The sequence below is a fragment of the Typopeltis vanoorti genome, chromosome 17, assembly GCF_054136105.1.
Source record: "Typopeltis vanoorti isolate ZY-2024b chromosome 17, IOZ_Tvanoo_1.0, whole genome shotgun sequence".
NCBI lineage: Eukaryota > Metazoa > Arthropoda > Arachnida > Uropygi > Thelyphonidae > Typopeltis > Typopeltis vanoorti.
Window position 1 is genome coordinate 20225003 of NC_143565.1, and position 72089 is coordinate 20297091.

At 35.7% G+C, this 72089-nt stretch overlaps 1 protein-coding gene across 1 annotated transcript; it reads right to left on the reverse strand.

The window, feature by feature from the left end:
* Nucleotides 1-523: 523 nt before the first annotated feature.
* U2af38 (U2 small nuclear riboprotein auxiliary factor 38) lies at nucleotides 524-3548 on the reverse strand. The gene has a single exon (XM_090407053.1). The coding sequence runs from the start codon at nucleotides 3284-3286 to the stop codon at nucleotides 2582-2584; it is 705 nt and encodes a 234-aa protein (XP_090263179.1). The 5' UTR covers nucleotides 3287-3548; the 3' UTR covers nucleotides 524-2581.
* Between the last annotated feature and the right edge of the window lie 68541 nt (nucleotides 3549-72089).

Below are 72089 nucleotides of genomic sequence, written 5' to 3' on the forward strand. Positions count from 1 at the left end.
AAATTTTTAAATTAAAAATTCAGATTCTAAAATAATCAGTGAGAGGTGTTAGAGATCAGAAAAGAAGTTTGAAACGTATTCGTAAACTTTTTTTAAACAGATCTGAATCCTTATCTACTTGTCTTCTATATCCTTATTTGTAATCACATGATATAAACATTAAGTAAACGTGTCTAGTGGAACAAAGATAGGAGAGAAGTAGCATAAGTAGTGCTACACCAACGTTAATTCACTGCACTAATATGAAGTTATCAACAGGTGTGAGATGTAATTTTTTTCAAAATTAAAAATTTTGAAAAACTCAAAGAAAGGAAAAGCTACAATAATTTCATAAATCTACTACAAAGCAAGTTTTCAAAGGTGATGCTTAAAGTACAGAAATTTAGTACCAAAATACATCTCCTGCTTTTTTGAGAGAAAAAAAAAAGTAGACATAATAAACTTTAACGAAGTGTGAATTATACACTGAAGAAAACCAGTGGAAAAATGAATTAGCGATGAAAAAATCAGTCAAGAAGTCAAGTACATCATGACAAATCTAGTTTAATTTTTTCATTTCATTTTATTTTATAAAGTGTCACTTTATGCATACATACATACATCTCTTTCAAACACTCTTACACTTAGTCTCTGTTAATAGTATAATGATTTGCTACACAACTTGTTAAAGAGCTTTGTCTGCAAAATAACATGGCAAATTAATGATTACATACATATATGATCAAATTATATGGGATGATTAATGATAAAATAAAACAAGGCACTGTTTTCAATGAAACAAGATTGCAAAGATTAGAAATTAAACATTTACAATGAATATTGTGATCATATTTAAGGATTAGCAACAGAATCTAAGGCTTTCAGAACTCTAGAATTTTATTGTCCATTTTAACATAGAAGCAAATAACTAAATCAAAAGGTACTATGATTATGGAACAGTAATGAGTAATGTAAACTTGAATGCAAGAGAAATTTCTTGATGTCCTCTTTAAACATAACATACTAGTTAGCTATTTGACACACTATACAATGCAAGCTTCACAAGGTGTGCCAAAAGCTGACTAAATATTAAAAGTAATTAATGTCTCAATTTTAGTTTTCTTGCTTTTAGTTATGACTAAAGCAAGAAAACTTAACTCATTCCCAAAAGAAAAGTAGCATTAAAGATAATGCACTCTTCCTTAAATGCATCTGAATTAATCTGTGTCATTCTAACAAATCAGAATGCTAACACACTTATATTCACTGGTGTTCAACTCAACATTGTTTCATCTTGATAATACAAGCGTGAACTTTAAATATGAATAGTGATTTCTGTTTCAAGTTCAAACTAAAGGTCAGAATGACGTTGCCCACATCCATTTTGGAATGCTTATTCTTAGAAATGAACTAGAACTGATTGATTATTTCTGTGAGAACTGACATTTATCAGAGTGTAATAAATAACACCCGACAAAATTGACTCTGCAAGAATATGAGTCATAGTAATGCATTTCTTTTTCAGTTGCATCTGAATCATAGAAGAAATTTTACAGTAACTCACATGTTTAAATAAGCTTCAAACAGACCCAATGCATTCAGATTAAGTGACCAAAGCCTATTTTAAAATTATTTTCCTGGCTGTTAACTATGTACATTAATATGAAATAAAATGTGAAACAAGAAACTTAAAGAAAGGGGGGGAGGTCAGAAAACAGAACAAATCTGCAACCATTACTGACTATGCACATTAACCAGAAAAGTTACTACTGACTGGATTAAGCAATTTAAGTAAATCAGATTTATGTACCACCTGTCCATTATTTTTTTTTAAAAGTGATGATATGTAATAACCTAATCCATGCACTATCAAGGTGGAATCGGATAATAAAAAAATAGGCACATAAGGAATTCTATTACAAATATCCAAACTTTTAAATTTCAAACTATTATTATTAGTCGTGACACCTCCAAGGAATCCGAAGACTCATTTCTGATTAAAACATAGTACAAATCTGGCCAATGTCTTATATTTTAATCTTTTACATTTTATAAGTTCAATTTCAAATGGAATTACTGTTACTTATAATAAATATCACCACTTATAATCCAACGTATATGGGGTTTGTTTTGATAAATATACACTATTTGAAATTTTTCATTCTGATGACATTAGGTTACTTTATATTTATTCACCAAGACAATAAATAACACATACTGAGCATATGGGCGATTATAAGTCAGGGAATACAGGGTTAAATCCTGCAATAATAAAAGATAAAAAAATTGCTCAAAAACTTTTTTTTTATTTTAGATTAACAGAAACCATACAGTTATATGTATTATTATTATGGGTAACAGAATTCCATGTTTGCATATTGTTCAAGAGCTTCATGTAAGCATAGAAATTGTGCAGTGCGAATTGCAATTAAACAATTCAGATGTTTAATGCTTGACATAACAATGCTAAAGAAAATAAATCGAGCTGGTTACAGAAATACTCACTTTTATTCTACCAGAATAGCATTTTTGAATAGCAATACTGGAAAAGGACAAGTTCTGAGTCCTGAAAACGACATGTAACATATTCAAAATGAAATTATTAAAATCGTCCTTCTCTCTCTCTTCTGTCTCTGTCACGATCGCGACTTCGAGATCGCTTCCTTCTCTCTCTACTGCGAGAGCGACGCCGTTCACGACTCCGGGAGCGTGATCTCGATCGAGATCTTCTTCGTCTCTGACGACCATATAATTCACGACGCAACTCTCGAGAAATGGGTCTCAAATGCATAAAATTGCAAAATCCACTCCTGGTACATTCGCCCATTTCGTACTGGCGGCAACAGGCTTCACGAAAATCGGTGACAGGTGATAATTCAGCATAGATTGGACGCCCAGCAAACCAGCGATTGTTTAATTCTGCAACGGCTTTTTCAGCATCCTCTTCTCGACGAAACTTTACATAGACATTTCCTACAAGATGATCCCCGAGATTATCACACACATTCATTTCTTCAATCTCTCCATATTTATCTTCCAGCTCTACAAATACATCTTCAAAGAAATTGTCGAAATGCTCCTGGTTTTGTTCTTCTGTCATACTAATCAAGTGTGATCCATCGGCAGACTGCGCAGAATTCTGTGGATTGTGATACAAGTTTTGTAATAAAACAGTCTGACTAAATGTTGGTCTATTATGAATGCGAGAACAACGATCCCCATGTCGACAAGCCCCAATTTTGAAATAAAAGGAGCAGTTAACTTTGTCCTTTTCTGTACCAAAAATTGAAGCTAAATACTCCGCCATCTTCTCCTATTCGAGAAGCTTCCGTAACAATTGCACTACCTTCACATTCGCAGCTACACACACGTTGGAAGAGTAACGAGGCTGCCAACTCTCAGTCCCAAGATGTTCTAAAGTAATTTTTACCACATAAACATGCGTTGTGTTTAAATAAAGACACCCACGTAGTACAATTAACTAACACTAAATAATAAGATAATGAACAATAAACTAACCAGCACACCTTCGAAAAAAGACGTACTATATTATACAACAGACAATTGAACCTGCCAAATCTCGAGCAAATATCCACTTGGAGTCACTCTAGTGGTAGATCACATTTCCTCGTCTTCAAGAAATTCACTTTTATTAAAATAATATTAATTAAAATTAATCCAGATTCTAGTGGATTAATTAAAAACAAATACTAAAATCACAAAATGTAGCAATTAAAATCGATGGTTATGTATTATATAATTTATAATATTAAATATATAGAAATAGAATACTGAATTACGTAAATATTATTTTTGGAAAATTTTCTATATGTTCAAAAACATACACTTATATACAACATTTCTTGTTTATGAGAAGGACTGTCCCATAGGACAGAAATATATATGCAATAATAATCAGGATCTTATTTCGCGTGATGATATATGGAGTAAGGGTAAGTGCAGTTGGGCTGAAAATGAATGTTGTTATCTGCTGCTAGCGTCACGTAACCCACTACTCAATTGAGGCAGGCCCCGAATCGACATATTTCGAGGGCAAAAACAACTAAAAAAAATTGTATCTCGACAGAAAAACCACATTTTTTTTATTAATTAACTCATTTTACCCATTTTCTCGAATTTAGGGCCAGCAAAATAGTGCTTGCCTAGGAGCTGTATATAACCTAACAACGGTCTTATCTGTTGCTCATGTTTTTAAAAGACATACAGAAAACGGAGGAATGATGGATGCAGTTCACTAGACCAAAAGGCTAATATAGTGCTAATATATGTATTACAAGGATAAGGACAGATTAGATAAAAAAATTTTGCAAGAAACAAAAAAGCCAAGCCTATACTTTGGTAGCAATTAAGGTAAGAAGGCTATACTTTCTCCACTGATGGATGGTATGAAGTTCGGATTTTAAGGCACTGGTTGTAGACATCATAAAACGTGGGATGTTTGATCACCACATAGTTTGTCGAATGAGTAGGAAGAATAAAGTGTTATGTCATCAGTCATCAAAACTGTGGATAGATTAATTAGTGAATGAGAGTAGGTTCCTGCCATGGGAACTGTCCTCTTTAAAATCTATCTCTCCGAAATTTAAATTCCTCAATGATTATGTGACTACATTCATTGTATTAATCTGCTGATGCATGTCTTCCACCTCTGGCACCTTCTGGCATTTAATAGCAAACAGTTTAAAATATTGTCCTATTTGCTTTATTCTCCCACCAGACTGACTCAAAGAGAACCGCCATCTGTCCGACTGACCTACTCTTCATGGCTATAATACAGCTATCATCAGCAGTACCCCATCCCCATTGTGTCTCTGAAAATACTAAATTAATCACATTCTATATCCGTAACTAGGTCACCTACTATTAACCAAATCTAATAATGCATATAACTTTTGGCGAGGGGTTGCACTAACCAATGCCAAAAGATCCTATCTGTTATTCCTGATGTATTTAGCAGTGGTATGTAGAAACTTTAGCATCCCCTCTGTAGCAGCTACCTTTACATCCTTAATTGACTATCTATCCCAATGGCTTTAACAGGCCTTTAAAGCCAACAACCTTCCAAGCATGCTTGCATTTCGTAACCAAAGTACGAGGATTAGGATGGTCACCCCTATGCCTCTAAGTGTTCCTGACTGTATCCCTGTGTGTTCACGGGGCCTGCTTACGGGATGAAAAACCTCAGATAAACTGAAGGAAAGACCCTGCTGTCCACGCCCAAGACCAGCTAACTTGGCTATGGCTGAGGAAGATCCTTCAGATCCTCACATGGACGACGGGAATCGAACCTAGGACACTCCTTCCCCCCGGTATATGGTTGCGAAGCGCAAAGCCACCAGGCTACCCGGGTGGATCTTTAATTGACTGCCCATTTGATATTATTGCCTGAGAGACTAGATTCCATATTTGTTGTTCATTCATACACTCTCATTTGATTCATGGATGCCATCATACGCAATAAATACACTGCTGTCCAAAACCTAAGGACGAACATTATTTCTAAACATTATAACTGCCAATTCAGAAGAATGAGGTTGTAGCAATTTGTATAACTCACGATTTCAAGTAGCAAGATGATACACTTTCAAATTTTCGAATCTCCCGCAAAAGGCTCACGTGGTAGCACTTATCAGGATAAAAGGCAAAAGGCTGCCATAAGCGAATTGTGTTTGAAGAAAGCACTTTCTTTTCGTTTTCGTGAAGGAATAAAGCTTAAAACCTGGATGTCTTGTCATATCTCTAAGACATTATGTAGATAATTTCATGTGGGGAAAATTTATTGAAAAGGTTAAAGAAACCTGCAGAATTACTGATTCTGCCAGATAGTCTGGGATCTCACATAGCATTGTATCCAGACTCTGCACAGCTTTTTAAGCCAATGGAATGTATTCCATTCGCCTGCTAAGAGATCTCCATTGCTCTCCCACGATGCATGAACACAGACATTTCGTTATATTGTCAAAACGAAATCGATGCACCACGGGAGGTCAGCTCTCAAGTCAGCTCCATTCAACGGCAGGTACACGGATATTTCGACAAACTATGACAAGAAATCTGCAACAAGTTGGTCTATACGACTGAAAACCGCTACAGAGTAGCGGTTTTCAGTCGTATAGACTAACTTGCCACACTGATGGGTAAAACTCTTTTTAGATGAGAATAGTTTTAGTCTTTCCCCCTTTTCCAGACGTCACTTGTCTGGCGTAAAAGTGGTACTGCTTACCATCGCGAGAATATTCTTTAAAGTGATAGATACGGTGATGCTGGGGTCATGGTGTGAGGAAGCATTATACTTAATGAACGCTCTGAGCTATACGTGCTGGAAAAAGGTAATATGAAGTAGTGAGCCATAATGCAGCGAAGTTCAAGTAGGCGAAGTTGAAGATGGCGTAGTTTCTTCCTTTTCCAGACGTAAAGGAGGAAAGAAGGAAATTCTCCAGGCGAAGAATTCAATTTTATGGATGAAAATGCCACACTGCATCGTACACGAGCATTGGCGGTACTCTCTAATTGTGGTTTAGTATTATAATTTTCCCAGTAGTTTGACATTATATATATAGAAGTCACGGAGGGTGTCCAACAGGACATCCTCCGTGACTTCTAGGCTTTATTCCCATGGTTCTCTGACTGCTGTCCCCTAACACCCTGATTCTCCAAAAGATGTGTCAAGGCTGTACAAATCAAACTCAAGCACACCATAACTGGCTGAAATCAAGAACTTCATCCTCCTTCAATGTTTATACTAAAGCCCGATATAGATGCAAGAAAACTATCAATTCTTCCAAAACAGAACTTGAACGGATAAAACGGAGGTAAATTGCAGCCTGCCCAATCGCAACCGTTCCTTTTGGTTTCTTGCCAAAGCAATTGGTCATACGTTTTGCCTAACCTACTCCCATTTCTATCATACCCAGATGACTTTATTACATCATCACCCGCAGAAAAAGCTAATCTCCTGACTTCACACTTTGCCTCCATCGCACGAATAACTGACAATGGTAAATTCTCCCCAATCATTACAGATGCCCAACATACAATGCCCCTATATCCTGTTACCAGAAAGAGATCAGAAACCTATTGTCTAAATTAGACACAAAAAAGTCTCCTGGACCTAAATGGCATTCTTCCAATTGTCCTAATGTGCATCACAACTGATTCCTATCATGTGCCACTGTCCATACCTGTTATTCCGCTGGCATCTATCCCAAAGCCTGAAAATTGGCCTGTATTGAACCCATTCTTAAGAAGGGTGACAAATCATTGCCATCTACTTACCTCCCCTATCTCACACACTCCAGTACTATCTAAAATGATGGAGAAAGCCATCAAGTCTCAACTCCTACACTACCTTGAAGACACCCAGCTATTAAGCGAAGACCAGTATGTATTCTGTCACTGTCAATCAGTAGCAGATCTTCTCACCCATCTCCGGACAAATGTCGGAGAAATGTGGTGAATTTCAAGTGTTTGCACTTGATATCTCTAAAGCTTCTGACTGGGTCTGGCACAAAGGCTTACTAAGCAAACTCCTATCATTTGGACTGTCTTAACATTTCTGCAGTTGAATTACTAGCTTTCTGCCTGGACATACACTATGTGTGATGGTAGATGGATCCTTATCCTCTCAGCATCCAACTAATGCAAGGATTCCACAAGGTTCTGTTTCTCACCAACTCTCTTCCTTTTGTATATCAATGACCTACTTCAGTTGACCTCCAACCCAATATACAGTTTTACAGATGACAGTACATTGCACTCCTTCCTTTCATTTGACAAATCTCACTCTACACAACTCACTTCAACCTACAGAACATCAACTACCACTAGCCTCAATTTTGATCTCCAAGCCATCTTTTAATGGGGCTCAGATAACCTCGTCAATATTAATGCTAGAAAAACCCAGTTTTGTCTTATTTCTCACAAAAAAAGAACCACTTCTGCCAAGTATTATTTTTTTGATAACACTGAAATTTCTAGACAAGATGAGATTTCTCTTCTCGGAATTACCCTGACATCAGGTCTCTCCTGGCATAAACATATCACAACCATTGCATCCTCAGCTTCCATAAAACTAAGATTTCTCTTTTGCTCAAGACACTACTTCAGCTTTAAACAGCTGTTAACCTTGTACAAATCATAAATCCGCCCAGCTATCGAATACTTCTCTCACATTTGGAGTGGTGCTCCTAAAAGCTCCTTCAAAATGCTTGACTCAATACACAGGAGAGCAATTAGATTGATAATGACCCATCTCTTACCAGCTGATTTCCCACACTTTTACACGGACGTTTGGTCTCTGCAATCTGTGTATTCTATAAATATTTCCATTTCAAATGTTCTTCTGAAATAGTATCAATTATTCTCCTACTTAGTAATAAGCCGATTGGAACATGCACAGCTGCTGTCCGTCATCCCTTTACAGTTCACCTTGAATCCCCCAGAGCAAGTGTCTTTTCCTCCTTCATCCTTACTACTGCTGTACTGTGGAACATTATTCTTCCTGACGTGTTTCCTCAAGGAATACAATATACAGGCTTTTAAATAAAATGTAAACAAGTTTCTCTTTTCCCAACCCACTATCTATGTACGGTACTAATGTACTATAGGTTGATCAACTAACCTCTCCTGTATGGTTCAATATAAAAAAAATTGTCTCGATGAGTTCTGCACCAGAGTTGTTTCCTATTATATGTCGAATGTTTATGCTTCCTTCTCACTTCCACAGGCATCTACCCTACACGCTGGAAATTAGCCCAAGTCTAACCTATTCCCAACAAGGGTGATAGATTCTTCTCATCAAATTATTTCCAAATCGTTCTCCTCACTGTTCTCTCTAAATTAATCGATAGAACCATCAATAACCAACTTCTATGCTATCTTGAAAGTACTCAACTAATAATCGACTGCCAGTATGGATTCAGTGATTGACGTTCAAAGAAAATCTGCTCAACTATGTCACACACCTCTGAATAAGAATCAAGAAAGGTTTGGCGATTTCCATATAGTTGCACTAGTTTTTTCGAAGTCTTTCGAATGTGTCTGGCACAAGTGCTAACTAAATAAGCTTCCATCATTCGGCTGTCCCGTGACTTCTACCACTGGCAACCCAGTGGTAGAAGTCACGTCCATCAGTGGTTTCTCACCTGATGGACATGCCTGATGGTTCCCTGGCTTCTAACTATGCAAGTAATGCTCAGGTTATAAGAGATTCTCTCCTCTTGCCCATCCTGTTTTTTCATACATCAATGACCTTCTCTAGTTGACCACCAATCCAGTACATAGTTTTGCCAATGAGGGTACATTACACTCTTCCTTCTCACTTGACAAACCTTGCACCAAAACAAACCACCACAACTAAAAGTGCCACAATGTCTGCAAGCTTAAATTCTGATCTCCGATAGGGCTCGGATAACATTCTTTACTTCAACGCCAACAAAACGTAGTCGTCCTTTATTTCCTATAATAAAGAACCAATTATCCGACCCCTATCTTTGACAATACTCAAATCGTTAGGCAAGGTGTGATCTCTCTTTCTCTCTCTCTCTCTCTCTGTTATTGGAATTACCTTGACATCAAGCCTGAATTGTCATAAACATATTACCACTAGTGCCTTCCTGGCATCCAACAAATTAGAAATCCTCTTTCGTTCAATATATTACTTTATCTTCGAAGAGCTATTAACTCTTACAAATTACAAGGCCCCTCATTCATTGAGTACTGCTCGCAGATCTGGGGAAGGTTCGATAAGAACTCTAAAAATACCCGAGATGAGAGCAGTAAGGCGGATTAACGAATCATCTCTTTCCAACTCTATACACTGTCGCACAGGTGCCTCGTATCTACTTCATGCATCTCATCTTCTTTAAATACAATGCTTGGAAAGAAGTCAAACGTGCACCATAGTGTGAGAAACAGACTGCCATGGCACCCACTTTAATAAGATGTAGGGCCTCCTTTCTCTGCGATGACTGCAGCAGTTATACCGGACATACTTTCCACAAGCAGACGATAGCAATTAATGGGGATATTAGACCATTCTTCCTGTAGGTATGTAACCTGGACAGTTGTAGCGCAGGGGTCTCTTGACCTCACTTTATGCTCTATTTCATCCTACAAATGTTCAGTAGGATTGAGATGAGGACTCTCTGGAGGCCAGTCAAATGTGACATTCATGTCCACAAACCATGCAGTTACAGCAGGAGCCTTATGACATGGTGCACTGTCTGGCTGAAAGAGTGGTCAGTTCCATACAAACGCCATAAAGTAGAAGCATTGTATTATCCAGAATGTTCAGATACCTCACCATGGAGTTCAATGATAGTATCATCACAGAGGTCCAAGTTTGGCCTCGGACCTCTGTGGTGCTACTATCTACTAGTAAAACAGAACCATACCATTATACAGCCAACTTCGAAGTCCATCGTTGGGGTCACGCTCTCTAGTAAGAGATGTTCACCGGGTATTTGCCGCACTCAGACTGTCCATCTTCTCGGTACACGTCCCACTGTAGACACTCTTTGCACCACTGAAAGCGATGCTGCATATTGGGTCGAGTAATATGGGGCTTGCATATTGGTACTACCATGGTAGTCCCTGTTGGGCCCCTTGTGTCTGAATCATTTTGTGCAGATTCGTGTTCCAATCTATGGCTAGAACTCTGCATTCAAAGTGTCGGCTGCCGAATGGTGGTTACGTATTATCCTTCGTAGCAACATTCGGTCACTTCCGGTGAGTGTGGTGGGTCGTCTACTCTGGGTGTCGGGTAGCGTTTGCAGTTGACTCCCTACGCTTCCATCTCAGTATACTATCAGTGACTGTTGACCTCTGATATCCCAATTTGTCAACGATCTACCAAAGAGATAGGCCTGCAACATGGCATCCCATCACAACGCCCCTTTCAAACTTTGTCACTTCTCTTCTCAAAATAATTTCACCCGTACAGAGCTACACTAACCTTTGAGCATTATATTCCTCCAATTGACAGGCTACAAACACGTGACTCCTTACATGGCACGATGTACCTCACCTATGGGCGACTCCCGTAGACATCTTTCCAGGCAGTGTATTTTTATGATAAGTGTTCATGAGAACTATCCACAACAAATCCGCTTTCTCTATGAAATCCATTGAAACACATGTAGCCACCACTCACCATCCCTTCACGAACTTCATACTCATAGAACACGTTTCTTCCCCCCCCACTTTCATTCCTACTGCTTCTGTATTGTGGATCAGCCTTCCCTCCCATGTGTTTCCCAAGGAATACAATGCATAGGTCTTCAAATCCAATGTGAATAGGTGCCCCTCGTTTCCCATTTCTCTTTCCATACACGCTAGTAATATACTACAGATTGACTAACGAACCTGTCGTGTACCCAACATGAGAAAAAAAAATTATAAAACAATAAAATCCTTCAGCTTAATCTTACCAAAAGTGGTTAAGTGTCATATTATCCATCAGTCAGTAGTTCAATTGTAACGTAAATTGTAATTGGCTGGATGGGTGAAACAAAAATGCTTTTCTTGTTCCCCTCTATCTGTGTAAGTGATACACTGAATGAGGTATTATTGAGCTACCTGCTCGGCCTCTTGGGGTCTGAGGCTAGTTATGTTCGGTATGTAGTAGAATTGATTTTGGTCTTCTGTATTTGCAGTGTATTGCTTCACTCTAGTTGTTGGCTTGTTTGATCGGTGGATTTGAGTGCAGATATAAGGGATTTAAGAATGGATATAAGGGATTTTTACTTTTCAGTGGATCTGGGAGTTTCTTATGTACCATGGAGCATCCAGAATCATTCTTAGGCACTTATTCTGGATTCTTTGTAGTTTTTGTATGTTGGTTTCTGAGGTATGACTCCATGCTGGCATAGGTGATGACTGGGAGAATTACAGTTCTGTATAGAGTTAGCTTGTTTCTTAGATCTAATTTGCTTTTGCAGTTGATCAGGGGGAGGGAGTAGAGTTGTGCAATTACTCTGGATGTCTTCACTCCTGTTAGTTTAATGTGATTACTAAATAGGAGTTTGCTATCCAGTTTCACACCAAGATACGTAACTTCTGTTACTCATGGGATCTTGAGTCCATGGAGCTGGATGTCATCCTTGCTGGTGACTTTTTTCTGGAGAATAAAGTTTTAGTTAATTAAAGTTGTGTTGATGCTGTCTTGCAGCCTTCTAATTGCTAGCTGAGGGCTGCGAGATCTTGATAGTATCGCAGTGTCATCCGCATATAATGCTACAATGATATTTCTTGGGTTTGGGGGGATATGAGCTGCATAGATCGAGAAGAGTAGATGTGATAAGAGGGAGCCATGTGGCATGTCTGAAAGGATCTTGCGTTTGGACACTGTTCCGTTTAGTTTGATTTGCATGTGTCTGTCACTTAGGTATGCTGTAATTAGTTTGACTAGTTTTATTGGAAACATAAATTGTATAAGTTTGTAGAGAAGACCCTGATGCCATACCTTGTCGAAGGCCTTTGCTATGTTGATGAAGACTGCACCCGTGTGAAGGTTCCAGTTAAAGTCTACTGCTATATATTCTACCAATCGGTGTATTTGTTGTGCTGTGGAGTGTCTCTGCGGAATCCGAATTGCTCGTCTGGGATAAGTCTGAGCTTGTCAGTGATTGCTTGTAGCCTTGTGAATATAACCTTTTCAGTGACTTTTCCAAGACTCGATAGGAGGCTAATGGGTCTGTAGCTTTCTGGAAGTTGAGGATTCTTGACTATCTTTTTTATAGGTATGATATCTGTTTTGCAGGTTGTTGGGAAGTGCTGAAATCTGATGATTGCATTGGTTATGTTAACAATGTGTATTATTGCATTTCTTGGTAGCCACTTTAGTGTTCTGTTAGTGATGCCATCAGGGCCTGGAGCCTTTTTGTTGTTCAATTGTGCTATGATTTTAGTTATTTCTCCTGGGGTAGTGGGGGAGATGGGTTCTGAGTTATCAGTGAGATGATTTAATGATTTCCTTACCTGGCGATGAACTTTATAGATGAAGTTAATGTTAAGACTTTTGTACGATGGGCTGCACTGCTCTTCCAGGTTGTCTATAAGGGGTTCTGCCTTTTCCTTGTCTGTGTGCTATTCCTTTTTGGTTTGTATAGTAGGTAAGGGCTGCCTTTTGGTGCATAGGATTTTTACGAGTTTCCATATGGAGTAATCTTCTCAGTTGATTGTGGTTAATTTGGTTTCCCATTCTTGATTTCGGTGGTTTTGTAGAGCTTCTCTGACTTTTCTGTTCAGATTGTTTAGTGTTGTTTTGTCCTGTGGGGCTCTAGTGTTGTGATATCTCTTTCTTGTTTTGTTCTTGGTTCTAATCAGGTCCATGATTTCTTCTGGGATTCTGTTGGTGGAGTGGTGGAGAGTGGTTTGCATTACTGAGGCTATTGCTTTCTGCATTTGGCTTGTTAGCTTGATTATGGCTATATCTAACTCTTTTTTTGTGTATGATGGGTGGTGGACCAATGTATTCTGGTAGAGTTTTTGCGAGTTTGTTCCAAGCTATAAAGGAGTGCTGGGGTGAGAACTGTTCTTGATTGCCTAACCTGAGCTGAATGGGGTTGTGGTCTGATAAAAGTTCTTCTATTGTTTCTAGTTGGTATTGGTATGGGATGTTTTTTAGTATTACGATGTCCAGAACATCTGATCTTCCTGTTGGACTGTGATGAGTGGGATCAGTTGGTCCAGCCACTATGGTAGAGTTGTGCATTGCATAGTTGTATAAAATGTGTCCTTTGGTATTAATGGATGAGCTAAACCAGGCTGTATGTTTGGAGTTGAAATCTCCTGCTAAGATTATGGAGTCTTTGGATCCGAGGATGGAGTCCAGGTCAGATATCAGTAGTGGGATTCCAGGAGGGTTGTACGCTGCATAAATCTTTAGACTGCCTGCTTTGCTGGTGTGTACCTCCACTCCAGTCACCTCTAGGTTCATAGTTGGGAGGTCAGGTACTGAGTTGTGGTTTAAGTAGCTTTTTTATATAGACAGTGCCTCCTCCTCTTGCACCAAGTCGATACTTTCTGTACATGATAAACCTCGGAGTCTTGGGTTATTTGCTGGTCTGAGGTGTGTTTCATTGACTTGAGTGATGTCAGGTTTGTATCTGGATGCAAATTCTTGGAGTTCCAGGATTTTATTTGCTATTCCATTTGCATTCCAAGCTACAATCATTAATGAGTTTGGTTTGTGTTTTCTATTCATGACAGAGGGCTGTTAGGTTGGTTTGTGTTCCTTGTAGCAATCTCTTTCGGGAGGAAGATGAGTGGCTTGTCCTGCTAAATTCTTGCAGCATGGTGGCAAGCGAGGCAGTTAAGATTGTTTCTAAATTGGAGCCTAGCTATTCGTAGGATGTGGGGTTCTTAGGTCGTGCGCCTCTGCATACGTTTTTTTCATGTTGGTTGACTGTGTTCTCTCCTGTGTTGTTGGGGTGAATTGAGATGGCGGGTGAGTTGCCTGCCTGGTAGTGGAGTCGTTGGGAGGGGATCTGAGGTTAGTTCTTGTTATCCCACGATTTTTTGGGTTGGACATTCACTCCTCGTAATTGGCAGGGTGAGGTCCTCCACAATTAGCACAGCGTGCCGGTGTTGTTTTAGGCTTGGTGCAGGTGCTACTCTTATGTTCTTCACCGCATATTAACTATCTGTAGGTTGCTTTACAGAGCTTTTGGGCATGCCCAAACTTTTGGCATGTATGGTATTGTCCTGCTGATGCCTTCTTTCTTAGTGGCGCTCAGTTGTGATTTTGAGTCAGCATATATTTTTTATTTCGTATATTCTTTTTTGGGTGTTGGATATTTCTACCAATACTAGTGGCATAGGTTTTCTGTCCGATCTCAGCATTCAGCTCACTTAAACTGGGGTCAGGCCTCGGTTGACGAGATCGGCATTGACCTCATCGGTCGTGATTCCCTCGGCAACCCTCTGAGCACCACTTTTAGGTTCTTTTCACTAGTCAGTGCAAATGTGTGAAAAGGAAGCATGGAGTTGTGCAGCATTTTTGTAATCATGCGGTAGTCTGTGACTGTTTTAGGTTGTATCTTTACTCCCTCGTCTGTGTTTCTGGCCCAGGAAACTACGATTTCGAGACTGAGGTCCACTTTTGTTTGTCTCGGAGGATTATCGGGGGTACCTTTTCTTTATTTCCCGATACTGCTTGTGTGGGCTTTTTCTTCCGTCGTCTGCGGTCCTGCACCTTTTGCTTGTGTGGGCTTTTTCTTCCGTCGTCTTCGGTCCTGCACCTTTTGCTTGTGTGGGTTTTTTCTTCCGTCGTCTTCGGTCCTGCACCTTTTGCTTGTGTGTTCTTCTGCTGTTGGTTCTGTCTGTCTGTTGTCCTAGAGTGTGGGGAGGGCAGTGTTTTGTTCTGTGATATCGTCCTCTTCGTCTTCATGTTCTTCTGCCTGTGTAAACAGTTTAAGGTAGCCTGGCCATTCCTTGTCGAACTTTTGTTGGAGTACTTTAAATAGTTCTAAGATTTCGTGTCTGTTTATGTGTTGCAGAAAGTCTTTAACGCTCTCCATTTCTAGCGCGTGTGTGTGTATATATATTATTCACTGTGATGTTTTGGTTAGTGGTTCAAAAATGAAGGTAAATTTATATGAAACTTTCGTAAAAAGCTTGAAGCTTACCTTTACCTGGGTAGGTGTTGGTAGTAATATAGGTAGTGCAGTCTTCAGAGTCTCTTCACAATCTCGCTGGTAACAGTTCTTTTGGTAAAGAGAAGCAGAGTAATCCAAACTGGAAAGATCAGTTCTTCGTAACTCACGATCAGTTGGTGGCATCACATTCAATCATAATCATTCCTTGAGTAATCAGTCAATCGATAAAAAGCACAGAAAATAAACACGTCCGTCTACACTAAATCCAATCAATCAATCTATCAATGAGCGCACATGCATTTTTCTACATCAGACATGATCAATAACCTCTAAGATAACTGTTGTTGTAAGATAACACGCACACACTCATGTCATTCCCGCGCGTGCACTCATGTCATCCAAATCTGAATTTTTGTATTACAACAGCACACAGCGACATCTATCTCCAACATCACGAATGGTATTTTCGTCTGTAAACTGCGCTATTTCTCTTGAAATTAAATTAAGCCAATAAAAGTGGAAAGCGCATAAAGATTGGTTAGCTTCTTAAAATTCTAATTATGAAAACTGGCAACAGTAAAGATATTCATAATTCTACTAAAAAAAAAAAAAAATAATAATTTTGATATCTAATATAAAGATTGCACTGTGCTGCCATCTTGTGCTATAATATTGTTCAGTATTACGATATTGTCATTGTTTTCTTTGTTCGTTCTTTTGGTTTATTATATTCTCAGTCAAAATGAAATGATAATAATATCTAAATGTATAATTCTGCGTGGTTATTATAATTTGCATTTATGTCTTCCTATTCATTTTTCTGTAATTTAAGGCCCAGACGGTGGATAGCATAGCGTTTACAATGGATTGTGTATGTAGCCGGTAGATGTGTATATAGACATTGTTATCACGATAAGTCATGGGTCTCAGTGAAAGGTGTTCTAATAAAACTAATCAAAGCCTAAAAAGTTTCGAATTCAAAAGTTATTTTCCGATGAGTAAATATATTTTTATTTTTGCTTTTTAGGATAACTATAATTTATGATGCATTCTTGATTTTCATACGTAAATCTGTTGAGAATGAGAGCTATGTAATATAAACATTGCATTGTGCTGCCATCTTGCGTTACAATTTTGTATCGATAGCAAAGTTTTATCCATTCGAAAGAAGTTCTAACGTGTTACCCACAAAACTGAATAGATACAATTTGAGTCATCACTGAATAACTCTAGAGAACATGATAAGAAAAAAACAACAATAGCAATAGTGGACTTCACACCTTTCAAAACAAAGGGCACGGTTGCATCCGAACATCAATGGTCAATTAGAAAATATTTATTATACTCGGCATTTTGTATTATAAGTTTAAAATTACAATTTATCAGACCGTTCATTTTTGGTCTAAGCTATTAAAACTGAGAACTTTTATTGTTAAAAGACCATAAGATTTAATGATTACAAATACAAAGAGCCAACAAGTTTCACTAGCCACTGTCTAGCATTTTCAAGGCTGTACTGGTGTGAAAGCAAATGCATCAAGTTACATGAAAACATACACTTTAGTAACTGTTAGGCCGTTACATTTGATAATTCGTGTTTGATGGCGTGCATGCGTTCGAATGCTTCAGTCAGAATCCGGTACACGACCACGTGTTGTGTAGTTTTCATGTAACTTGATGCATTTGTTTTCACACCAGTACAGCCTTGAAAATGCTAGAGAGTGGCTAGTGAAACTTGTTGGCTCTTTGTATTTGTAATTATTAAATCTTATGGTCTTTTAACAATAAAAGTTCTCAATTTATTAGACCTTTTGATCAACTATTCTAATATTATAATATTACTATGATACATTAGTAGTCAGTGTCCCATAATGTCTACCAGACACTAGACAGTTATAGTAAATTATCTAATATTAATATGAGACACTAGTAATCACACAAAGTTTTTTTAGTTCTTTTTCTGAATTGATAGATGTTTGAAGAGCCTCTGTAGCTCAGTGGGTTTCAACGAAACCCTCAAGTGGGAATGATATACACAGGCCATGAGACCTATATCAAGATCATATGGCTTGTGCACAGATTGGGCATCGGTTATATATGAGGAAGTAATCTTTAGTGAAAGTGTGGTTAATCAGTGGAATTAATTTTCGGGGAATATTGTAGTGGCAAACACTTTAAACAAATTCAAGAAGTTCCAGGGAATGTGTTTAGAAATTATTAGTTTGGAACATTCCACAGACCTGCGTGGAATGTTCCTATGACTTTGTATAGTCAAGGAGTCAAGGAATGTTCCTTGCTATACACAGACCAAATCTGTGTATAATCAAGATGTGACTAAATCATGGCTTTATACAGAGGAATAATAAACTCCCTATCTTTACTTGCCAATGTGTTCTTCAAGAATCAAGTAATAATATGAGCTATTTTGCCAACCTTTGCAATATGTCCTCTGAACAACTTTATATTCAACCCCCCCCTCAGATTCCTAGCATCGTCAATTTCATGTAATCCAGTAGCATTAATATGATTAAAGTATGTAATATTTTCATCTCGATGTGCATTTAACAGTTGTTGCAACCTTCATTTTGCAACATTAAATTGATAACCATTGTCCTTTGCCCACATTGCCAGTTTATTCAAATCATCCTGAAGGAAAGCAACATCACCTTTATCAACTATTGTCCTCCCCAGTTTTGCGTCGTTAGCAAACAACTGAATACCTCTCCCCCCTTAAATCTTCCACTACATTATTAATATACAAATTAAATAGTAGTGGCCCTAGTAAACTCCACTAGTCATCCTCATTCGCCCTGATTCCACTCCACCGTACATCATTATCTGATGTCTGTCTATCAGTCACCCTCTATCCATGCCACCAGCACTGTTACATTGACTCTAATTTCCTTTAGAAAAATATTTACCGCGCCATTTATCTCTTAGGGCTTCTGTAGTTAAAGTATATTAAGGTGATTTTCAGTAGAAATACCACAGAGAGACTAGTAATTGATAAATTGAGAGTTAAAGCTTAAAACTAGGCTAGTTTTGTGCGTCTACCGGTGCATGTCTTCAGGAGACAGACAAAAATAATAATTACAATAATTTGGATGTCGGAATGAGGCGTTTACAATGCACAAGTCAATGGTAAAAGAATCAACGGATGAACAGTTGAAGAAGTGATTGGCTAATGTATCTACTGTCCAACAGGCTCTGTATTCGAATCCGCTGTGGGCATGGATGTATGTGATTGCCTTTAGATAGCAGATGAATTTCATCGACCAGTGTGAGACCACCGTCCTGCTTACTGGAGACCTGAAGTGGCGTGAAAAAATTCCATATCAGGTCTATAGAGGAGGGTGTCCGGACCAAGTAAAAATGAATTAAAAATACAGAAATGTACTAATGTACAATATATTTACAAACTTTCACTTAAAAGAAAGACAGAGAGAGAAATTTTATGTCTAATGGTATAGCATGTACAATATGATCCGCGATAATGACATAACACGGAAACACGTGTTACCTTGGCAATAACTGTAATTAATCCGGACCCAAAACCAGTTTAACAAATTTAGATAGATACGTAAGGTGTGATGCATCGAGACAACATCATTAATAGATTTCTTTAAGGATTTCTAAGATTTAAATCTTACTAGTTTTGAATCTTAGCATGTTCTTTAAGTTTTAAATCGTGTGATTTTAAACATTTTAAGCCTAATTCAAATTTCTTCATCTTAATTTAGTAAGTTTTACTTTTGAGAAACGTAAAATCTCACAAATTAAGATTTAACCCTATAAAAACTTTATTCCCACGTGTTCTACCAAGGAAATGAATTATTTGTTGTTCTTTGTTAAAAACATTAAAAAATGACGAGATGGTGACATTCATCTGTATCGGGATTGGTCATGAAATTGTCTTTTTTTCCAATGTTTTTATTTTATTTTATTTTTTCGTCGAACATCCTGGTGTCGTTGTTTGCTTATTAAAAAGTCACCTAGTGTTCCCTGAAGTGATACAGACAAGCATATCTCACTGTATCACATTTCGAGATCCTAAAAACCTAATAAGACACTTACTGTCCGAAATTGGCATCGTTCATTGTGTTTATGGTCCGGTGCCACTCGCTAATTAAGTCGGTGAGAAGCACTAACATAGTAACACGCAAACCAAATCTCTTGAGGCATATCCATTATCGGAAAGAATACCGACGTGGCCTTCACTAATATTCCGAGCATGCCATAGTTGTTGAATATTTCTTTAACTAACTTTATTAGACAGGATGTTACAGCTATTGTTTTCCTTTTTTTTAACGTTTAATATCTTTGAGTTAAAGTTGAGAAAAAAAAAGTTATTAAGTCCTTATCTCTGGGTCTCCCATTCGATGTACATTTAAGATAAGCTCGACAGGTGCCACAGTTCATAACACAACCTCAAAGGAATTTGCCGACCGATATTTGACCATTTTTAAAAAGTACGCTTTGCTGATTTCGGTATCAAAATGATAGGAATATCTGATGTTTGTCTATAAATACCACATTACGATATACATATACATCTCTGAATAATGATTTGTTATAGAGGAGGCGCTGTTTCCCCTTATGAAGACCAAACTTGGATTGGCACACTCAGATGAAGAAAAAGTAGAAGCCCTAATTGGAAAATCAATGCAGCTCATCGTAAAAAAACTTAAATATTAATCTCATTTATAACGTTAATCAAGTCATAAAAGCCTTAAGACAGCCTAAGGATGATTCAGAAATGATCACCCACACTACTCCAACAGAAATAATCAATATTATATCCCAATTGAAGAATAAAAAGGCTCCTGGTCCCCACGGCATCACCAATAGAATAATAAAATTACTCCCAAGGAAGTCCATAATTGATCTAGTCAATATAACCAATGCCATATTAAGATTCCAGTACTTTCCCACAGATTGGAAAACTGCTGACATCATCCTTCTGAAAAAGCTTGGTAATAATACACAACCCCCCCCCCCAAAAAAAAGGTCTGCATTAAAGATGCCATCCTGCTCTCTGGTCAAATGACCCCATGGCAATCAGAGACCAAATATCTTGGGGTACTACTGGATAACAAACTCCTTTTTAACAAGCACATCGATCTCATTGGCTCCAAGACATCCAAAGTAAAGCTCAGCTCTGTCCAATGATTCAACCGAGAGCAAATTAAACTTACAAAATAAATGACTAATTTACGGATGATCATACTTCCAGTCATTACCTACGCCTCACTAGCAAGGAGTCACACTTAACGATCAAACATTTCAAAACTACAAAGAATCCAAAAAGGTGTCTAAAGATAATCCTAGAAGCCCCATGGTTTATCAGAAATTCACAGATTCATCGAGGAACCCGGTATTCCATACATCTCCTCCCTTCTTCGTGATTTCGCAGAAAATTTTTTCGTGAAATCAAGTTCACATTCAAACCCACTGATCATACAAGCTGTGAATTACAATGAAACAGACTACTACAAATACAAAAGACCAAAGGCTATTCTACTTCCAACTGATCATAGCCTAACACAACTCCCCCAGAGGGCGAGCTTAATTGCTCACAAAACTCCCTTTCCCAAACAACAATCATTACAGACAAAGGGGAATATGAAAAGCACTTGTGCTTCACCCATACAGACAGTAACGTTAATGGTTAATGGAGGCGCTGTAAGCTAGAGCCTATCATTCGTCTCCTTAAAAAAAGAGGGGGGGGGGAAGAACTGACTTCGTATACACTTCAGCTTTTTTTTGACGGTAAAACCTTTCTGCCTATGTAAGCTTCATTCTTATAAACATTGTCTTTGTATAAATCGATAGCAGATTCGAACCATGGGCAGACTAAGGAATTTTCTACTTTTAATAATTATTTTTTTTTTTTGCATTACAAGGTCTAACAATAAAACAATGACACTAAGTTGATTAGCTAATAAATAGCAAGGATCCATATCAGTGACTGGATAATATTTTTAAATGCGTCAGTTGACTGGTATATCGAGATGGAATCGGATGCGTTTACCGTGGAAATGAGTAAGACAATCATCAACTTTGAGAGAGAGAGAGAGAGAGAGAGAGAGAGAGAGAGACTGGAAGCTTCGAAATTGTTGAGAAGCATTTCAATAAAATAAATAAAAATAAATCAGCTAACGCCTTTTATTCCCTTATAGTGAGTAGGCGAGGCCTTTATACCATATCTAGCTTTTGGAGACTGATTGGGCAGTTCAATCTCTACCGATAGCCAATCAGAGATAGCTGGCCCATGTCTATCACTAATTATAGCAGCCACCAGTGAAGAGGCTGGCAAACAAGTGCTGCCATCTCTTGGTACCTAACCCTAACAATGTTACTGTCTGAAAATAATGTGGGTACTATTTTCTTGAGTTTACGGGATAAAAAACCCGAGTTTCTGGGAGGAAAAACCTGCCAGAGAAGCATTTCATTAATTTATTATTATTATTTAATTCTTTCTTTATTTATTTTTAATGTAGTTGAGTTATCGACCTCATACAGGAGACTGCAGGCTGAGGGCGCATTTCCAACATATTTGATGTTCCTAAATAATAATTAAAAAAATAATGAAAGACTGGTGACTAATCTGGGATATTTATAGTGACATGCTATAATCACAAAAAAAAGTAGAAGAAGAAGGCATGTGTGTGTTAGAAGAAACTCTGTTTATATGATTATCATCTTTAAATCTTTATTATCACCTTTCATTATTGAAATAGTAGATTAAATAAATAAAATAAATAAATGAATCAGCTAATGCCTTTTATTCTCTTATAGGGAGGGCGAGGCCTCTATACTCTATCTAGCTTTTGGAGACTGAGTGGGCAGTTCAATCTCCACCGGTGGCCAATCAGAAATAGCTGGCCCATGTCTATCACTAATTATAGCAGCAACCGATGAACAGGCTGGCAAACAAGTGCTGCCATCTTTTGATACCTAACCCTAACAGGATATGTTACTATCTGAAATAATGTGGGTTCCAGAGATCGACTAACTCAGGAACCGGTCGAAGATAAAATAATAATAACTTACCATTTTTAGAAATTCCAATTGAGATTTTATTCAAGTCATAATTGAATAAATTCCTCCTAGCTTCAGCTCTTTTATAATCCACAAAAATTCGATATCCAGATCTTACAAGAAAGCTAGTGATGGTAATTTAAAGGTAACGCAGGGACTACGTTTAAAAGAGTTTATTTATTTATTTATTTATTTATTTTCAATCTCATCCATAATTGGTGGAACCTATCGAACAATAGTATGGGTGAGCTAAGAGTTAGGTATTCCAAACACTTCGCTCTACAGACCAAATATGGAACTTTTTCAAACCACTTCAGTCATCCAATAATCAGAGCAGTCTCACACCTAGCGTAATAATAATCATCTATCACTAAAGACATTCATGTCAAATTGGGACACTGAAGCTGTTGGTTCGGATTCCACTGTGGCATGGTAAATATAAATGGTAAATGATTTTCATTGCCTAGTATTATGGGAAGCCTGATGGCTTGAAAATCATATTTGGTTGATATGCGGCAAAGCAGCGAGGCCAGTGTATTGTATCTATTAATTACGTGAATTCTTTTGTCATGTGATGATTCTGCGTGAAAAAATAGCTTTTTAGAAGTAGAGGAGGATTTCTTGAAAATGTCGTCAAACACCATTGTTATTATTATCAGTGGTGCACCCAAGGAGGGGGGGGCCAAGGGGCCCTGGTTCCGCCCAAAAGAAAAAGGAAATAAACACTGAAAATTTTCCAAAAAACTTTTCCTAATTAAAATTCATTTTTTATTTATGTTGTGTCTTCTATTTCTATACTACTTATCATGTATTGGCGATCGTTGCAGATGCTCAGTCATAGGTCGTATGCAATGCGTAGTGTGTATTCGTAAATCGTCTACTCAACTCGGCCCCTCCCTCAACATTAAATCCTGAGTGTGCCACTAATAATTATTATTACATAACACCTCCAAGGAGTCCCAAGACTCATCGAGGAAGGGCACCTGCTCTACAGCTCTTCGTCTCCACCACTCTATTAACCGCAACTACCTTCATCATCTACGCCAGCGCCATCTACCGCTGACCACCACCACTATTTTCAGAAACAATCACAAACATCCATGCCCAGGGCGGGATTCGAACCCGCAGCCTTTTGGCTGGAGAGCGGATACACTAACCACTTCGTCAACCAGGCCTTATTCCTCAGAGGCAGTTGGCGATATTTTTCTAATCTCATCTTTGGAAATCTATGGACCGCAAGTGTTTACCCAGCCTCAGCCGTGACAAAACGCTGTGCCCGTAGATATCTTCAGAGAGCTAGAGAACTCCTGATCTTATCTATGTGATTGTGTGTGAAAAATACTAGTAGTGGTGGTGGGCGGTAGATGGCGTTGGAGACAGAGAGCTGTAGAGTAGGTGACCTCCCTCGATGAGTCTTTGGACTCCCTGGAGGTGTCAGTAACGATAATGATAATTAAAATTAATGATATAAGGTTTTTTTTTTTTTTTCAGATATCTGTAAAATCTAGTGTGGACTCAACTGTTTTTTTATTATTATTATTTTATTTTATTTTATTATTAATGCTGGTTTAAAAATTCGAGTTACGACTCGACTAACTCGGGAACTATTAAAAATAAAATAAAATAAATAAAATTTTAGTCGTAAATAGAATGGAACTTAAGTCCTTTTTCTGCACTTGCATTCATATATCAGAAACAGTGTCACAAGACTAATAGGCACCCTCACTTTGTTCATTTATAAATAAAAATCATAAAAATAACACCCACTGAAATAATGAATTTGTTTGATATTAATCCCAAGAAACGTATAACTGTTAAATAAATGAAAATTTCAAAATTCTTAAAATATATAATTTCTACAAATAATGTCGTTCTGTTTATTCCTAGACACTGGAATATATATATATATATATATATATATATATATATATATATATATATATATATATATATATATATATATATATATATTTTTTTTTTTTTTTTTTTTTTTTTTTTCCCTGCAGATTGTACATGTGGTTACCTTCAAGAAGTTTCTGTATCCTGGTGATATCGCACGCCGTTGGGAAGCAGGAATCAGTAACTAGAGGCCCTAAATTGAAGAGCAGATAGCAAGTTAACCTACTCACCTAGGCTACATGATCAGATATTGCCATAAGTGCCATCGAACTAAGAAAAAAAAAAAGATATTTTAAAATCTTCTAGGACATATTCAGCATGGGCTTTTTTTTACCTCTCTCTTTGTAGACTATGCCCTGCCCTATATCGCGTGCACGAAACCTATCAATCACACAGGTACAGCCCTTGTGTCAGTTCTTGCCTTGGGTTACGAACTAATCCTCATACTTCAGGCACGGTTTTTATTTTAGTTTATGTTTTTTTTTATTTAATTTTATTTATTACCAAATGATGGCTGAATAAATTCGATGTAATCAAATGGTGAAACAGAATGTTAAGTTTGAACTTTAAAATAACCAGAAATAAATTAAACGAGTGTTATTTTAAAATACTCATAATTCATACTTTCTATATTTTTATTATCGTTTTATTATAGGCCCCTTAATGGAGGTTTGTAAGGATACAGCTAATCTAGTCATCAGTACATATTTAACGTACGAAAGTATTTCTATCGTATTAATAGCAAAAAAAAAAAAACACAGCATAAATAAGTAAAATGAAACGTAATTATTTGTTAATAATTAATTAGTTGTAAGCAGAGCAAGAGCTATAAAGATTGATGACTAGAACAATACCTTCTATGCACGACATTATCCACCAACTAAAGAAATTTATTTCCCAAGTCTTCAGCCTATTTCAGAGCATAAATTACAGCATTATAGAAACAAGATTCCACAAGAGGATGGCTGTTGGTTGTCGTTCTGATGTACAGTAGTCTTACTTGGGTAAAACTAAGCCTAAACTAAACCCTTTCAGAAGACTTTATTGCAGCAAAGTGATGGAATTAGCTCTGGGGTAATAAAAAAAAAAAGAAAAAAAAGAAAACTGGGTATCGCAATGTATGAAGCCAAACTTTGATATATTTTTTACAGTGCAGAAATGTTGAGATACTCACGTAAGCATCGACAATGAAGGTGAGACTTATATCGAGTCCACTGTCGGAATACCAAACAACTAATGTTATTAGGTGAATGCTTTTTTTTTTTTTTTTTTTTTTGCTTGCAGGAATTAAAAGCTCCTTAGTTGGAAAAGATGAATTCCTGTAGTTTCTTTGCATTTTCCGACTGTGCCCTGATACGAACATCTTGTCCTGTCACATTGCAATGATGTTCAATAGAACCGATAATGGTTGACTGAAGGCGAGGGAAATCGATCAATTAAGGTAAAAATCATTATCAGATCCTAATAATCATTACTGGACGCCATGCTTGACATGATTCATTATCCTGTTGAAAGTACCCTTCCCATGATCGGTATGGATGTTCAGATAGGCCACAGCATTCACCCTTGCTTCATTGATATAAACGACCTTTGTTTGATGGTATAAGTTCTCATCAATTGTCTTCAGGCATAAACTTTGTTTGCTTACACTTGGATAATGGATTAAACCATGTATATAATTTCTTTGTATCTTTAATTTATAATATAACCAAGTGAAGAGCTTTCAACAACTCTTTAACCTCTTTAATATAATTTAATCTAAGAACGTGTGTAATCGCTTGATAATTTTAGTTGTTCTTCAGCAGATGTCATTTTGTTTGTTGGTCCGAAAATTATGCGTTATCTCCAAAGAGATAATTTACATCAATAGAGGAGGTCAATGGTTGTGATGGATGCTCGTTTGTGAAAGTGCAAAAGAAAAAAAACCTCCAATATATTTCAGGGTTCACTTCCTGCCAAATGTATAATTGTCGAAGATGAAGGCAGTCATGTCATACAACGAGAATAATTTGCATTTCTGATCAGTCTAGGAGCTTTTAAATAGACCTTCATATACATTTGAACATTTAGAGAAAGCCAAACTAACAAGAGATTTTTGTTTCGAGTTCAAATTTTGGCCAAAGGCGCTAAAATATGGTAGATATGGCATACTGTTTACAAAATACATCCCTGCCATTATTATTATTATAGGAGACCAAAGACTCATCATAGGATGACACTCCACTCTATACAATCCATCATCATCATTTCCTAATCCTCCATCTACACATGGCAGCACTATTCACCATCTATGCGCAACAATGCCATCTACTGACGATCAATAATATGCTTGTCTTTAATAGCATGAATTCTAAGGACGATTTGTTGTGTTGGATGAAAACCTGAGTTTTCAGGAGAAAAAAAAACATTACTAGTGACCGAAGCCATATTAGTGACTGCATCTACATTCAGTGAAAGAAGACAAGTTCTATTATATATAATTATATTTGTATATCAATCATTTGGGACATATGCACTGATGTCCCTTCAAACGGAAGTGGAATCAAAATGTGAGGTATTTTGCAGGGTTGTAAGTGTCTCACTGAATATTCAGAAGGAGGCCAATGTCATTAGGGTGTAAGTAAAATTGTTTTCTTGTGAGAATGAGAATGACCTTATTTATTGACCAGACCTCGTATTGTTCCTGATCAGGCCTGACAGAAATAGAAAAATTTTACTTACATATTAATTATAGTAACTACTCCTATAACGAGTTAATATACGAAGAAGTCTACCGTGACTAAATACAGTGTCGATTGGTGATGAAACGGGTACTTGGAAAGATGCGTTCTGATAGACACGTCGAAACTATGTCACCTAAAAAAAAAGTATTTCATCCGGAGGTTTTAATTAATTATTAATTTGTTAACTCAACCGAAAGAGAAGATAAAAATGCTAAGGACAAGAAAAATATTATAATTTTTATAAGCACTCCTTTTAATAACAAAAACAACAACAATAATAATAATAATAACATGGAAATATCCGTGTGTGTGTGTGTGTGTTATCTAAATCCCACCCATTAAAGTTCGTATTCTATCACATATTGCTAAGTTGGTGGACTAATGAACAGATAAACTGGAAACCCTTAAACAATTTTTTTCCAAAAAAACAAAAACGAATAGAATGAAATTTAATTTGATAAATTAAATTTTCTTCCATTTGGTGTTATGCAACCATGCAGAAATGAATTTGCGTCCATAACGCTAGGCTACCTAAAGAAAGATCGTTATAGATTCGATTCTAGTCGATGATTACAGAAATTTTACTGTCTTTCTTTGGTCCGTTCCCGATTAGATCGATCTTTGGCATGAGCAAGGAATTTCTCTGAAACTTGGGGTTTTAACGACAAATCCAAAATATGACCGTACAACTCCCGCTATTAAAGATATGAATACGGGTGTTAGGGTACAGGAACACTAGATGGCAGAATTCGTCTTCCGTACTCTCTCTCTCTCTCTCTCTCTCTCTCTCTCTCTCTCTCTTGTAAAGCTTTGTTTTATCTCTGGGCTCATTATCAGTAAAGTCTTGAAGAACAAAGACTGGCTGCCTATCTGTCTTCAAAAAGTTAGGGCTGAAAGAGTTCAGTCTACTTCCTTTGGAGAATACAAGGCTTTAGAGAATTTTATTTAATTATTCATTCTATTTTTTTTGAATCTTAGTATTCTTTAGTGATCGATAGGAAACCAGTCTCCATTTTCATTATCGCCAGAAGATTAGTGAGATCTTTAGCTAACGTGAACAAACAGAAATGACAGAAGAATCGTAAGGAACTGCTGCCATCACGTCTCCCTAATCCAATTAGTGTTATTCAGTAAAGTCGTCTAAGTGATAGGGTTCATTTTACTGTTTCCTGGTTAAAAATTAGAATCTCCAGGAGCGAAAGAGACGCGGGGTAGGGAGGAGACAAAGTAAAACTGTTTATCTGACTTAGGCCGCCTGAGATACCAGTCGGTGTGACTATAATTGATCTTAGACGATCGTGCATTATACGATGCCGTGGCTATGGGGACTATACAAGACCCATTTTGAAAAAAAAAAAGAGGATTAAATACAAATAATTTGGCTTCTATAAATATAACTAGTAACGATGGCTCATTTTATCCAGCTGTCTTAATCTGCTAGGTTTGTCAGTACGCCTGAGAACAGATGGACTGATCTCAGTCTGTTTTGTTGGAAGAAAATACAAAAAAAACAATAAATAATAAAATAAAATAAAAAAATAATTTCCATATCACATCATCAAGTTGAGGACAAATATTTATATCTTTAGCCTGTGGGACCGGCATAGCTGACAATTCAGACCTATGATCTGGAGGGATTGTCTTGAGTATCCTTGAGTGTTCACGGGGCCAGTTTGCCTGTTTGTGGGATGAAAAACCTCAGGAAAACTGGGGGAAAACCCTGCTGTCCACTTCCGGCTAATTTGGCTATGGCTGAGGAAAATCCTTAAGCTCCTCACGTCGTCGACGAGAATCGAACCTAGGACACTCCTTCCCCAGGCCTATGGTTGCGAAGCGCATAGCCACTAGACTAACCTCGTGGCCGTCGATTTCATTGATTTCTCTTGGCTGATTACGAGCCACTGTAGTTTAATTGGTTTCGACGAAGTCACTTGGTCGGAAATGCAGGAAAGACTATACATCCTCAATCGAATTATCAATAAGATTTGATGTTAGTAAAATGTTATATACGTATGGGGAGAATGGCAGGCCAAAGATCAGAACTGTCCTACCGTAACAAGCAGAGAACGTAAGACAGAAGACTGGTCGGTTATAGAGGGAAGGAGGGAGAGAACCCCTAGGACGATAGTTTTCTAAGAAGGTTTCTAACCAAGAGCAAGTTAATTGCTTTGGAGACATCAAAAGCATTTACTTCAATTGTTGAACGAAAAGAAAGGTAAATGCAGAAGCAGAAAATATAATGCATTTTAATATGGCCTCTCTCGATGAGGCTTGACTACAGGAGTTGTTTGCACATAATAATAATAATAATAATAATAATAATAATAATAATAATAATAATAATAATAATAATAATAATAATAATAACTGCAAGTATGCAGTGATGGAAGTCACTTTATGATATATCCGTCGCAGAAGTATTGACCTTTGGAATTGCTGAATGGCGGGCGTCGACCTTTAGGTTAGACTTCGATTCGGGGGGGAGGTGAAAGAAAAGTGTTTAGTAAATACAGAAGGCGCTATAAGCAAATAAAACCATGTTTGACCATTGACTGATATTCGGCATGAAATGCAATAACACAAGTCCATACTGAAACGAAGATTGAAACAGGATAGCTTCCATATACATCGTCATCAGTGATTATTTTAAATCGAAAATCAAATTTTTAGTTTGACAATGACTAGAAATAAAATTTCTATGGACATTTTGACAAGCCTATATATACGGATTTCTATGTGGCAGTACAATCAGGAAATTCTGAGTTGTGAAGAAAGGCTACTGTAATGAACTGTTTCAAATTAGGAAATAATTGTTTCCCGACGGGAGCCATTTTAATTGATCTTCTACCATTGAACAAATATCAGTTAGGTCGTATTGTACCAATTATTTTTTCTGTACTTAAAAAAATAGCTTCTATTTTTAGGATGTTATTTTTATAACGCCATGATGCTCGGTGGTCCAGAAGACAACATTTGCCACTTTGACTTCCACCTCTGATTTTAGAAGTCAAACATTGATTTATGAGAACAACATTAAGGTTTAGAATTTTTTAGGTAATAAATTTCAAATTTATTTAAAGATTGCTATAAAATATCGATAATATTTTATATGATCGAATTTCGTTCAGAATTTCATATAATAGTGTAACAATTCATTTTCATCTTTCTCCCTCATTTATTCAAAATCACGAACCGTACAAGATCGAGTATAACAAGATTCACAAAACTTATTAATTAATATTTCTATTAACAGATAGTTTACATTATTGTTATAAGTATATTCTATTATTTTTTCTAATAATAACTTAATTAAAATATAATTAAATTTTTAACATTTTCTATTACAAAACCCTGATTTTTTTTCTCAAGAAAACGAGAATCAGACATCGATTTTAGCTTCATTAATTCAAACTTTCTCTCTCTCCACACACACACACACACACACACTGTTTAGAAAGAAGTCAACGGACACAATAATGTGAGGAACAAACAATGATGGCGTCCACCTTAAGATGTAGGACCTCCTTTCGTTGCAATAACTGCAGCAGTCCTAAGGGGCATACTTCCCACAAGCACACGTTAGCGACCAATGGGAATTTTGGACCATTCTTCCAGTAGACTTGTAATGAGATCTTGGACTGTTGTGGGGTGGACGTCTCTTGACCTCACTCGACGCCACAGTTCATCCGACAGATGTTCAATAGGGTTCAGATAAAGTCTCTATGGAGGCCAGTCAAGTGTGGTGATTAATGTCCACAAAGCATGCAGTTATAGAAGCAGCCCTATGACACAATACATCGTCTTTCTAAAAGAGACAATAGTCAGTTCCGTATAAACGCCACAAAGTTGAAAGCAATGCATCTTCCAGAATGTTCAGATACTTTAACTGATTTTTTAACTCCTGCAGGAATTAAAATCAGCCACACCCGCACCGATCCATCAACTCGGTAAAATGTAGTGTGATTTGCCGCTCCATAACACATCTTTCCAAGCTTCCACCTCTCCTGTAGCTCTATGCAACACTGAAGACTGCATGTCGGTTCAAGTAATATAGAAAATGTTGGTAAAATAGCTTAAAACAACTTATAGCAACTTGGATGTTGAAAAACACAGGTAAGTGAATTTTATAAAGAGGGATAATAACATAAGAAAATTATTATCCCTCTTTATAAGGCTATAATTCGGCCACATCTTGACTACTCCGCACAGATTTGGTCACCTGGGGTTCTTGGGGATCAGGAGGTGGTCGAAACGATTCAGAGACGAGTGACCAAGATGGTGTCAGGCCTGTGGAATACTCCTTTCAGGATAGGTTGAAGGGTTGTGGATTACAAAACTTAGGTGATAGGCGGAAAAGAGGGCACATGATAAAAACTTTGAATATATCAAAGGAGTTTTATAAAATTGATGTACGTGAAAATTTTCAATATGACAGTCAGAGAACTAGAGGCCATCAGTGAAAGTTGTGTAAGAGTGTGGTTAGTAGGGTGTGCAGACCAGATATTTTACGTGGAGAGTGGTGAGTGAGTGGAATGGATTGCGGAATTGGTTGTGAGTTCCCTGACGGTGAATGGATTACAGGAGAATAGGATTTGGCTAATTTGGGTCTCCCACGATGTGTCTCTGGACTCGATGGCGATGCCGTAATATAATAATAATAATAAAATGTGGCTTGCATATTGGGTCCTCTTATGTAAATTCATGTTGTTATTCATGGTTTTAAATGCTTTTTATACAGATTCGTGTTCCAGTCGATGCCCAGAACTCCACATTCAACGTTTCACCCAACGAATAGCGGTTCATACACACCATACTTCGTAGAATCACGTTCGTTGAGTGGGATGGGTCGTCCACTGAGGGTAGATTGACTCCCTGCGCTTGCGTCTCAGTATGGTATCACTGATTGTCGACCTGGTATGGCCCAACTTTTCAACAGTTTGCCGAACAGATAGGCCTGCAACGTGCAATCTTATTACAACACTTCTTTCAAACTCCGTTAGTTCCTTTCTCGCGGTCATTTCACCCGGATCCAGTGACATTGACTTGGGAGCATCACTGGCTACAAACACGTGACTTGCTACATCGTACGATGCACCTTGCCCATGGGGATGTTCACTGACTTCTTTCCAAGCAGTAGGCAAGGTGCATCGTACGATGTAACGAGTCACGTGTTTATATAAATTGTGGTTCTCCCACCCACAAAAGGTTTATTTGTAAAACTATTTTGTACCATGGAGGAAGGGCCAATTTTTTTTCTGTTTTATTGATTTTATATGTATTTTTTATTTAGTTTTTTTTTTACCTAGTGCGTAACCCTACTATAAAGAACTAAACATGAAAGTTTTCAAGCCACTTCAGGTCTCCAATAAGCATGGAGATGATCTCACACCGGGCAGGAATACATCTTCCACCTAAAAACAATCACAAACATCCATGTCTGAGGCGAATTCGAACCCACAACCTGTTGGCTGGAAAATGGATATAGATGAGTGGATAAAAGTGTTATTTTAACTGACATCCTCCTGGGATATCGAAAATGATGCAACATCCAATCTTGTAGCTGAAGATAGCATATTGATTAGAGGCTGATGGGGATATGCTAGAATAGTGTGTGTGTGTGTGTGTGTGTGTGTGTGTGTGTGTGTGTGTGTGTGTGTGTGTGTGTGTGTGTGTGTGTGTGTGTGTGTGTGTGTGTGTGTGTGTGTGGATTTATGATACGGTCAATGGACCGATCTCAACTCAAAGGGATGGAGGCGAAATGGATTGTTCTCTGAAGGATACGCACTCCAGTTTGTGGCAACTGAGAGATATGATTGAGTCTTTACGGACTGCCAACCATGTAGGAAATCTTCTGAAGATTGAAGGAAATCCTCTTTGCAAGTAGTTGTGTGTCCAATAAACTGGTAACTGACTGTATGTACTGCAAAGAAACAAAGCATAATGTAAAAAGAACAAAAAGTATGTTGAAAATAATATAAAGATAAAGATATTTTGTTTGCAAAATATCAAATTATGTCAACGATATTATTTACGTGAAGCACATCTTTTATCTATTTTCCATGTAATATACGTTCTTAAACAGCATACCGTAAGGTGTGTTCAAACAGCATTGACGTGGGAATTTTAATAACGTTCTTAAAAACGATATGCACTTGATTCAAGTGACACTTCTCTGATCTTATAAACCGTTCCCATTATGGGACAGACTTTCAGCTAAAAGTACATCTTTAGATGAGTGCATAAGCAATTAATAATTGTGCAAATTTTGTTTTTTTTTTTTTAAAAAAATGTTAATCCAGAAAATGCGAGTGGTGGCGGTAGTGCGCCTGCATTTTGTGATATGAAATCCACACATATTTCTTTAATATTAATAACAGGTAGTTATTATTATTAAATAAAACTTAGGTAATGAATTAATTTATTATATTTCTTGTCACTGCTCAAATTATTCGTATGCTTACCTTACTGATATTAGGTTAATAAATGCACAGTAGAAATGTTTGCTTTTAACTATTTACTTTTATGCTTCAAGTTTCTAATTTTATTTTCCGTATATGTGCGTCTCAAGAGTTTATGACCTGCTTGAGATCCACCTATGATAAATTTTGTAATTTTTATTAGATGCTACGATTGCAAATCACATACGTCGTGTGTTATTAAAAATCTTAAGAAAATAGTTAGAAGACTCACTTTTCTATCATGCCAAATAAAGTATTTGCCAAAAATATATGCCAAATACTTTATTTGGCAACCATCCTTAAACGATTTTACAACCTGTATGAATGCTGCAGTTTGATTCTTCAATATTCAAACAACGTACATTCGCGTACTGTTATGCCGTGTGTGTCCTCCCTTCGGGGTATTCAAGTTACAGAACTGGAAGTGTAACAACCTGTGAGTTGACATTTTCAAGGTCACGTTTCGTAGCGGTTTTGCAACCGTTCTTCAGTTTTGAGAAGGATGCAATTGACACACATATAGGAGATTGTTTGTGTTTCATATTTCATAATGGAATTTTTAAATTTTATTAGGCTTCTCTATGTGAGTCTGTTGTAAGGTATTGGAATCTTTATCTTCCTGGTGCAATACATGAAAACACTTCGTTTAAGGCTTCTCGGGTCACGTACATAATAATAAGTACTGCAGAAATCTTTCAGTCAAAGAAGCACGTTTTTTTTTTTAGAATCATCTTTCATACAAAAAATCACAAAAAAAAAAAAGAACCAGAACACGATCTGGCTTGTGAGCGCTTCCTGAGTTATTAAACAGATTTGAGTTAAATGCGAAGCATTACGAATTTCAAAGATGAGTAGGGTTTAAAATTAACATCAAAGTAACTAAGAACATGAGGCAAGTATATTCCTGTCTTCCCATAAGTTGATCATCAGCTGATTTGTTGAGAGAAACATTTTCTCTCAACATTTGCTGTTTCTATCTGAAACCAACTAAGTGTAAAAGACAGCACATATAAGCCACTCAAGTGCCAAATGTTTTTATTTATTTGCTGTCTTTTTTGTTTGTTTCTCTGTCTGTTTGTTTTGTTTTGTTTTATTTCCAACATTTGAGTTGAGAAAGCGTTAATAATATCATTACCTAAGAAGATATTTTTAATTCGGAAGATGAAAAAATGTTTGCATGATATATATTAAAAAAAAAAAAAAGACTAAGGTGTTTATGACATAAGTGGTTAGCTTATCGAGGGTGATTTTTATTAGTGGCTTTGTCGTTGTTGCTGCTATCATCTGTACGGTGACCATATTTTTTTTTGGAGAAAATAAAAGACAAATCAGAAATTGTTTCATAATAATAATAAAAAAGCCGGATGCGTTTATTTGTCTCACTAAAACCAAACCGCTTTATAACATTTATTATAAAATATAAGCGTATACATAGTATTTTAAACAATCATATTATTACTTAAAAAATTTAATTTTAATACTTTTCACAAGAATGAACTTTTTTTTTTTTTTAATAAATCAGATTTGTGTTTTAAAAATTCCTAAAACTGTATACAATTCATGTCAAAGTTGCATTTGGTATAAATACATGCTTTCAATGTTTCGATTTTTAATCGGGTTTTTTTCACTGGTCTAAATATTGTTCACTAATGAAAATACTCGTTCAGCGGGGCATTACATCCAGGGAGACTTAAGCAAACTTCAACGATTTTTAAAATGTTTTTACGCACATCAACGACGCAGCCATATATGCCGCGCCGCTAGCGAGTGCCGGTGAAATAACAATTTAATATTTCTGTGGGCCGTGTACTGCGCGCCAACATCAATATTCAATTTACTAAATCAATTTACAAAATAAAGGAGAAAGTGGTCATTTTAGATAGAAAAAACCTAGGGGAAAAACAATATAAGAAATAATTCTGTTCTAAATTTAATCGACACTGGTAGAACGACCCGATCCACAGAGGTATCTCCTGAAGAAGAGGAGAAGGATGAACGAAATGTAATGTATTGTGACGGTTGGAATTACGGCTAAACAGAATAAGCTCTGAGGACTGTAGATTATGTCTAATAATTCACTTAGCTGGGGAATGACTCAGTGAAAAAAAAATTAAATAAAACGAAATCATATAACCTATGACTGGAAGTCAGCAAAGTAGCGAGAAGAGTTAAGATCCCACAGAACGCAGAACGTTACTGTCTATAAGGGTGAAGCATAATGCTTTTAATCCCTGCTATCTGATAGGTTACTGTGTAGGGAAAAATTTATGAGCTAAGTGCTCAGCCCGAGTTGGGCAAGTTATAGATCTTGAAAGGGAACTAGAATGGCCTTAGGTTCTATAAGTAAGATCCCTTATATAGTCCTTAAAAGGACTGGCTTAAAGGGGCGAAGCAAGAATGCTTTCATCTTCCCCGTTATCTGTAGAGGACAGTGTAGGGATAAGGTGTTATTGAGCTATTAAAGCTCTGATTATGGCAAGAGGATAATAGCAATAGCCGAGCCTCAGAACTTCATTGGCTACAGCATTGCCATCCATAACCCTCCAAGGATCCCACATTAACATTAACATTTCTGTCTAGATGGGTGAAGCAAAACTGCTTTTCATATTCCCCTTTGTCTTGTAATGAAAGAACTTTGAATGGAGTGTTTGTGAGCAATATGCTCGCCCATTGAGGGCAGTGAAATTAGTTGTGTTCAGCTAAACTTAAGATAGACTTTGGTCTTTTATATTTGTTGATTTCTGCTTCATTATATTCCGAGGCTTCCTTGATTAACGGGTTTGGATGGTTACTTGTCTTGGTAAAGAACTTGTCAGCTAGATTTATGAGAAAGGAAGAGATATAAGGGATACTAACTTCTCTATGGATCTGGGTGTTTCTTAGAAACCAAGGGGCATCCAGAATCATCCTCATGCACTTATTCTATAATAATAATAATAATAATAATAATAATAATAATAATAATAATAATAATAATAATAATAATTCTGTAATCTCTGAAGTTTTAGAATGTTTGAATTTGCGGTGTGACTCCATGCTGGGAATGCGTAAGTGATAACCGGTCGAATTACCATCTTGTAAATTGTTAATTTTGTTTGCGTGTCCAGTTTACTTTGTCTGTTAATTATAGGGTAGAGCTGTGCTAAGACGTTGGATGTCTTTGAGGTAATGTAACTAATATGTTTGCTGAATAGGAGTTTACTATCAAGAATCACTCCAAGATATTTAACTTCAGTCTGCCATGGAATCTTTACTCCCAATAAATAAATATCCTCAATGGTATGGATTTTCTTTCTAGTAAACAATATAGCTGAGCTTTTCTGGGGGTTAACTTGGATCCTCCTGTCTGCCCTCCTGTGTATGCTAGTTTGTAGTCTTTTAGTTGCCAGTTTTGGGCTCAGTGATCTTGCCATCAGTGCAGTATCATCTGCATATAATGCAGTAAATGTTGTTCTTGGGTTCAGAGGGATGTCTGCTACATAGATTGAAAACAAGAGAGGTGCCAGAAGAGATCCCTGAGGTACGCCGGCCGAGATCCTGCGTCTGGTCGAAACCATTTCGCCGACCCTGACCTGCATGTATCTGTCTTTCAGGTAAGAATGTATTATTTTTATTAACTTGACTGGAAAGTTAAATTTTATCAGTTTGTAGAGAAGGCCTCGGTGCCATACTTTGTCAAACGCCTTCTCTGCGTCGATGAAGATGGCAGCTGTATTGAGTTTCCAGTTGAAACCTTTAGTTATGATTTCTACCAGCCGGTGCACTTGTTGAACTGTACTATGGGCCTTACGGAATCCGAACTGTTCATTAGGCAAAATTCCTAACTTATCTGTTTCTGCTTGTAATCTTGAAAGGATTCCAAGGATCCCAGATTACGCTAATAACTTATGCATCTTAGGTATTTGAACGTTTCAGAGGTGTGCATGGTTTCATCGCAATCTCTAAAAGCAAACTATGCATTTATAAGTACCATAAATAAAGAGGATATAAAATTAGGGAAGGTTCGAAGTTTAAATAGAAAAAAAAAAAAACACTACAAACATGATAAGGACACTCTTTTTATTCAGAGTAAAAGAACACACCTAGATTATGTCTGACATTTTATTATTCTATATGGTTGCAAACACCTTTTTTTATTTAAAGCATAAAAGGCGTATTTATACGCCTTTCTGTTGTGTCCAGTTCCGTAGATCACACCTCTACAAATTGTTTGGAAGTAAAACTGCGCATTCTTCTTGGAGGTGTCCCTTCTAGATACGCCTTCATTGGGCGTTACCGGACTCTAACCGAATAGTGTTGAATTTTATTAAGCCTAAAACAAAAAGGAAAAAATAGTACATACTAGTTCCTGGGGGGAAAGGGATATTTTCATCAATAGCCCAGGTTTTTGCTGATAGAGGCGAATAAGAACTTGTCCTGCGAATTTTTACATGCTTCGTTGACTTTGGTTCAAATGCTCACAATAAAGAAAAGCAAATTTGTGCCAAATTTTGCTTTATAAAGAGAAATATGCAATCAAAACGCCTGAAATGGTAAAAATCACATTCACTGGAAACATTAGGCTTTAGAAAAGTTCAGTTTTTGAGTGCTGGCTTGTTTCCAAAATGGACAAATATCAATTAGAATTGATATTCGGGTCCGACTCGATTCAAGCAGAAATTGAATAGAGGCGACATGATTTGCCACTTGTGGTTGAAAATTGATTCAAAATGATCAAATATTAGCAGTTGCAGAAATTCATGATTGACTTTTTTTGCAAATGTCTGTAAATCCTACTGCACTTCATTTATGTGAATGTTAAGACTATGAATGTTGAGGAAATGGATGTGACAGTGCTTTTTCTATGTTTCTCTTTCTCCTTCTTGGTGGGTGTATTTTTATTGATTTTACGACTTTCATCTGTATTTTTTTTTTTTTTTTGATTTTTGGTAGTGTTTTCTTGGAAGATTTTTTTCCGATCGCAGTGCTTATTGTATTCTTTTAACAGTAGCTATCATCGTTCGTGATGTCAGGTAATTACAGAGCAGAAACATACCGAGATGTGATGAAAGAGCAATGAACACGCCTCCCACACAGGGAATACCCAGTCTTCTGTCCATGCGTGAGCTTAATAGTGCCTTGCATGCTACTGTAACTGGACACCCCACAGGCATTACATGGCTGAGTAGATGGCAGCAGGATTGTTAGCTATCTTGTCGGAAAGCCTTCCATGCGTTAGCATCGGGGGTTCGGCCCTGAGTACTACGAGTATCTGTCTGCTGACCTCCGGAACCGCTTTACTCGCTTTACTGTTGTATCCTCGAGTGGAGCATGTTAAACATCCCTATGATGAATTTTTTACCTCTTTTTTAATGTCAAGCCACACACACACACACACACACACACACACACACACACACACACACCGAAAGATTACAAAACCTATAGTAGAGGAGCGGCGTGTATAAGCAAAGCAAAGTCTGACTTGGTTAACTGGAAGAAGCTGGAACGAAAAATGGGAGTACCCAGTCGGCCTTTTGGTAAGCATAACTGGTGCTGTGGGGTTGGCTATACGCCGGGTAGCGGTATCTGCAATTAATCAAAAACCGGAGAGACATTGCTCTGAAGACGAAACACGTTAGCGGCTACTTTAGATCTCCAACAATAAAGGTGGTGATATTTCATCGGGCAATGAAGCATTATCACCTGAAAATTTAGTTGGCATTTCCTCCAATCAGTAAAAGTATGTTTGAAAACAATATTCGTCTCCCTCTCCCCCAGAGCTCCATTTGTAAAATCCCAAGGAAGCATCAAAGGGGAAAAAAATTAATGATGGAATTAGTGGTATATTCAGTCCAGCGAAAATTTTTTGTTGGAGGTCATATTCCATCAGTTTACATTGAATAATTTATTAATTATTTACTCTGCGCTGTTATTTATACTATGAGTGTCTTTGTATGTAGATTCATGTTATGTAAAAAAAAAGAAAAAGAATATCCCGAATTTTTTGATCATCACTTATTTTCTGAAGTACTTAAAACAGTAATACTGATGAAAAGTAATATTAACAAAGAAATGAATATGTTGGGTTATCTTTGGAATTACTGGCAGTAGTGGAACATTTTTGAGAACTTTATGGAGGTTGTCTTGAAGCAACTTTATGGTCGAATTTGGCGACACATTTCCTTCAGCACAGTCAACGTAGGGTATATTTGTCCTCATCTTTATCCATCCTTCTTCATCCAAAGGACATTAGAGATTCTGAGATTTTAGACTAATTCTTCAATTTCGAAATTTGTTTTCTTTCTAACCAGATGGTTACAATCCTGATTATATGGAAGCAAGAAATGTCCAATGTAGACAGGGGCGTCAAAAGAGGAAGGAGGTGGAATCAGTGCTTTGGATGCCTGGGTGATAGCAGAATCCAGACCATTTATCTGCAGAACATGGACGCTGATACCAGACTTTATAAAATTTTTTTTTTATTGCTAAAGATCGGTCACTCCTAAAATGTTCTAGGATATGAGCTGATTCTACGTTCATGAGTGTACGACATTGTATCGATTGAATTTTGGCAACAAGGCATGATCCGTCTACTGTCCATGACACTAAATAAGCTTAATGTGAATCCCTAGAAGGATAATAACATCATAATCCTCGAAACATCATTGGTGGGACCGCATACTTCCACAGAAAGCTTTCATCATATGCATGCAATCGCGACCGCCACAACCTGTTTCAATTGATGTGGCTAAGACTATGGGGCTTCATACTTCAGCAGATGCATTAATAATTCCATACATTAAGACTTCTCACTTCACCCTTTTTACTAAGACTTTTGGTGGCGATGTAAACACTCCGGTATTCACCACTTCCTATCTGCATTCTTTTAACAGAAAAAAAAAATCTTAAATTTAATTTCTTTAAACAAAATTATTTCTTAACTAAGTCTTGAAATTTCTCGTAGCAAGCAGTAATAAACTGTGAATATGACATCCGGTGCGAAATAAAAAAAAAAAAACAAGTTTCCAGGAGAAAATTAATACTAGAATACTAATAAGTACTAAGATTAATACTACAATATGAATACTAAACAATTCTAATAAAGTATTAAATGCACTGACACAACAACTTTGACAAAATGAAATAATTAAAAATACGGAACTCGCGTGAAATAGCTGTAAATTTCGTCTAATTTTTAATATTTGTTTTGCGAAATCTTAATTACATAACATTATAAGAACATTATTAAACGAAAAGTATTAAAATTTGAACAAGGATTTTTTTAACGCTAGTGGCGCCCCTCTTAGTTAATATGGCGAAATATATAAAATAAATATACGAGTATAACACACTTATAGCGTATATTTATGATGTACTTGATTTTGTGTTAGTCATTCCCTTCATAAATAGAATAAATCACAGGAACGTGATACGAAAACGAAATAAAATGCGCAGGTAAACAAACAGATGAATTTCACTTTTTTTTTTTTTCTTATTGTTTTGGTTTCTGATTATTTCGTATGCAGAAGATGTTTTCACCATGCAACCATTCTTAGCGTTTATGTTGCCATTAAATTAACATTTCATTTCGACATTTGATGAATTACTGCCATCTAGTGAACTGTCTTGTAATGTCAGAAAAAAAAAAAAAACATTTGTGACATTGCGCCACCATACATTACAATTTATATTACGGAAAAAAAATAATAAATAAAATAAATATATTTTGTTTCAGTGCCATGGTTTTTACGATAGTAATGAAATTAGTTTTGCCAACTCTTTAACTGCCAATTTGCAAATTTCCTTAACTTCAACTTCATGCTTGAATGCGAGCTTAAATCTAGTACATTCAGTTTCTTTCTCCAGCGATGCGATTATTCTGAGAAATAATGTCAAGTGCTGTAACAAAAATAAATGAAAAAGAGTTGCTGAAAGAAATTTTGAAACTAGACATTCATTTCAGTATAATCGAAATCACGTATATCGCAAAAATTACAACCACCATATTATGTAACAGTTTATTGTTACATAATATGGTGGGACATAATATGGAACGTATTTTGAATAACGCTCCATAGTTGTAGAATGCGTAACATAATAAAAGTTTTCAACGGCTACACTAGAGGGGCTTCAGTGAATTTATTTTATTTGCCCCCCCCCGCTCTCCTGTTCTTTAATACGATAAAAACAATCGGACAGTCAAAACCAGTTTTTTTTTCTTCCCATGACGTAATCTTCTGTCTTTCTCGCAAGACATAAATCTTCAAATGATGGATAATACAATGGTGTGACCTCTTTTGAAACAACACAATCTCTCACGTTATTATACTGAACTAAAAGTCAGTTGACTGGAAATTGTTTAATTTTGAATGACGACCATGAAAATCAGGGTTCATATGACCCACTAGAATTGAATGTGATATATCATTGTTTAGTGCAATTTGCTTTGTGAATCCTCATATAGGCTTTTGCACTCCTTCTAAAGTATGGTTAAGATGATGATGATGATCACATCTAGTCGGCAATTGTTTCGATGACAGTATCATAACTCAATGTTTTCATGGTGACAACAGCTTCAGTATACATATCTCTACTGCAGATTTACAATGTGCATTACTGTAAATATTACAAGGAATCCCGATAGGAAACTCCTTTTTTTTTTTTTTTTTTAATTTGGAACAGCTAAGATTTATATAATGGAAGCTATATGACTATTGTAAGGGAAAAATTAACCCAAAACTAATTTTCAGAGCTACAGTATGTAATACGAAGGGGGAAAAAAAAAAGATTTTAGCAATCTTGTCATGTGCGTATTCTCGCATAAATCTGCTGTATATGTAATACAAAATTCTATGCTACATCATCACATTCAGTTTTTAGAAAATCCTAAGGAAAACCGATTTTGCATTTAATCCGCTAAATTCTACTCATGTTCATTTTAAAGCTATTTTGAACTTAATTATACATTTTATTTCATTATTAATATATTTACCATTATATCCACTATATTATGTATTATGTTTTGAACCACCTTTTCATGGATAAGATTTTTTTTAGACTTTCAGTTAAATTAATTTAATACAAGAGATTTATTACATAATCCCTACATATTATTCTTGTTATATGCTTTCTGTATACTGTATATAGTTGAAGCCGATGGTTTGTCAACGATAATCTCCTGCTGCATTTATTACTTGTCCTTGACATGTCACAGAACTCCAGTCCCCAAGGCACTAGCCAAGAGGAAGTAAACGACACCCTTGGGCTTTACTTAACAATCGCTTTATTTAATAGCTCAGCTCAGCTGGTACATTGAATTAATGGTTATTGTGATCATACCAGTTATATTTTACTAGTAATTAAGTGATAAAATCTTTGTCTTTACAAATATAACATTGATGGGAGTAACAAAAAAGAAAAGAAAAGAAAACATGTAGTTAAAAGATTAGCGTGGTGATGACAATAAATATGGTACTGTCCGACCACAGATGCGAGAACCTTGGCTGGCACAGTGCCAAGAAGAGTCAATTCATGTTGAAGGGGAGAAAGGAGCAATGCAATGTACGAATTCGTCACCAACACGCGAAATCACGTATTTTATAAGTAAAATTTTCAAACTGTTAGACAAGCAAAATAGTTACCACTTTAAAAACTAGAATTTCCCTAAAAAAAAAGCTAATTTTCCGACGTATAATAATAAACAATCATCATTGATTACCCTATTATCAGAATAGATTATCCTTCTTCTGCCATGCGCAGAAGTGTAGAGAGGTCTCGCGTCCGACGTATAATAATAAACAATCATCATTGATTACCCTATTATCAGAATAGATTATCCTTCTTCTGCCATGCGCAGAAGTGTAGAGAGGTCTCGCGTCTGTGGTCGAACAATATTATGTAAGTTTCAATAATTCAAATTAATTTGGAGTATGTGCAGATCAGTGGCGCACCCATGGGGGGGACAAGAGGCCCTGTACCCAAAAAGAAAAAAGAAAAAACACTAGAAAAATTTCCAAAATCTTTTCCTAATTAATAAAGTTCACTTTTTTATTTATGTTGTGTCGTGTCTTCTATTTCTATACTACTTATGAATTTGCGATCCTTGCAGATACTCAGTCATAGGTCGTATGCGATGCGTAGTGTGTATTCTCAAATCGTCTACTCAACTCGTATCCCCCCCCCCCCAAGATTAAATCTTAAGTGCGCTACTGATGCTGATTGTTGTACGTGTTAGTGCACTTTTCTTTGCATACTTGATTGACCATAACTAGAAGAAAAAAACAGATCACTGTTTGGGTTTATATTCGAGTGCACAGGATCTAATAACATCTTCATAGACACCCAGATTTTTTTTTTTTTGTTGATGTCAAACAAGAGTGAGGTTTCCGAATCATCCACAGAACTTGATATCTTTCTGTTGAGGCACATGTGGCTTAGCTGAATACCAGGTAGTGTGTGTACGTGCGTGCGTGCGTGCGCTCGTGCTTGTGTGTGTGAATTGAAATTTTTACTTTTCCAGCCCTTTAGTTAATTCTCGATACAAGAAAGGGAGCTAGCCGTTATGCATTCTAGTCATGGGCATCCACAGAAAATTTTCCAAGGGGGGGGAAGCAAAGTTTGCAGACAAATTATTACATAAATTATTACCCCCTCTGTTTCCCCCTTGCAAAAACCTGTTGATGACATTTTCAATAAATTTCTTCTTTACCGCTTCCTCTTCTAGTTTCTTCCTGTGCACACTAACACTTCACTCAGTGACTCACTAGACACAGAGGGCAAAAACTGGTCGCTGTTCACAACAGTAATGAACATTTTTTCACAAATCAGAAAAAGATGAACCAAAAACAAGAACACGTGTTTTATTACTTTTTTTTTACTTATTTCTTACTGCAATAGATGAAATAGGTGTTCTATGGTGACCCCCACCAAGGGCCGAAACCAGCCAATCCATAATAAAATTTTAAGACAGACAAAGCGTCCCATGGTCGAAGATGTAAGGTTACATATCTCAATCACATTTACGATTATAATTTGTGGAATTTTTTATTGATCCCAGGGGGGAAAGTTCCCCGTTTCCCCCCTCTGTTTCCCCCTAGTTGTAAGTAAAACTTATGTGTTAATTGTTGAAGTGGTATAGAAAATCAAAAAAAAAAAAAATATATATATATTGACTTGGCTTCAAATTAAGAAAATCAAAGAACATAATTGAGATGGCAGTAGAACGCTGAAGACAACAACAAAATAAAAACATTTGTTTTTATTCGTATGTCTCCATCTATATGGCGAGCATATGCGAATCTTCGCAAATCCAGCCGCCAGCATTGCAGTTTTGCAGGTTATCTTAGAAATCTGTTTCGCTGGGATTTGGGGTCGTGTGTGGAATGAAAAATAAGAATAATGCTTTTGCGATCACTTCCGTATTCCCAGACCTCTTTAGGTCAATTTGTAGGTAAGCAAATTTGCATACCAGTATATAAACCGATCTGTCTATTTATAGTTTACATTTGGTGCAGTAAACTTAGCACACACTGTCTCTGACTTGGACACACTTTTATTGACATTTTTACGACATTTGTAACCCTTATAGATAATGACCCTCTTAAGAATTAAATAAGATAAGCAGGTTAGGTGAAGTGCACTTTCTAAGATACACACTTATTATTGGTACTAAATTAGACGATTTAAATAAATAGATGACGTTATTATTAGTACAGAGTTTTTCAGCTTTTAAATTATTCTCAAATTTTTGGTTTTATTAATTCGAAAATTTTCCAGGAATCACGTGACATGTTGAAACAATATTACATAAACATTATAAAGAAAATAATATTGGTGTTTTTTGCTTCTTTATCTGATTGGACAGTCCGATCTGGAACCTAAATTGGACAATGATAACCTCTTTGTGCATGATAATGTGTCCAAAGAAAATACATCAAAGGCATTTCTAAAAATAAATCTTACTGAAAGTGTAAGACTGTTTTACATTTGAGATTCAAATAGGACGGCCGAAGCATAGTTGGAGCAGTAGCAGAGGGAATGTGGGGCGCGTTCTACCAGTCTAAAAATAATCTATAAATACTTCTTTAGGAAGCTGCCCTCGGTTGAACTGTAAAAGAACACCGCAAAGACCTTGACCCAGAAGTCGTTAAATCATTTTACCCTGTGACCTCAAAACCTTTCATCCTTATATTCAAAATGAAAACCAAGTATTTGTCACGTTTGGATACATGATTTTCTACGTTTCAATTTTTTTTTTCTTTTTTCCCCCCTAAAAATATCAATCTGCATATAATCTTGAAGTTATTGTCAAGATTAAAATTAGAATAACATTTGTTATTTTTTTTTTTCCAGAAAAACACAGAATCGTTTTCTAATTGAGTACCCTGAACACTTAATTATACTGGATGGGATGGGTGAATAAATCCTTCACTTGGCTATCGAGAGGATAACGGTTCGATATCCAGTGTGGCTTGGATGTTTATGATCCCAAGTTTTTGAGATGGTGAATATTTTAGCTTTCATAATTCGTGTAAAGCAAAATTTATCAAATAAGAAAAAAAATAAAAGTGTAGTTTACTATCATCAATATTTCCGTTTTTATCGAGAATCACCGATATATGCACTGGATAAGAAGTCTATTTGAAGTATATGATGAAATACATTTTTAGAATACTACTTTTGCCAGCTACCCCTGCCCTCTCATATGATTAAAGTTTATAAGGCAGAATACTGGAATAGGTTGATAATATTTATTTACTTTAGTAACACGACTTAGTAACATCAATGTCAAGATGCCACGCTCAGCTGAACTGACAGACTTCTAACGTGGAATGGTATTTGGATGTCATCAATGGTCTTTCTGTCCTTGGCATTACTGTCCATCTCAGTATACCGAAATTCATCTCTGTTTATATCATCCGTAGATGGAAAGTTGATGGTCCTACCACAGGAAAACGCCCTGGGAGGCCACGAACACTTCACGACTGACGAGTTCTGTCTTGGAATGTTTGCTCATCACGCACGTCATCGACGGCGGACTTCAGTCAACCTGGAAAATGATGCAGGGACATCTGTCAGCAATGGAACTATCCGCAGACAGTTACATGTCTTAAGTAACTAAGGCTGAGCTGCTGCGAACAAGCCACACATCACCCCTCAACGCCAAACGATGTTTGGATTGGTATCTTTCCTGGATCATAGATAATTGGAAAAGGTTCTGTGGAATTAAGGAATACCGTTCCTGGATCATAGATGATTGGAAAAGATTCCGTGGAGCGATGAATCATACTTCCAACTGTTTCACTCTGATGGTCGTTTGGATCTGGAGATTACCCGAGGAAGATTTCTGGCGAGACTGCATCATTCCAACTGTCCAGTTTGGTAGAGGCTCGATAATGGTATGGAGGGGAGGTTTCAGTTGGATGGAGCTTGGTTCACTGGTGGACGTACCCGAAATCATGGCATCTGGTGGCTGCCTGGACATCCTGAACAAATTCATGCTTTCGACACTGTGGAAGTATTTCGGCAGTGACTCTTGCATGTTTCAACACGAATGCTCCATGCCATCCTACGCTCCGTGTCCGTCACTGGTTTACACAAAACAACGTTGAAGTGTCGACTAACTGGCTCAGAGTACAGACCTCAACCCTACTGAACATATTTGGGATGAATTAAAACCGAATTTGCTCCAGAACACAGTGGCCGTCATCAGCGATGGGTGATAGCTTTGCGCGAGGACTAGAAGAATATTTCTGTTGCGGCGTATCAGAAATTGGTTGAAAGTATATCCCGAAAGGGTAGTTGCTGTCATTCAGAACAAAGGTGGTCCCACTCGGCATCAGAAATGTAATTAAACCCATAGTGTATATGTAGATAGATTTTGTCAGCTAAAGAGTATCAGCAGACTGAACACAATAGATTTTTTTTTTATTTAATGAAAAATACTTTTGTACACAAAATCTTTTTTTAACTTTAAGAAAACACAGAGTAATATATCTAACAACAAAAATTAATTTAAGAAGTAATATTTTCCAAAATATCAATATGGCTTTGTTTTTACTGTTCTTATTCTTACTATTTATTAACTTCTCCCTCTTAGAATGGTTCTCATATGGAGGAATATTCTCCAAACGATACAGCATCACTAATCACTGTATGGAACTCCTATTGGCTTACTGGGACATCGTTAAAAATGTGGCAAGTTCGGGCGAGTACATTTTTTACATGTCGAGTAGGATTTTGCATGAATTATGGAGCCGTGGATATGTAATATCTCGTCTTTGACATGAGGCACCTTTATTAGATCTTTTCAATCAAATGAGGAGTTAGCTGCTTGGGTTTTCGTCCCTCCTCTTCTTCAACCCATTCGTCATAAGAAAACAAATGGGTTGAAGAAGAATATATATTTATATATATCGCATTTAGTCCGCTCTAGTTGTGAGACTACAATACCAGCAGAGCTTTGCGCATGCGCTCCTTCAGCTCAATAAGTATTCTCGGTATTCTTGGTAGTAGTAGACCGTAAGCATATTCCTTAATATTTCCAGCAGGATGAAGTCTGTTAGGTAAAGATGAGACGCCTCGAAGGTAAAGAACCTGATCCTTTTACGAACTGTAGTAATTTTTCTTAACTTGCGGATTCGTTAAAGATATAAAAATTTGCATTCGATTTGGGTGTTTATGAAATATTTTAAAAGGCAAGAGGGTAGAAGGATGAGTTCTTCATTTCTTTTCCTATTTTTTCCGTGATATTTGTTCATAGGTTTTGCTATTTGTTAATAGATTTGCTATTTTTCTTTTTTTTCTCTCTTTTATTCATCTCTGTACTCTATAATATTTTCTTATCAGCCAGATATAGAACTGACCAGATCACAAAACACCCGGATGTGTCATAATCAGTGCGTTTAAGGACAAGGGGAAGCTGCTAGACAATACATACTTCAAACTTACCGAATCAACTTTTCTTCCTATCTTAATCACATCGATGATACTCTTTTATTGGAAAGACCTGGGTTCGAATTTCATTTTGGATGCAAAGGAACCTTTATAAGGACTTTTTCAATTGAAGGTGAGTTTGATGGTTTGATACGAAGGTGACAAGATGTTTCTTCTCTCAAAGCTAACAACCTAAGTCGAAGAAGACACGTACTTAACAGACGTCCTCATAGTCTTAGTTGCTTCGGTCATACTTCCAAATAACAATAACAACAGAAGCAACATCTCTTCCTTCTGTTGCATTCCATGTACTGCTGTTCTTTGATACAACCACCCTCACTTGGCCATCTTCAAATACTGTAACCTTTAACTATTCTAAGAAACACGTCGACAGACTTCTTTTTGTTTAATCTCTTGCTCAGGGCAGCACTAATGTGTTATATGTCCTGAAACTCAATATTCCTTGCTTTTACAAGTATTCAAACATACCAATATGAACAATGTTAAACAATTCCAACATAAAAAAAAAAAGAATACAAAGCTTTGTAAACAGGGAAAGAATTACTATCTGGGACAAAGAATTTCTAGCACTTCCTCAATTATACAGATAATAACAGTTTTCATTTCAATGGGATTTACAATATCCTCAATCTAACATCACATTAAAACTGTTTTTCTTGCTTTATACAGCAAAGATGTATTTGATTTCATTCGATGGAATCTGCTAATTGCATTTACTAACATTCTGATTTCTTAGGTTCATCGACTTCCAAGTTCCAGGTGTTAGTCACCTTGCTACAATGAGAGAGTAATAACGTAGTAAGTTGAACTCCTAATGTGAATTTGCGTGTTTTGTAGACGGAAACACGAGTTAAATTTTAGCTCTCGGCTTTGTGTTTCTACTGAACAATAACTTCATTTTTTTAAACCCATTTTTTTTTTCTGACGAAGTTTCATTTGAAACACTCCCAACTGTCAGTAAATTGAACCTTTTTGGAACGGAAACGAGGGTGGAAGAGAGAGAGAGAGAGAGAGAGAGAGAGAGAGAGAGAGAGAGAGAGAGAGAGAGAGAGAGAGAGAGAGAGAGAGAGAGAGAATTGGAGAATGAAGATCTGCTTCGTTAAATATTCTTAACGATTTCCAATTATAAAGACACAAATACTAATTGGTTTGTGCGAGAAAGTGTGATCCCATCAATGGGGATATATTTTTTTCTTCTCCAGATTTTTTCTCCGTAGGTATTTAATCCTATTAAGCAATGACAATTAAACAGTGCCTTATTGAAGATTTATTAAGAGTTTTACTAAGTTGGTCCTAATTTTCTTCCTGTATGAGACTTGAAAGCAAAGTAAGATGTCCTACAAATTGGCTGCTGGCCAAAGTGTAGCAAGTCCAGTGTTAGGGCTGCTGCCTTTAAGCCTCTGAACCGGCTTGTTAGAATCTCATTTCTTCAGTTCCTGATGTTATGGTTATTTCGTCAATACTCTGAAGTCCAAGCCCAATCAGTGTAGAATCCAGACTACAATACGTGGGGATTGATTGACAATTGCTTAGGAGAGGCTATATCTTGCGCTATCACTAACCCATTAGCTGAAAGTAATAGAGGAATTAGTCTCCTAAACTCTGGATATAAAATCTATACTAAAATTCTGAAAAATAGACCGTCCCAATTCTATGAAGATAAGATAGAAGAACAGAATGGATTCAGAAGAGGCCGCTCTTGTATAGATGGATACTCTACCTTAAAAATTGTATTGGAAAAGCATAAAGAATACAATGTGGAAACCTATATTGCTTTTATTGATTATTTTAAGGCATTTGAAAGCGTTAACCGAAATAAACGTTTTAAGATATTAATAAATGATAGAGTTCCTCATCACCTAATTAAAGCGATCCATGATACATATACAGACAACATGATTGCAGTAAAAGTTAATGGATGCATCTCTGACTTGGAACCTATAAACAGGGGAGTAAGACAAGGCTGTAGCCCATCACCAATTCTCTTCACAATCTATATGAATTCTATAGTAAGACATTAGAGATTCACAATATATGGTTATATACCAATTAACAAACGTACTAATCTTGACACAGTACTATTTGCAGATGATCAGGCTATACTTCTAAAATCTGAAACTGATCTGCAATACTCTATTTATCATCTTGATCTAATAGTAAAAAATTTAATATGGAAATTTCAAAATCGAAGACAAAAGTACTTGTCTTTAAGGGAAGAGAACCAATAAGAACTAAAATCTATTTATGCAATACAATTATTAAACAAATTGACTCTTTCAGATACCTTGGATATTACCTAACCGACAGAGAAGAAAAAGACACAAAAATGGAAATTACAAATTTCAATATAGCTTTAAATATTATAAATCAAGTTTTTAAGCCTTCAAAGGTACAAAAACATACTTGGATCAGAGCATATAGAACATTAGCAAAACCAGTGGTGACTCATGGAAGTCAGGCATAGATGATCAAAAAAGGAGACGAGAGAAGAATATCTGCAGCAGAAATGAGATTTATTAGGAGAACCGGACACCTTCGATTGTAAAAGAAATAAAGAAACATGGAAGAAATGAATGAACAACCAATAATAGAATATATCCACAACTATAGATCTAAATGGAAACAGCATATTGAAAAAAATGGAAAACAGTAGAATCACCAAACAAATCCTTGAATACAAACCCATTGGGAAGAGATCAGTTAGAAGACGATTTAAAAGAAGGAATGAGACCGTGACAGGCCCCGAGGCCTAATACAAGATAGGAAGAAGCAGATGATGATGACTAAGTTAGTAATAGTTTTATGCATAAATTATTTATAAATGAAATTATAATTGGGTTAAATGATATGATAAATTCATTTTTGAAATTATGGATTTTACAACCGTGTTAGAATAACTCTTTTTATTATCCCGACGTTTCGATCTTCATATCAAGATCATCATCTGGAGCATACATAAATATACAATGCAAGCTGCGTTACATTTCAAACCGTAAGAGAAACAATGATTTGATCACATGCTACTCACTGTCATGTGACCATTATTTTATCACTCTACTGAAAAAATAAAATAAAATAAAACAAAAATAAGAATTACATCAAGCCAATGTAATTTTTGATTACATGAATAAACATTCTTGCTTACAGATGGTGTTCCTTCCAGTAACAGTGATGTCCTATTTCTATTATCACAATTATTATTTTTGGTTTTAAAAAAATAATAATAATTTAAAAATTACATGTCCTATTTTTCAGTATTAAAGTTGTCATTATAGATTTTAATACTGAATATACTTTAATACTGAAAAATAGGACATGTAATTTTTTTTTTTTTTTTTTTTAATATTTATAAATATTTTTTTGATGATCTTGATATGAAGATCGAAACGTCGGGATAATAAAAAGAGTTATTCTAACACTGTTGTAGAAGCCATAATTTCAAAAATGAATGCTGATCACCGTGTAACACTAAAAGAAAGGATATGATAAATTAGTGCAAAGTTGAAAGGAATTAAGAACGATATTTGGAACCATCCAGTGCTTTGTTCAGCTAATTATGTATATATCTTGTTTTCCAGCAATTTAGTTTGCTTTTTCTTATTCGACATCTAGCGGATGGTTTGAAAGCGACGAGAAATCAATTAATCGTGTTATTAATATCACACCTTTTTAATACGACATCTAGCGGATGATTTGAAAGCGACGAGAAAACAATTAATATCACATTCCAGTAGGGACAAGTCGGTTTTCTAAAAATTCTTGTAAAATAACAAAAACAATCAAGCAAACAAAGAATGTATCTATGTTTTCTGAAGTCATAGAACTCTTATCATTAAAAAGTGTTGCGATACCATTCAGATGAGGTGTTTATTGAAACTTGACGCCATCCTAGTAGAACATACACAACTTTTTGCAGACCGATAGGGAGTTGACTATGCATGAGAAAAAATAAACAAAATTCTACCTTCTGTTTAAAGCCATCTAACCTTGGCCTTGACGTAATAAAAGAAAAAAAAAAAGAACATTTCCTTCCTTCACAGACGGCATTAAATCAAGGTCTTTTCTCATTCAAGTGACAACTTCACTCAGACGTGAAATCCAGCTATTAAAAACATTCACCCTACTTTAACTAAGGCAATGTTCGTTCTTTCGTTTATCGCTTTTTCTTTATTTTACTTTTTCTTTCTTTCTTTCTTTCTTTCTTTTTTTCTTTCTTTCTTTCCCCTATTTTTGAAATCAGTTAGATGTTTCTAGTTCAGTTAACTGAATATATATACAATTGTTATTTCTGATCGAAGACGTTTTAGGCCTCAACATTCTGAAAACTTTGGAACTAACCTCAGTGTGACTAATATTAGCGATGGTATTATTAGAAGTTTAATATTTGTTTAATAATAAAACAATATTTTATGAAAATAAATTGCGAGAGATGATATTTGTAATGGGGATTCGAAGTTTAGAAACCTCTTAATTTTGAAATAAGTGGTTGTAAAATAAAAAGTGAAGAATAAATAATAGAAGTACTAGCGTATGTAACATAATAAACTGTACAAATATTACTGAAAATTCAGCAACTGTTAACAAGGGGTGGAGTGGAAATATCTTTACACGCGCAAGAGTAGAAATGGGATATTTCTCGAACTGCCTTGCTTCACTGGTTCAATGGCTACTGTCCTTTACCCGTCTACCCGTGAGTGTGACCTACTATTTTCTTTGTGAACACGGTGTTAATATCTTCATGAACTTTCAGTTTATGAATAATTAAGAATTTCTTTAGCAGCGGTCAAGCTGTGAAAGAAAAATCGCACGAAAGATAGATTTTAATGCATTTCTTGTGAATGTATGAAAAAGTGAGCACAAGTACTCTCGACAAAGAAAGCATGGCTGTTATCAGAATTACACGTATAAAAAACAAAATCTCATGAAATTATTACATTATTTCCTGCATGTAAAGGGTAAACATTAAAAAATTGGTCTGGTCTTGGTCCATATTACGCCTTTGGGTGTAATATGGACGACACTATCGCAGAGGCCTTAAACAAAAATGACATAAGCATTAAACTGAGTGATATTGTTCAATAGCTTAACATCTCACTAGGTTGTGTACATAGCATTGATCATAACAATTTTGACTACAGAAAAAACATTTTCTAGACCACTCACTGCCGTTTAGTTCTGATCTTATACTCAGCGGGTTCCATATCTTTTAGACCACTGAGCCTGGCTGGTAATAAAAGGCAATATGCAGCATTCTGACGTTTCTTGATGAAAGAAATTTGACACTAATTTCTTGTATACATTATTCGGACAAATCGGCAACTATGTAAAAAAAAGTGATGTGTACCACACTTGACTGCTTAGCATACATACATTTATGCTAGAATAGAGTCTGCTATTTTTGGTATTGCTACTAATAAAGCTGTATGCAAACATAATAACTAATACGTTTGCATGTTTACGATGAAAAGAGACGAATCAATTTAGCACGTTTCAGAAGGTTTCTATGGGTGCCACCCATGGAAAAATTCTTGAGACTTACATCGCGTGATGTAAGTCTCAAGAGTATGAAATGGATAATGATGTTCCGCCGTATGAATTTGACCTTTGGATGTAAGACCACCAAATTTCATACGAGTTACTAGGATTAGTTGGGTTGTTTAGTATTATGGCAGAAGCAACCCATGATACAAGGCCAATGTATTGTCTGTTAATTGCGTATGTGTTCTTCTGACCCATTTGCCTATTTTGGGGGAAGTAAAAGCAGAGTTTCCTTAGGAAAAATGCTGCTATCCCCTGTATGAGACCGGTTAACTGACCATCAACTGCAAAGGCCTTATAACTTGGGAAAACTTTTGGTTATTTTTGGATACAAAGTTTTGTATTCCTTCTAGCATTGCATAATCCCTATGCTATGCTGTGGCTTTAGCTTATATACGAAGAACTCTTGTACCTACTGCCACCAAACTTTCTATGACATCTACGTTTCACTTCTAAAACTGAAGAACTTTAAAAAAACAAACAAAAAAACCGGGAAATCTTTGGTTCGCTTGGTTGGTCGAGTGGCTAATGTATCTACTCTCCAACCATCATGGCTGCAGGTTCGAATTCCACCACAGACATGATGTGTGCGATTATATTTAATTGGGAGATGAATTTTCGGCCAGTGTGAGGCCACTTCCTCGCTCATTGGAGGTCTGAAGTGGCTTGAAAAAGTTCCACGTTTGGTCTCTATAACAGAGTTTACATAACATAAATAGAATAATAATAAACGTAAAGAAAAATCTTTAGCCCTCCAACGGTACTGATATACTATAGGCTTACAACATTAAATGGGAGAACCATATCTTCCATCTATGCCATCTATGCAGTTTTGCAGTTTTTGATTTATATCTCAAGAATACTCTCATTATGCTCGTTCTATCAAAACTTTGATTGTTATGAAGTAGGAATCTTTCTTCATTTTATGGAGTTTTTGGTTAATATTAGAAAACCATCAGACTCATTTTTGCATGCTTCGTCGTGAGTTATGTTTGACCCAAGTATTTTGACTCCTTTGACAGTGTACATAATATTAAATACGTTTTCTGAAAATGGTACTTAATTTTTTCTATAGTTTGAAAACTGATACTGAGATAGCAACTGTAGTTAATTTTTAATATAAAGAAAAACAAGTCTTCAAAAATAGATTGAAAACTTCGTTTTCTTTTCTCGTTTCTTAAAAATAAAACACGCTGAATAATCCGCTGATGTGTATCAAATATAATAAAAACTACATAATTCATAATGAATTTCGTTTATTTCACATAGTTTTAGGATATCCGGCGTATTTTAGACGAATATGTATTTAGTTCATTTTATAGTTATCATATTTTGACATGACATCTAGCGGATATTTTGAAAAGCAGGATACAAGCACTAAATCATAGCTTTTATATGGTGAGAAGTTTGCAGGTAGATTTCATTAAACATATTGGAAACTCATATAATTTTATGTTTTTTAGATGATATGTTTTAGGCGAAAGATAATATTCAAGTACTGAAAACAAATATTGTTGGCTTCCCAAGATAGAGTGGATACAAAACGTTGTGAAGTTTTTAGTGACGAACTTAAAAAAAGGCTAACTTTATCTTCATTTTATTCGTTCGTCTTAAACTGTAGGCTGCAATCTGAGAGATGTTTATTACACTTGTTCTAATTTTCCTTTGTATCCATTTTCAGGCGCGATAATCTGACATAGATAATATAACAACCTCTCTCGTATTGAGACATATGGCATTACTTCCTGAATATTGCAGGACTCATTCATTTAAAACCTCTTCAGTATAGGATAATCTTTTTCTTGAGATGGAACCAAAGAGCCCTCATTTCACAATATCTTTCTTTTCTGCTCTTATCTTGTTGTCGAATATAGCAAGGTGCCAATTATGGCCACATAAAGATCAGGAATAAACACATTTTCTGTGTTTATTTATCGTAAACAAAAATAGAGGACAGAGAAAACACGGACGGATGGAGTGAAATAGCCTATTTCAAACATTTTAAAAAAATGTTCGCTTTTAAGATTACATAAAACGAATAAATAAACATTATAAGCTAGTTGGAGTACAGGGATCATTAAACTATTACTGCTATATACCCTTAAAAATAAATAAAATAATAATAATTAAAAAAAAAGAGATTGTCTGACTGGGATAAGGGATAAGTTTAAAAAGTAGGCTGTTCATTGCTGCACATCTTGTAATGTTAATGCGACTCAATGAACAAGAAAACAGTCATGTCTTTTGACCATCATTTGTAGCCAGTCAAAGAATCATGTAGTGGATTACTTCTGTTTAACAAATGTATCTGGATTTCTATGAAAAACAAACATTTGATATTATATTTAAACTTATATTCTACCACATTGAGAACAGAAGACACGGTTAGGACAATAATTAACTATATTTTATCTATTTATGAAGCTAATATTTCATCTTATTCAAGACATCTCACAGAATAGGCACACATTAAGATGGTGAAAGAACACACAATACTAAATGGTATAATTCTGTGATATAATCTTACTTGGTCCTTATGAATGCCGTAAAAAACATGACATTCTCGGTCTACATTCACGTAATAATAATGTCCGAGATGGTTCTATGTGAGCTATGGAAGCTTAAAAAAGCTTTCATATTTTAAACTACGTCTGCATCATAAAGAGAGTTTTTTTAACACTGAATAGGATGTTCGAATCGTGTGTGTGTGTGTGTATATATATATATATATATATATATATATATATACACGATGAGAGGCTACTGTTGGTTTCTTCAAAGAAAAGAGGGAAATGCAGGAAGTACTTACATGAAGAAATGAAGTACCTATTAATGGTACTTAATTAAGGATTATAAATGTACACTTTTAAACTTGTGTACATTTATAATCCTTTTTTTTTAATTATTGTAATTATAATGAAATATGCAGGTAATTTGATTTGGAGCTATTTATATTCATTTTACAAAATAAATTTTTTCTAATTAGAAAAAAAACTTGACAATCATGTTTCTTATTTTTATTTTTATAATTGAATCATACTTAATCAAGTGTATATTTTGGAATACTTGTAACAAAGAACCCTGACGCATCAGGAAAAAAAAGTCCACTTTTCATATTCTGCTTTTTAAAATACACGGAATCCTGTTTTGATCTTTACTACATCGTTGCTGACTATCTCATTTGCTGCCGTAAAATGATGAAATCTGAGCTAACAAATAATAAATAATATATATATATATATATATATATATATAGCGAATCATTTTCCGATAATATTTTGTTTAGATAAATATAAATTGAGGAATTCTATTCAAATGAGAACTATTTATAATGCAATCCAACTCAACCTAAATGCGAACTGAAAGTTGGCAGAACAATATTGAGAGAGAGAGAGAGAGATTGTAGTCTTAGTGTAGTTCTTTAACCCTTTATACGCATAGTATTTAGCTCATTTTTGCTTTCTTTCTTTTTACCTTGAACGTTTTATTTTTTAAATTCCAAAGGAACCTACTACTTGCATAAAATTATGTTTTATTTATATATAAACTATGAAGGGATATACGAATTCTTCAGCTTAGAATTTGAAAATTCCGCCCTGTAGCTAATCTATTAGATAAGCTACAGGGCAGAATTTTTAAGGATGATTGTCAAGAAGTAAAAATAATTTTATTAGCATATCAAAAGCCGTGTCAATGCAAGTATCAAACTTAATTCGGGATCCAGGAAGTTGCATGACAATAATTTTATTACTGTTAACACGAGAATTCTTTCTTCACACACACACACACACACACACACACACACACACACACACACACACACACACACACACACACACACACACACACACACACACACACACACACACACACACACACACACACACACACACACACACACACACACACACACACACACACACACACACACTTCGTATCAAAGAAGACCGAGGTTTTGTTGACAGCTGTATTACTTCTTTGTATGTCATATATATACATTATTCTTCAAAAGTCAGCTAGGGATAATTTTTAAATATATTTAAGTGGATAACTTGTGATAATAAAAGCTATTCTTTAGTTAAATCTCAGCAGCCTTTTTTTCGATTTATGGAAAATAATGGGGAAAAAAATGAGAACGGAAAGGAATTAACCTTGTTCTTACGTGGCCCAAGACTGGAGTTTGAAGATGAACCTAACTCAATGGAGTATTTAAATTGAATTGCATGATCTCGTTGGTAATTCATGTCAATTCCCTTTTCTTTTAATTCTTCTTTTTTTTAATACACTTGACATTTTTGTCATTTGTTATCCCTATCATTACAGTTCACAGTTCACACAATTTCATTTAGCTTAATTTTGCATTAAAATTGAAATCTCGACAACTTTTAATATTGATCCTAAATACTAGATTTGATTCAATTCCATCCAGCCAGGAAGGAATTATTATTATCATTTTCAAATCGTTTTGTTAATAAAAAAACGATCCAGTAATAGCGACTATATTACAATGAATCACTATAGGCTTAGTTCTTTACGATTGTTTAACACAATAAAGTTTAAAGTTGCCTCGAGTCGATTTTTTATTATTAATATTGGTGTCACTATCTCGAGAATCGTAATGATTATTATTATTACATGACAGAGTCCAGTCTTATTGTGGGAAGGTGCAATAAGTGCTTGGATAACTTTTAATCAAGGGATAGAAACAATAATTTCTTTAAAAATATTATATACTTTATGGGACACACTAAGTATCCCATACACTAGGATTAAGTCTACACTGAATTCCACCAGCGAATGGTTGTAAACCTATAGTATATTAGTACCCTTGGCACCAATGTACTATGGGTTAATAAGGGTTAGATAAATCTGGTTAGATCCTATTTCAATCACCGTGTGCGATATCACTGTACAAAGAGATGCAAGCATTTAGAGTAAATTCGTATAATTATCCAAAAATATCATAGAAATATGCAACTACAAACATGTACATGAAACTTAATAGATGGACCTGCATATGACTTGATTTCCCTAAAACTGACTTCCGTCCTGATATATTTTCAGAACACTTCACGCTTCCCGAAATTGTATTAAGTAGAAAACCCATCTTTGTGTGAAGTCACTTAGTACGTGATAAAAAATTCATGCATGGAAATTTCTCACACACAACAAGAGAGTCATTGATGATATGGAGAAAATTCCGAAAGGAGTACCTAGGCCATAGCAATTCTATTGCGTCATGAATGTTTGTTATTGTCACTAGGTCACAGATGAATCTCATCATTATTCTGTGAGACAACCACCGAAGTGCTTAAAGTTCCATGTTTGGTCTCTAGAGCAAGTTTATCTAACCCTTGTAAACTCACAGTAAGTCTCATTCTATCGTGTATCTAATACTCTCTCAGTGTATATTTAATTGATGAAACCTTTCCTATTAATTAAAGAAGTAACACTTTTTATTGGAATTAACCAGGAATAGATTCGTAAAGCGATTCACATATACTTTGTTTGTATTCTAAGCCACAACTCGTATAGAACACGTAAGTGCAGCGTTTTCCCTTGGTTCGTTTGGTTGCAAGTATCCTCATCCGTTGACTTTTTAAACGAAAATGTAAGCAAAAAAAAAAAAAAAGATTAAATCGTTTACTGTTTCATCGTTAAGATTGTTAAGATTTTAAAAATGTGTTAAGATTTTAAAAATGTATTGTTTCTAATGTGAAAAAAAAAACGAATTCTAAATTTTAATTTTTTTCCGTTCTTATATTAACGAATGTCACAGGGACCTCACCCCCCCCCCAAAGTGGTTCCAAGTTTCTATAAGTGTATTTAATTAATTTAGGGCTTGCACAGGAACTTCTTACTTCTGTAAGAAGTTCCTGTGCAAGCCACTTGATGAGATAACTGATAATGGAATGAACTTTACAGGAAGCTCGGTGCCTTATCAGATAATCTAAAGAGTACTTGGCTTATAAGAGTTTGACATTAGACATAAAGAAGTAAAAAAAGTACTTTGTTTGCTCGTTACTGGACTGAATAGCGATCTTATCCAGTTGATGTTTATCGCACGCAAGGCATCTCCACAATCCCTTTTCTGTCGTTTTAAATTAGAATCAACTTGAAAGCTTTTGTCTAAGGGCATAGTTGCTTTTGGTGAACTGGGAAGTCATCATAGCTTTTAAAGTTTTAATTTACGTAATGCCTACAGCAAACCCCCGGTGTCAGAAAAAGGAAAATCTACTTGCCAAATAATGCTGATATACATTGCTAATTAATGGCAATATATATCAGCAATGAAGCGCTTAGTGTGCAACTAAAAAAAATCATTAAATAATTAAAATAATAATAAGATTTCAGTGGGGTCTCTTAAAACAGAAATCCGTATTTATCAATTTATTGTATTAATCCTGAAGGTAAGAAGAGAAACGAGTTTATGGCAGTTAAAGTTGAGATTTGTGAAAAGTATCTTTATTTATTCGAATTCTACTATTCTTCGAGTGTCATAAAAAGTATTTATGACACATCAAATTTAAAAGAGATCTAATCAGTAATGGGCATCTTTCACCCGCATTTTATTTCTGTAATTAACCTTGTTAACTGGGAATACGCCTCTCGCCTGCATCCTGAGAGTTTACGTACTTAATTTCTATCCCAGAAAGTAAATACATAAAATGACACGTAATGGTTATCAAGAATTACTGCAGTGAAAGAGTAAAGTACTTTAGCGAGTCGCTGATTACCCTTATTACAAAAATCATTAGTGATAAAATACCACCTACTTGTGCCTCAGGTTTTAAGAATATTATAGATTCGTCACTTTTATTAGACTGAAGTATTCAACATGATAACGTCTGCTAAATCTGAACGTTAAATCCAATTAATTAAAGAAACGAACAAACAAGAGCAATGAAAATAGCTAAAACAAAATTGTCCCAAAATATTCGTTTTAATTCTATTGCTCCTTCGCAGACAGCAGAGATTACTACAGATCGCATCAACCGATTTCGATTAGTTATTCTTAGATTGTTTTACCTGCTTCATCTAAAATAAGTGATATTAGTATTACTATTGAGATGGCATGAGACCGGAACAGGCCACATGGCCTATATTCCATGTTAGGAAGAAGAAGAAGAGTATTACTATTATTGTTGTTGTTATATGACCTCCAAGGACTCATCGCGGGATGACACTCCAAACCACACAACCTACCGTTCGTTATCCACCATGTACACACTACCATCTACCGCCCAATAATTAGTATTTTGTTTGTTAATTGTTTGTGTTTTCTTAGCTGATACCTCTATGCAGGGCTAAAAACTCTCTAGGATTTTTCTCTCGTAATTTCCGAGAGGAAAACTCTACTCATTCTGTATGAGATCTCATAAAAATACATTCATTTCATATGTAAAGAAAAGTAAGTCAAGTACTAAGGAAGCAAAAGATTGACTGCAATTTTAAAAACGGGTATTTAGTTGATGTAAATTCTCCACAATAACAGCATCAACAACGCCACAAACTATTAAAATTGCTGTGATAAAATAAGTAGTTCCTAAATTGCCGCTAAGCTACTGCTTTCTCAGTGCATAAAGTTGAACGTACTGATGTTTTTGAATCAAAAACAACAACAAAACTTTATTTGTTTATTTAGGAGACACGTTAAAGACTATTTAGTGGAATCCATTCAGGACATATATAAAACTATACAATTACCTGAAGTTTTTACAACATCTATCTGCATACCAATTCCAAAGAAACATAATACACAAAATTGCGAGGATTATAGAACTGTGAGCCTAATATCCTTGCATCTAAAATTATTTTAAACATCGTTAACAAACAAATTGAAAGAACCATAAGCGGTGAAGTCAGTGAACAACAGAAAGGCTTCAGAAGAGAAATGGGAACCATTAATGCCATCCTGGAACTAAAACTACTAATAGGAAGATCACTTGAAAGAAATAGGAACATCTACATATGCTTCATAGACTTTCAGAAGGCCTTTGACTGGGTAAAACTTAATAAAATGTCCAATATATTAAATAAATTAGACAGAAGATCATGTACTTAAGATTATAAAAATGATTTACACCAAACAGAAAATGCAGCTGTTTAACAATGAGACTTCTGTAGTGAAAATGAAAAGAAGAGTTAAACAAGGTTGTATCCTTTCACCAAATCTATTTAATATCTATAGTGAGACAGTGATGAAAAAGATTGAAAAATAAAAAAATAGGAATTAGTATCAATGATATAAAATACAACAATTTTAGATATGCTGATGATACCATTCTAATAGCAGAAAACAGAAACAAATTAATCAAATTAATGCAGCTACTAATTGAAGAAGGTAAAGAATTTGGATTAGATATAAATGCAAAAAAAAAGACCAAATTTAGGGAAATCTCAAAAGAAAGCAGATCCGAGCCAGAAATATTCATAAACAATATGAAAATTGAACAAACAACAGAATACAAATATTTAGGCACCTACTTTACTGCAGATGGAAAGCAAGATAAAGAAATAAAAATAAGAACAGCCATAGCTAAAGATGAATTCTGGAAAAATAAAGATCTGCTCAGAAGTTCTGTGAGTATTGCGACAATGAAAAGAATGATATGAAACATTAGTATGGGCAATTTTCACATATGGAAGTGAGACCTGGATATTCAAGAAGAGAGTAAGACAACAGATAATGGCCTGCCTTTGAAATGTAGTGCTATAGGAGAGCTCTGGAAATCCCATGGACAGAACATGTGACAAATACAGATCTCCTACAGAGAATGAGAACACAGAGATCTTTATTACAGGAAATGATCCAGAGAAAGATGAGATTGGCAGGACATGTACTGAGCGGTTCAGCAGGACAGATGATACTAACAGTTTTAGAAGGGAAAATTATGGGAAAAGGATCAAGAGATATAAGATCATGGACAGGATCACATGGCTATACAGAAACAAAAAGGAAAGCCACCAGCAGAGAGAACTGGAAGGACATGGTGCTGTACCCTCTCACTGAGGAAGCTACGTGATGATGATGATGATGATGATGTTAAAAACTCGTTTTTAATTTACAAATCTTTACAAATAATAATAGTCCAATCTTTATATTCTGTTTCATATTGGCTACAAATATCAAAAAATATTTTATGAAAGTTAAGAGCTGTTTTATGTGCATTATATACACATTTTAGTAACTATCATATGCGATTTATTTTTACTTTATCTCAAAGTATATTTAAATATGTACAAAATAAATATATTCAATATAACATTTAATTTTTTTTCACCAGACGATTGATGTATTTATTACAATTAATGATTTATTTATTCGCGCAGTAGTATTTTGACCGCTAGGGTACACCTTTATCTCTTTTCAACTATATGTTCAATTTTCACTGCCGTCTGCTATCTATGACCTTTTGTAAAATTTTGCGTATTGCTACACGGAAGGTTTAAAAAAGGTTATTTTTTTATTTTATTACTACATAATCAGCATATGTAGCACAGTTCCTGTTTCCTTACGGGTTTAACAATACATGGCATACTGCCTTCACTTTGAATATTGGTTATGTTGCTACCATAAAAACTGACGACCTGTTTACTATGTGTATTAGTTCAGTTCTTGATACTGGTGCTTCGACATCTCTCTCAGTCTGAAAATATTTTATCGCAAGACTGCTAATTTTGTAAGTATGATCAATCTTGAGCGTTTCTATTCAAATAAATATATATTTAATATCTTAAGTAAATATATAATATTTAATATCTTAAAAACTAAAATCCGATTTCCTTAAAATATCGTGAACGTCAGTTCTTAGGTCAATATATTTCCTCTTTAACTTGAATTTCATAAAATGTTACCAACTTATAAAGTGATTAAGAATGTATAAATTGCTCACCTCATTTTTAATGACCGACTGCAGTGAATTTTGTTCATAATGGTAAATGTCGTTCTTATTATTATTGTCGCTTACGTTTGTTTAAAATAGTTCTAGCCAATTTACGTGACATCTTGGGGCTTTTAGGCTCATTATAACAAGGAATAACATTGCAAATTTTTTGTAGTTCATTTGTATTTATTTATTATTTCCACCTTAATTTAACCAGAAGAAATATAAATTAAACCTTTTTTCCCATGGTCCGTAATACAGTCGTTGCGCAGATATTAGGAAATACAGGAAATATTCCTCAAAAATCATCACGTCAGTTTTTGATTGAGAATTAACTTTCTGAATGAATTTACAGAATGCTAATTAAATTTAGCATTCTATAAATGAAGACCCTGTCCACTTTTTTTATATTGTCTATTCAGTTTAATATGGATTTTCCTCTTTTTCGAGTTACTGGAATAAGTCTTGCAATGACTTGCACTAGACCATTAGATCTGCATAATATGGCGAAGCCAAATGAGATGTTTCCTTCAAATCTTTGTTAGGATGTGTAATCTATTGAGAGAGAGAGAGAGAGGAGTCATAACTCCTTAATTCAGAACTTCTGAATTAAGAGTGTGGCAATAAGACGTAATCTGTTTGTAATTGTGACTTTGTTATCTGACCCTATATTTTTGTTCTAATATCCTGTCTTGATATTGCATCCTTATTAAGATATTACTAGTAATTTGCTTCGGTATTAGGAGATCAACTTTTTTTATACGCTTACTCTCGAGTAGGAATTTTTTTCCTCAGTTTCTGCTACAGCGTTTCCTTTTTTTTTTGGGTAGAATCAAGATATTTGTCCTTTTCTATGTTTTATTTTATTTTACTTGAACAATGCTACCTGTAAAGGTTTCTGTAAATATATTTTCCATTCTGTTCTCCATTTTGATCCTTTTGTGTCGAAATTCTTATGGGAGCCCTTCACAGAGTAAGAAACGATTATATTCCTGATTCAGGGGGGACTGAAATTGGCCGAAATTCTGGCTGGTCCATCTATTTTGGGGGATGAAAAAAATCTAGTTTTCCAGGATAAACCGTGCCGCTTCCTCTATTGAAAAATACAATCTGTAGTAGTGTCTGCACATAAGTAAAAGAACGACGTTTTTAGCCGTGCTTTTTTCGGAGTACTCTAGTTCTATTAATTGAATTTAACACTTCAGATTTGTTGAGTTGTCTTCTTGAATACCTCCGTAGAATAAAAGTGGCGTGCCAGTTGTTTGGCTGGGTGATTTGACTTACAGCCGAAGCAACGTATGAGGGCAGTGTACAACGCGTAAATTACGATGTCAGTGTAAATTACGTTCTAACCAGTTTACCTGTTTTGCAGAATAAAACCCGAGTTTCCGGGAGGAAAACTCTGTTATCTTCGTATGAGACAGAGAAGGAGTAACTAGATATTAGATTCATCATATATATGTATTATGTTCGCATATATATACTACATATTGCATAAATATAATATATAGTATATATATTATATTCATATAATGCACTATATTCTACTTAGAATAGGGGTACAGCATGTCGAATTTGGATCCAAGTGATTCTTCTTATGAGAATCATTGGCAGCTTAATATTCGCTCTCTTGACTCTTCGTATCTAAAACCGTATTACTATTTTCTTGTTTCACAGCAAACAAATTATGCACAACTGAGTTCAATGGAATGGGATGGGAAGAAATCGACAGTGCATCGGAAGCATTTAAACAATAATTAAATGATGCGATAACAGAATGTGTAACGAGAGTTCGAAGAATAAATACGATAGGAGTCAAACAGATGTGTTAAAGAAGAGATTCGTAAGAAAAGGATGATGTGGAAGGAATACCGTTTGCATAAGGATGATGTGCATTATAAAAATTATAAGCACCAGGCTAGAACAGTCACAACTGTTGTACGGAAAGCAAAGTCTGAGTATGAAAAAAAAAAAAGGCTTTGCGTGATAAAGACACCCCACGATTGAATTCTATCGATATGCTGCGAGTAAAAGAATCAATATGAAAGAATAACTCTTCTAAATGCAGATGCCGCGAGGGTTACAGATGCAGAAGAGGTTGTTCAACTAATGAGAGCCCATTTTGTTAATAGCTATCAACTTGGTATATGCGCCATTGAGTTCACTGATACCTCTTCGATGGATGAAGAAACTCTAGTGCAGGGGTGGCCAACTAAGCGTCCTTTTGGAGCCAAAATAATTACGGTAAGACTTAGAAGAGCCGCAGTGGTACGGGAGTGAGTAAGTGTGCGCATGGCGAGGATGTAACGAGCTTGTAAGAATTGCTTTTGACTAATTACACACCTAATTTTAAGGAGCTTACTAAGAAAACGGATACAAGAAAGGCCTCTAACTAATACATATTGTGTTTCGACTTTAAAATTATTCTAATTGTTCAAAGTAGACTTCATTTAAAGTATTTCGAATTAAACTTTTTATTGCAATAATTTTTATTGACCCTGTTTCTCTCTCTCTCTCTCTTCTCCTTTTATATTGTTCCTCTTTTTTGTTGGCTCCTCTTCTCTTTTTGTTTCTTTTTTCCTGGTAGATCGTGAAGAGCCGCATGACGTGTGGACGCGAGCCGCATGCTGCTCGAGAGCCATGCTGTGGCCACTCCTGCTCTAGTGTATGAGTACGAGGTATTAGATTGTTGCACAAACTGAATAAGAATTCAGCAATAGGGACTGATGGGATATCAGCAGTGCCAAAAGAGTGTTCAGCTGAACTCGCTATTCTTTTGACCAGGCTGTTTAATAGGGGTTTCAGAACAAGGAAGATTCCGCATGAATGGAAAGAATGTATGGTAATTCCATTGCATTAGGGTAGTGCAAAGACCGATGTATCCAACTATCGACCAATAACTATCTCAGGAGTGGTAGTGAACATTTTGGAAAAATTGGTTACGACTTGCATTCACAGATGGGCTGACAGTGAATCTCTACTTTGCAATGAACAACATGGGTTTACTAAGGGAAGGCCTTGTTTTAGCAACTTGCTCACATTCTATAACAATGTTATTTTTGGATTTTGCTAAGGCTTTTGACAGAATATAGCATGGTAGACTGTTGCATAAATTGGAGAAAATGGGTTTGGGTTATACGATCTTAGCATGAATAAGAGGATGGCTGACTGACAGATATCAAAAAGTGGTATACGGTGGATCCGATTCTGCAAGGTTTAAGGTAACAAGTGGTGCACCACAAGGATCAGTGCTTGGTCCACTGTTATTTAATCTGTACATTAATGATATTGGGAGGGATTTGACAAGAGGCATACAACTCTTTGATGATGATGATGATGCAAGGATAGGTAGGGTAATCAGGAATACTGCTAATATGCAGTACTTGCAGAATGATTTGAATAAGCTGGAATTGTGGGAATGGGAAAATTGGTGTCAGTTCGATGTGAGTAAATATAAAGTCATTCACTACGGCATAATTAGATATACAATGTCGTATTATATTGGTGGGATTAAGCTGAAGAAACTGATAAAGCTAGGGATCTTGGAGTGTTAATAGATAGGACGTTGAAGTTCAGGGGCTATGTAGCAAAGATTGCAAATACAACTCAAAAGATAATTGCAATGCTGAAACGAACATTCACATGTAAAGCTAAGGATGTCGTTTTGCCTCTTTACAAGGCCTTGATAAGACCTCACAGGTCTGGTCTTCTGGTTTCCGTTGTGATTCTGATATATTGGAAAGAGTGCAAAGGGGAGTTAGAAATGATATCAGGATTGTGGAATTGTGATTATGAAGACAGATTGAGAATTTGTAGACCGCAGACACTAGCAAACAGGAGAAAGAGAGGTAATATGATTGAGACTTACAAACTCCTGAAAAGGGAATACATTTCAATTGATGAAATTTTTCCATTTATGGAGGGTGGATTAAGGTTTTTTTTTCTAGATTTTTCTCTCAGAAGGTGGTGTGTGATTGGAATGGATTGCCACTGGATGTTGTGAGTGTGAATGAATTCAAGAATAAATATGATAGCCGGTGCGTGTATTATGTGGCCTCCCTCGATGAGCTCCTGACTCTCTGGAGGTCTCTCTTAATAATAATAATATATATATATATATATATATATGTAGGAAGTATTTTTACCTTGGGTATAAATATGTTAAAGATACCAAGTAATTTTAAACCTGGTTTTACTCCATTTCCCAAGTAAGCAAACAGACTGAAAGTCAAGTTTGCGCCTGCAATTGATGCAAGTCTAACTGATCCCACAGGTAGTGCAGGATCAGGGCAACTCGTGGCAAAGGTGGAACAAGCTCCGATCACTAATCTTAATATTTACCCTTAATGCCAAAACACATCTCCAAGAAGGGGATGTATTATGTTTTGTATTAAAGGCAAGGGGCCACTACCCAGACCGGTTTCGACCTTTATTGAGGTCTCGTCAGTGGGAGCTAGGCTGGAAATACCAAGATTTTAGTCATACAGAGCTTGTAAGTATTTTGCCAAAACAAGTTACCATAAGGTGTTTTAACCTTATTAAATAAAAATCTCTGGAGGAGATATAAATGTAGGAAGTATTTTTACCTTGGGTATAAATATGTTAAAGATACCAAGTAATTTTAAACCTGGTTTTACTCCATTTCCCAAGTAAGCAAACAGACTGAAAGTCTTTCAGTCTGTTTGCTTACTTGGGAAATATTAAGATTAGTGATTAGTGTTTTGGCATTAAGGGTAAATATTAAGATTAGTGATCGGAGCTTGTTCCACCTTTGCCACGAGTTGCCCTGATCCTGCACTACCTGTGGGATCAGTTAGACTTGCATCAATTGCAGGCGCAAACTTGACTTTCAGTCTGTTTGCTTACTTGGGAAATGGAGTAAAACCAGGTTTAAAATTACTTGGTATCTTTAACATATATATATATATATATATATATATATATATATATATATATATATATATATATATATAGAGAGAGAGAGAGAGAGAGAGAGAGAGAGTGTTGCACTTCATGCAGAGCTTAATGACCTCTGTTCTATCTTTTAAAACTTTGTTCCCCATATCTTAATAATAATTGGAGGATGGGGACTGAAAATTGATCTAAAAATAATTCTTGTCAAAATTTTAATATCGACTGGGAAGGGTGTGTGTGTGTGTGTGTGCGCGCGCGCGCGCGTGCGCGTTAGATAGAGTAGAGGGAGAGAGGTAGGTGTGAATAAATAAACAGAAACACCTGTACTTTCCCAATAGATCTTGCCTGGTTTTAAAATATGTATTACATACATGCTTCAATCCACCTTACCAGTGAGTTGAAAACACTGGTGTTACCTAATAGGTGAAATAGCTGCAGGTGGTGTCTCATCAGATTAATTATTATGACTTAATTAGTCTCATAGGGGCAAATAAGACCGGAAGCACTAAGTCTTATGGATCGACCGTCGCAAATTTAGAATCAAATTAATGTAAAAGTAGCTAAACCTTACATTAGTCTTCGAAAGGGTAATCAAGTTCAAAGACCTTCTATGCATGATGTGTATAGCAGTGCAACTATTCGCTGTATCATGGGAACAGTATGCACAGGAATAGGATCCGATGAATATCTAGTACAGTTTTACCGGTGTGTGCGATCTAGCATTTCGACAAATTCTGCCAGGCATAACGAATCTTTTTAAACTTAGTTATTCGTGTATGCATACGTATACAATAGGCCATTTATCAGAGTTTAGTTATACGCGTTGTTACTTTGTTATTATTTTAAATGTATTTGTTCTTGAAAGCTGGTGGCTTATTTACGTAACTTTTGCATGGAAAACAGGAGTCAGTGATTCGCTCCAACCTCTAAGAATGGGCATGGCATCTCGCGATGGCGTTAAGAAATAACAAATTCTCCTACAAACTAACGCGATATAAATTATCTTATTTTAAATATTATCTTAAATGAAAATATGGTTCTTTTTCTACCCTACATATTTAAAGTACACATGGCTATTGCATTAATGAATATCTGTGGTAATTTATAATTACTAAAATTTTAAAACACCATCCGTTTGAAAGGATTTTACAGACATAGGCCATAGTTAATTTACGTGAAACGAAAATTAATTCATTAAAATTAATTTAATGTTATTTACTTTGTACACCTCAAAATGAATAAAATGTACTGATCTATCAATTATATTTTTTCTTATTTTTCGTGCCATAATAATAATTGAACCACAAATTTAAAAACGGCCTCAGAACATAAAAGTTTGGGAGACCATGATTTATTTATTTTTCTCTTTTTTATTACAGTCCCTACGAATGGTTATAAGCCTAGAACACATTAAGAGATTAACTAGAAATCTTACTCTAGAGACAAACATAGTATTTTCATAATCACTTCGGGCTTTCAGTCAGCAGGATCGCAGCTTCACTTCTAGCCATAAAAAATTGCTTTCAACTAAAGGCTATCCATACCATAGTGGGATTCGAGCCCGTTAGCGGTTGCAACGTGCTGATATGTGTTATGATTGTTGAGAGCTATCAAGTGTTGTGGTGAGATGTTTAAGAAATTAAATTATGAAAGTATATGAATTCACAATAAGCTTACCGGTGTGGTGTTTTTAACTCACTGGTAAGGTGGAATGAAGCATGCGCTCATACTGATTGTTTAATATTTTGCGTGGTATTTTAAAATAATACATATTTTAAAACCAGATGCAGCCTACTAATGATTTAAAGCAGTTCCTACGAGAGTATATTGGGATTCATCTCTATAAGGCAGTGGTGTCACTAGATCTCAAGATTTCACAGTTCTGTAATGAGACTGTTAGAAAATCAAAGAATTTTTTTTTGTTTCATATTAATTTAGGCATTTATTATTTGAAATTTGTGACTACCACTGTATCCATCCTTCTCTAAGAAAATATCTTGCTTCACACACCTTCGTGTTTTGAAATAAATGGTATGAGTGAAGGTTGTATATTATATTAATAACATAAATGTTAATGTTATGAGACAGATTCTATTTCCTACATGGCGTTAATTGTATTTGTATGATCCTACATGTAATACAGCTTAGAGCAGTGGCCGCCAAAGGGGTCGATATCACATTGTTAGGGGTCGACAGAAAAATATAAGACATCATTGTATGGGTAATATTTAATTCGGTTAACTTGGATTACCTCCATGACAAAAGACATGGAGGTAATGACAACGCAATTAAGAGTGAATCGTGGGATCAGTACCTCCATCTTACAGGTCCATGAATAGGATCTGTAAGATGGAGTAAGTCATGAAAATAGTTACTGAGGCCAATCAAGTAGGCCAAAATGACGTATTTACCAATAAACGGATGTTGGTAGTTCCTGCCGGCCGGCGCAGTGGGAGCGAGATTGCAACACGTGCGTGGTTCTTATTTACTGATACTTACAAGTATTCGATCCCAGTCTCATTTTTGCGCATCGACATACAAGTGAGCGTTAATGTTCTAAAATTCATCAACATACATATTATAATTCAATCGTTATTCATTTACGAACTAAACTTCTCTATGTTGAAGAATTGAGCAGCACTGGTAGTAATACCAGTAGTTTATTAATATCATTAGTAATACCAGCGATATTACTAGTGATAGTAATAGTGATATAACAATATATATTATATTATACATACAATAAACACTGTAACTATAAAATAAACAATCTAAAAACTCACATAAGCGTCTTTTTTTGCTTGTCCTATTATAATTACGTAATAGTAAAATAGAGGGGGTCGATAAAAAGTCAAGAAACTCTTGAAGGGGTCGACGGGCAAATAACTTTGGCGACCCCTGGCTTAGAGGCTTGCTGGAAAAACAATGCTACACACCAGTTTTTCTTGGTTACGATAAAACAGACAGTATACTTTATTTATGACTCACATCATATTTATCCAAGACGGTTTCTGACATTAATATTGTTGGTCAAGGTCTTGATGGAACCACTTCATCATCCATGAGAGCAAGTAGCCTCATTACTAAACATTG

Excerpts from the sequence above, each read along its gene's own strand:
- U2af38 (XM_090407053.1), bottom strand. The coding sequence starts at position 3,286 with ATGGCGGAGTATTTAGCTTCAATTTTTGGTACAGAAAAGGACAAAGTT.